At 40.2% G+C, this 71,190-nt stretch overlaps 4 protein-coding genes, 1 long non-coding RNA gene and 1 pseudogene across 9 annotated transcripts in view; 4 read left to right on the top strand and 2 right to left on the bottom strand.

The window, feature by feature from the left end:
- LOC111844689 (acid-sensing ion channel 1-like) overlaps window positions 1-22,311 on the top strand; it is a 26,679-nt gene extending 4,368 nt beyond the window's left edge. For both annotated transcript variants that reach the window (XM_023813384.2, XM_072713022.1), the window contains exons 2-10: window positions 5,871-6,066; window positions 17,345-17,492; window positions 18,144-18,271; window positions 18,458-18,608; window positions 19,176-19,232; window positions 19,499-19,652; window positions 20,264-20,355; window positions 20,529-20,608; window positions 20,695-22,311. In XM_023813384.2, the coding sequence (XP_023669152.1) occupies window positions 5,871-6,066; window positions 17,345-17,492; window positions 18,144-18,271; window positions 18,458-18,608; window positions 19,176-19,232; window positions 19,499-19,652; window positions 20,264-20,355; window positions 20,529-20,608; window positions 20,695-20,814 (1,126 nt within the window). In that variant the 3' untranslated portion in view covers window positions 20,815-22,311. The remainder of the gene's footprint in view (window positions 1-5,870; window positions 6,067-17,344; window positions 17,493-18,143; window positions 18,272-18,457; window positions 18,609-19,175; window positions 19,233-19,498; window positions 19,653-20,263; window positions 20,356-20,528; window positions 20,609-20,694) is intronic.
- Window positions 22,312-23,534: 1,223 nt separating this feature from the next.
- On the top strand, window positions 23,535-31,049 carry LOC111844679 (SWI/SNF-related matrix-associated actin-dependent regulator of chromatin subfamily D member 1). Its single transcript, XM_023813356.2, has 13 exons — window positions 23,535-23,805; window positions 24,277-24,458; window positions 24,581-24,623; window positions 25,076-25,198; window positions 25,304-25,426; window positions 25,928-26,044; window positions 26,514-26,615; window positions 27,273-27,434; window positions 27,577-27,674; window positions 27,801-27,936; window positions 28,421-28,543; window positions 29,439-29,540; window positions 29,806-31,049. The coding sequence occupies exons 1-13, from the start codon at window positions 23,617-23,619 to the stop codon at window positions 29,857-29,859; spliced, it is 1,554 nt and encodes a 517-aa protein (XP_023669124.1). The 5' UTR covers window positions 23,535-23,616; the 3' UTR covers window positions 29,860-31,049.
- Window positions 31,050-31,996: 947 nt separating this feature from the next.
- Window positions 31,997-39,773, top strand: LOC111844696 (glycerol-3-phosphate dehydrogenase [NAD(+)], cytoplasmic-like). 3 transcript variants are annotated; one of them, XM_023813395.2, is made up of 8 exons: window positions 31,997-32,232; window positions 34,308-34,485; window positions 34,767-34,847; window positions 35,000-35,138; window positions 35,302-35,414; window positions 37,457-37,693; window positions 37,911-38,017; window positions 38,343-39,773. In XM_023813395.2, the coding sequence occupies exons 1-8, from the start codon at window positions 32,189-32,191 to the stop codon at window positions 38,437-38,439; spliced, it is 996 nt and encodes a 331-aa protein (XP_023669163.1). In that variant the 5' UTR covers window positions 31,997-32,188; the 3' UTR covers window positions 38,440-39,773. The 3 variants fall into 3 exon arrangements, with proteins under 3 accessions (XP_023669163.1, XP_023669164.1, XP_023669162.1); XM_023813394.2 differs by having other exon boundaries at window positions 31,999-32,232; window positions 34,767-34,907; XM_023813396.2 differs by lacking the exon at window positions 34,767-34,847 and having other exon boundaries at window positions 31,998-32,232.
- LOC140591688 (uncharacterized) lies at window positions 36,925-42,976 on the bottom strand. Its single transcript, XR_011991966.1, has 2 exons — window positions 40,166-42,976; window positions 36,925-36,995 (listed from the first exon to the last, which is right to left on the bottom strand). It is a non-coding gene; the product is annotated as an uncharacterized lncRNA (long non-coding RNA).
- A 2,366-nt stretch (window positions 42,977-45,342) lies between these two features.
- On the top strand, window positions 45,343-46,015 carry LOC111844697 (malate dehydrogenase, mitochondrial pseudogene; annotated as a pseudogene).
- A 10,149-nt stretch (window positions 46,016-56,164) lies between these two features.
- LOC111844695 (NACHT, LRR and PYD domains-containing protein 12) lies at window positions 56,165-70,980 on the bottom strand. Of its 2 annotated transcripts, none has more exons than XM_023813393.2 (9): window positions 70,203-70,980; window positions 61,231-62,866; window positions 60,759-60,923; window positions 60,492-60,665; window positions 60,049-60,222; window positions 59,455-59,628; window positions 58,404-58,577; window positions 57,366-57,533; window positions 56,165-56,721 (listed from the first exon to the last, which is right to left on the bottom strand). In XM_023813393.2, the coding sequence occupies exons 1-9, from the start codon at window positions 70,249-70,251 to the stop codon at window positions 56,652-56,654; spliced, it is 2,784 nt and encodes a 927-aa protein (XP_023669161.1). In that variant the 5' UTR covers window positions 70,252-70,980; the 3' UTR covers window positions 56,165-56,651. The 2 variants fall into 2 exon arrangements, with proteins under 2 accessions (XP_023669161.1, XP_072569121.1); XM_072713020.1 differs by lacking the exon at window positions 70,203-70,980 and adding an exon at window positions 63,350-63,667.
- Between the last annotated feature and the right edge of the window lie 210 nt (window positions 70,981-71,190).

Here is a 71,190-nt window from a genome sequence, read left to right as displayed (position 1 = left end):
TTATGCACAGTCAGGTTGTGTGATCTGTCTTAAAAGATACATAAAGATATGCCGAAACAATGCAGACATTTTCTGAATAGTGAACCAGGAGAGCTACTGGGATTTTAACTGGAGTTTAAACTCTTTAGCTGAGACTTATGCTACGCAGTGTAAGAGCTCAAGTTGCGTACATTGTATCTCATTACAGCCTCACCTGACTGTATAGTCTACCTAATTTGTCAGTGAAAGTTCTGATTGACCTTTGTGGGTCTCTCACCTGCCATGAAGCACTGAAGTCGTTACCCATTTATACCCCAGTCACGCCCCTAGGAAGGCAGCGATAGGTGGGAAATCATATTTATACTGGTATTAAGTTGGATTTTACCTTTTTAAAAAGTCACCACTCCTGTGTTTTTTGTTAATTGAAAACTTGTAACAAATGTCCTTTCACTGTGTGTATGTTTGTGAGGAAAGGTGGTTCAAAAATGCTAATCAAAAACTTGGCAGACTGTTTGCCTTATTGATGAAATGGTTGGATGTAACCAGCGATGGAAGGTGCATTAGCATTTATCCAGAAATCAGAAGGAAGGAATTGACGATTCTTCATTCTCAATAGTTTGCTTCTCATTCAGCTAGTTTGAGCTACAAGGTAAAACAGAACATTTGGTGTAAGGGCTCAGTGCCCGATATCTGGTAATCAGTGAGAGTGCCTGCAGCTGATCTGTGAGAAGCTGGGCCTCCCCTTGGCTCTTCTTTGTGCTACAGAGCGGCTCTCTTCCTCCCCCAAAGACCGATGGCTGGTTCCTGTTACGCAAACGAGGGTAGCATCCTGTGACTGATATCGGTGTATATTCCCAAATGCTCTGATCTAATTACTCTATCTTTGTTTAGCACATGCAGAAGATTTTATGTATTAAGTACAAAGCAACATCAGGTTAAAGTTCAAAGAACAGTAAATATATTTACCGAACTTAATGTTACTCACAAAGATAGAATGCTAAAATAAAAAGCAATAGGGATCCAGTAGCTTTGCTGATTGAAGCCCTAATAATAACTGAAGACCTCTAATACTTCTGGACATTATATTTGGTTGAGGTCACCTGGGTTCAAGTCTCTGCGGTGCATGTATGGAACTTGCATGTTCTCCCCATGTCATCGTGAGGTTTACTCTGGTTTTACTCCCTGCAGTTCAAAAACATGGTAATGTGAGCTGGAGTTGCCAAATTGTCTTTCGGTGTGAAAGGTGAGTGTGCCCTGCGATGGGCTGGTGCCCCATCCTGGGTTATTCCCTTTCCTGAGCCTGTAGCTTCTGGGACAGGCTCCGGGGCCCCTGTGACCCCGCACAGGAAAAGTGGGTATAAAAATGGGTGGATTATTACTCATATGTGGTCTATATAGTTCACTGTGATACTTTAATTTTATTTAAAAAAAACATTAGGGATTGTTTTCTTGGTCTGCAGTTATTTTTCCTTTATGGAAACTTAATATTCAAATGACACTATTGGCCAGGAAAACATGGAATTTGACCAATAATTGTTCTTTCTATGAAATATACAGTCGTGTGAAAAATAGGACACCCCTAATTAAATTTATTAAAATATTTAATTCTTTATTAAGAAATATCAAAATATCAATATTAAATCTTCTTTCAGATTATGTCTGTAGATAAAGGGGATGTAATTGTCACCTATGCAAAAGCAAGAAACAAATTCAAAGAAAATAACTTAGATTCCAATTCCTACTGAGGAAAAAGTTAGGACACCTTGTGCCCTAATAGCTAGTATTTCCCCCTTTGGCTGAAATAACCTCAATGAGACATTTCCTATAACCATCCATCAGAGGTGTAAAGAGTACCTGAAAACCATACTTGAGTAAGAGTACAGATACCTTACTGTATAAATTACTCCATTACAAGTTACAAGTCACCAATTCCAATAAGACTTGAGTAAAAGTCGTAAAGTATCCAATTTTAAAAGAACTTAAGTATTTTACTCGTACTGAATGTAGGCTCAAAGAACACCAAGAAATGTGGAAAACAAGGAACTATTTATTTATGAGGCTTTATTTCCTAATATAGACATTAAATTGAACACCTCAATGTTTCAAAATGGCAGAAGAAGAAAATAGAACAAAAAGTCAGTCTCAGTCAAACTCAAATGTTCAAAAAAAAGGTAAAACAATAAAAAAACTAATAAAAAAACAAATTCAGAGCTGACTTTAATGGTGTCTTAAGGGCAATTCTTAAGGGCAATTCTTAAGGGTATTTCAAGCAAAAATGGAGCACTCCTAGTAATAAAATAATGACTTGAATTACACCATGATAATTATCAATATCGTTTGATATGATCATGATAAAAATATTTTTGCTATATCGCACAGCCTTAATGGATGCTACCACAGTGGCTTTGCTAACTAGCTAATAACTAGTAACCCATAGGAAGCAAGCTGAACAGTCGTTTGAGCAGACAGTAATATCTGATGACGCACAAAGTCTTTAAGTGTCAAGTCTTGTTAACTACATGGAAGCTATATTATCAGCAAGAAGGTCTTTACCTAGTTACCATAGTTTTGGTAGTGAGTCGGCTAGATAGTCAGCTAACTGATGGAAACGTTTAACCAGCAGCAAAACAACCACAAACAACCATGCGGGTCCCACAGTAAAATCTTTGTGCAGTAATTGACAGTCAATAGTGTGTCTAGCAGAAACATTAACAAACAAAATAATAAATAATAGATAGCACTGTTATTACACTTGGATACTAAAGATTTTTAACTTAATGACATAATAGGTACTACAACGATTCCGTTCTGCGAGTTCGCTTTGGCTTCCGCTTTAAGACGTGTTGGACAAGGGCGTGGCTTTCGCGGTACGAATGGGCCGGGTTGGATGTGGGCGGGGTTGGATGTCCAACCCCGCCCTCCTGCAGGCTGCAGCCAGACATACTTGAAGAAATTAGCCGTGGTAGATAAAGATCCTGACTTGTCGCACGCAATCACAATGTAGCGAGTAACGGTAAGCGTCCGTTCAAATGTAGTGGAGTAAAGAGTACATATATTCAGTCACAAATGTAGTGGAGTAGAGAGTAAAAGTTGCTTATATTTTTGATACTCAGTACAAGTACAAAGTAGCCAAAAAAAATACTTAAGTACAGTAACGAAGTCCATTTACTCAAGTACTTTACACCACTGCCATCCATCAACCTCTGACATCAACTGGCAGAAAGTTTTCCCCACTCTCCAATACAGAATTCCTTAAGCTGTGTGATGTTTGAAGGGTGTCTTGAGACAAGAGCTTCTTGTATGACCCGTGATGACATTTTAGGATTTTTGGAGACTTCTTTCAGCATCTTGCAGTCTGCTCTTGGGCTGAACTTGCTAGGGCAGCGATTGTTTTAAATGTTCTCCAATTATTTTCCGGACAGTGGAATGGCTGATTCCAGACTCTCTTGAGATCTTTTTATATCCTTCCTAGATTCAAGTGCATCTGCAAGCTTTTTTTCTGAAGGCCTCAGAGAGCTCTTTGGATCTCACCATGGTGATCCCACTCATTTCAACAATCAAGAGCAAACCAAGCTAAATGTCTGTGGTTTAACTAAGACAGGCTCCACCAAAAAGCTCTGTAACGATGTTCTGATCATTTCCCCCTGATGTGGTGCACCTGTATCTAATTCTAGGAATTTTAAATAGTGATGAATGTGAGGGTGTCCTAACTTTTTCCTCAGTGGAAATTAGGATCTTTGTTAATTTCTTTTCGTAAATAAGTGAATTTGTTTCTTGTTGATATGTTGATATTTCTTAATAAAGAACCAGATATTTAATGGGGTGTCCTAATTTTCTCATATGACTGTACTGGTTAGATTCAGCCCACCCAGTAAAAACTATCTGAAAAGATATTGAAACGACGGCTTTGCCAGACGTCTCACAAACATTGAGATTTGGCTGAAAGGTGAAAATGTCTTTTTCAGGTCATTGAAAAGAAGTCAGTGTGGATGCAACAGAGCTTACGGGACGCATGATTTTAATATTGCTATCATTACCATATTATCATTACTGTAAAATCATGCTGTAAAATCATTAGTTATAGGCATTGGTCACTGTTGTTTGTGGGAGATGTCAAAAGAGGCAAAAAGGACCTGCGACAGCAGGGCAGTTGGGGGCTGGAAAATCAGACTTTCTGATTTTGTGTGCTCAACCATCTATACAACACAATGCACATTTTCATTGAAATATTCCCCACCATGTGACCTTATTTTCATGACTGTATTTAGGCTATATGTGTTCCAAAACAGATGTGCATCTTGGGCTAAATTTGGACCAAATTAGACGGACTAAAGACTTTAAGAACTCTTTTTGTTCAAAATAATGGCCTTGACGGGTTGACCAGATTTAGCCAAAAACAAACATCCTCTGGACATCTGGTGCTTAAGGGGAGGTATTTAAGGGTGTTGAAATTATTTTGAAATTGACTTCAGTTTGACATCAAATGATGTTTCACTCATGTATTGCGGCCAGTTCCTCTTTAGATCGTCATATTCATTGCATTGGGTCTGATTCTGAGCCATTAAATTATTGCATTGTTACTATATGTTATGTTCTCGCCCACAAACTGGACTCTGATGTGTGCTTAACTCCTCTTCTCCCACTGCTGGTCCATACTGTATGTGACCTGTGCTCCTTCCCCATGTGCCTGTTTTCTGTCAACGTAGCATATTGCTTCAGCAGAGTAGGGCCTTGAATGTTAGCTCAGGTTCAAGGTCTTTGCCTCCCATCTGCGGCTCACTCCAGTCTGCAGGTCTGTGATCTTTCAGATCCCGATTATTCAATCATTAAATTATTATTAAAAGGATTATTAAAATTATTCAATTTTATTTATTTATTTAAAACCACCAGCCAAAATGGAGGTTCTGTAACTTGCTATAATCTCCCCCACATAAAGGGTCCTTTCATGAAAAAATATATCTTTTAATCAAAATCCAGCTGAATACAGACCTGCTTAAGGAATAGATCTACACCATTTATGTAGGGTAGTGAATGGTAAACCAAAAATTCTGCAACCTGTGAATATCTCTCACATGTAAAAACTCTGTTCACACAGATATGAATTTTGAGGGTCAAGAGATTCACTGGACTGAAAGAATCACAGAAGGGTTTCATAATGAATCGTCTGCATAGAATGCCTGCATAATTTATATTTGCTTTTAATTCATGCAGCGCTTGTCAGTGAAATTAAGGTTTGGGCCAGATTTGACATGTGGGCTGCCTTTTCAGAACTTGTGGTCCTCAGTGAGCAGTTGGACATAAGTCAGGTTGCGACTTGCCGTTCTCTAGATTTATTATACATGTATCCGAACACATTTGGTTTCATTACAGCTGTTAGCAAGTTGTTATAGTGGCTTGTGATAAGGGTCTTAAAACCAGGCAGACAGCGAAACCTCAAAAGGCGATAGACAAAAAATCAATAGCCTTGCAGGTGTGGTTGCCAAGCCCTAGACATAAAAGAACAGCTATCATTTTCTAGTCCTTGAACTGTGTGACTGGTCATGTTGATGCCTGCATATTTTTTAAATACTGTAAGAATTATTAAACCACAAATATATCCATTTTGACAAAACACACTGGTGACACCAACAATGATATAATAAACTTGACTGAATTATAGTTTGAGGTCTGTGGGGAAAATTCTGAAGTCACATCACTGATATCCTTATAAGTAGAGAAACACACATTATTCCTAGGGTTTGTCTCAAAGATAAAAGATTTTTTTTCTGGTTTGTATCCAGCTTAATTCTCCCATTACACCAAAATAGACATATAACACCTAGTAATTAAATGTGATCGTTTAAATGTGTCATTTTGTAATTGAATATAAAATGGTGTTACTCTCCATACAGGTATGAGATTCGGGATACACACCTGGTGGAGGACAACATACTGGAGACGCTGAAGGTCAAGGCTGATTTCTTCAACTTCAAGCCCCGTCCATTCAACATGCGCGAGTTCTATGATCGCACAGGGCACGACATCAAGGACATGCTCTTGTCCTGCCGCTATCGTGGAGCTAAGTGCAGCACCGAAGACTTCAAAGTGGTGAGGAAATGGCACATGGCATTTCCTGTCTGTCATTCAACAGCGCATTTTAACTGGATATGAAATAATGTTTTGCATGATGCAGCAGCAAATAGTGCTGATTTCCCTATGGATTGTCCTGTCCATTGTGTTAGGCCTGGTCATGATCCAGGTTACTTTGATTTCAACACCGTATTGTTCCTTCCTGTTTATTTTATTATTCATAAGCTATCTTCTGTCATGATTAACCTACGACTGAGAAGGTTCCGGAATTCATAGTACTATTCACAGTACTTCACTGTTGGGCCGTGCGTGATTTGTGACAATCCCCTGGCTACCGTCTCATTCACAAATTTGTTTGCTGTCAGCTTAGCTTAAGGTTGCAGAATATGGCCTTGTTTTGCTGCTCAGGTTCAAGGTGTCTTTTCCTCCATCTGTGGCTCGCCCCCGGCTGGGTTTCCGGAACATTTCAGGCTCCCAGCTGCATACAAATACACGTACTCAGTACCTTGGAAGCCTTTGTTTTCCTGACACTACCAGTCGTGGCAGGCATGCACAATATTCTCACCAACATAAAGGAGTCTTTGATGAGAATTTTAAGTCTTTTAATTAAAAATGAGCACTCTAATTATAGACTTGTTTAAGGAATATAACTGAATAACATTATATTGGACAGAGTAAGATACATAAGATTTACTTTGCGTGTTAGATTATTGGTGGGCCTGAATTGGACAAGTGGGTGCAGAAAATGGATGGATGGATGGATGGATGGATGGATGGGTTATTGGCAATAGGCGATATGCGGGGGGATTAGGGGGGGATGCTGTCCCCAATGTCAGCAAAATTGAAAAAAAATGCAGCCCCTTTGTTAACCTGCCTCCCATCCCCCAGCCTGTGTGTGAGCATCTCTCTGGGTAGTGCTAGATAGATCCATGACCCTGGAGTTATTGTTCGTCTCCAACTGCTCCACCTGCAGCAGTGTCAAAACTACATGCTCCCACAACATTGGCGCTGGTAAGACCACATTTGTCAAGTGCCCGAAACAAGTAAATCTTATTTTAGAATGAATTATCATTCTTTGTAAGATTTTCGTGTTTGTTTTGGTACCAAAGGCGAGGATAGTGCCAGTACAGACCTCCGTTTAGACATAATTGTGCTTTCATCATTGCTTAGCGCAGCTCTTGGGAATCCCCTGGGGATGACATGGAATAAATCAGGCTCCTCCACAGCCCAGCCGCCAAGCCAACGTTGGAAGGAGAGCGAGTGGACGAGCATGATGTCGGCCAGCAGTTGTGGTCATGCACATTTGCAGGTTTCATGGAGTGGTGAGGATGATCCAACAAGGCTGCTAGTTCCAGAGACAAGATGTTAGTCTATTTGCTAAAACGTTTGCAAGTAAATGGTGAGACAGGGATTCGATGGTCACCCAGCACCCTGGGGTTCAACTCCCACCTCCTCTCTGCTTATGCAAAGTCTATATTCTCCCTGTATTGCTTGGTCCTACTTTTGCAGTTTCAATGACAGACAGTTAGGCTAATTGGTGTCTGTAAATTGCCTGTAGTGTATGATTGTGTGTATTTGCGCTGTGATGGACTGGAACCCCATCCAGCGAGTAGCCCCGATAAGGGTAAGTGTGCAGAAAATGGATAGCCTAACTTTGGTTGTATGTTAGATTTAGTTTATTTACTAAAGACATAAATATAATATATGCCTAAGAAAGATCATCAAAATATACATGGACAGGCAACTCTGAGATTTGCCTTCTGGACCCAGAACCACATGACATAAGGCTCAGACGCCAGAGATGGTTTCATCAGAAATTTTTGGATGCCTAAATTAAATGATGCAAGGAACAGAAAAAGGCTGGCGGGTGCAAATGTAAAGAAAAGAAGAATTGATTTTATAAGGCACTTGGCACATAGCACTTCTTTGGACACACTTGGACAGGATGTTATGTACCTATATATGCAGGCAGGTGACAGATGCAGATTTTAGTCGAGCTGATTTCAATGTGGTGAGGAATTCAAACTGGTCTTGAATCCCTCAGGGCTTTCTGAGGATAATCCGGGTTTGGTGACAGAACAGCCATCAGGGTTGATTTGTGGGGCTCAGAAAGAAAAAAGGTAATTATAACAGTAATCTAAAGAAGAATCAGGTGAACCAACAAAACACATCTGGCCACCCAATACCCACCTCTTACAGCACCATTTAGTAAGGTGTACATACCTTTGTAAAATCTTACAAAAGTATACATGTAGGTCTAATCTTTATTGTGACATTAATCAAAACTTTGGAACAGTTACATTTAAGTAAATTTGTACTTATAACTCTATAAAAACAGCTTTTTTCCTCAGCACTGTCATTTCCTTCCTGTTTATTTTATTTCATTCCGCGTGCACACTTTGTGTACTTAAAAACTGTCAATTTAAAAGTTTTTGAGCTGTGCATTTTTCATGTCATGTCACCATACTCATGTCGGTAACACGACGTCCAAGAACAGGTGCTCAGTGCATCCCCAGTGAGAAACAGATGCAGTTGCCATGGTACCTTGATTCGGGGGGAGGGGGGAGCCTAGTGGCATTGAAAAATACTCAGATAGAAAAATCATGAAATATGCTCATTACGCAGAAATATGTATGATATAAACAAATCAAGATGGTACAAATATATTCATACCTATACAACAGCACACCTTTAATTTATTCACTGCATGCATGGAAATGACTACGGATGTGAGGGTAGTTCAGAATAAAAGTGAAAAGCCTTCTGTAGGAATAAAAACAACAAATCCAAAGAGAAACCTGTGACTCATTCACAGGAGGGACTGTTTACCAGTTCAGATGGCTTCCTCTGATGTTTCAAAAGACTGTTCAGATGTCTGCTTTTCAAATACGGAATCCCCCACAGATACAGGCTTATTTGGCAGGGTATTCCGTACATCTTGGTTGAAGTGACTCAGTAATGAGTTGCTGGTCTGGTTAGAGTGAAACCAGAAAACGTGGCACCAGCAAGGTCAATCTCCACTCAAGTGGACATTTGCTTTAATATGAATCAAAGACAATATCAGCTGGACTTCATGACGGCCAGTCATCATACCTGCTCACCAAACACTCATGCTCATATCTGTAATGCCATACAGCAGTCTTGTGCAGTGTCACGTATGCAAGTGAGCAGACACAGTGCCTAGCAGTACATGTACCAAAGCTGGCTCCTTGACAGCTAGATGCTATACCTCAAGTGAGGCAAAAACCTCTGCAAAAAGAATCAACCAAGGGGGACCCCCGAGTTGACAGCTTAAGGTGTGTCTTCAAATCATTGCTTGATGGTTTAGCTAGTCATGCCAGTTTATGATGATCATTCTAGCTGGTTTATACCAGAATCACCAGCTTTATAGGCTGGTATATATACCAGCACAACCAACTGGTGACCCTTCCCAGCTAAACCATCAAAGAGCAACAAGAGCTGGGACATGGCCGGCTAAGACCATCTTAGACCATCTTAAACCAGGTAAAACCAGTCACCAGCATCAGCTGGTTCTTAAGCTGCTTTTTTTAGCAGAGTAGAAGCAGCCTGCTACCCCAAGACTGCTGAGCCTGTTGGTTGGAGGGGAGCTGATTGGGCCACAGGGGATGATTCCCACTCTATATGATTGCATAAAAATGAATGTTTATTTAATCTGCAAATCTGCTGACCTGCAGCTTGTCGGCCGCAGCTTAAATTTGACACTGCCTGCTGAGTCAGATGAAGAAATGAAATGTAGGGTTACTTAATGCATGTCAGATGGATGGTCCTCCCTCAAACATACCAAGTGTGTGTGCGTGTGTGAGGGAGAGAAAGTCTTTGTGGATAATATGGACCTGGCAGCAGCACTGGGTGTCATTAATTTACGCCGCAGAATCCTTAAACACATCCAGTAAATCAGTGACCAAGCCAGAGTTACGGATGAGTAAATGAGAAGCGTTGAATGGTACCCGGTAAATCCAGCTAATACAATGTTTCTGTTACATTTCAGGCAGGGGTAGACAAGCACCCTGGCAAAAAAATATCAGAATAAAAATAGGCCATAGAAGCTCAACCAAATAAAAGCAGCTACATATCACGAGTGCCAACACTGACTCCGCATGTACCCTTAGCGCGGCCCCTCCTCGCCGCTGCATTTCAGCTTGTCACTTGCAACCTCAAAAGCTCCATCCTGCATAAGCCTGCAAAATAAGGGCCTGAAGGCCCCCATCCTCCCACGGACACTGCATGTGTCCTTCAGCGCCTCACACGTCTCCTGCTGGCTTCAAGACAGATCGGCCGTGTTACTCAGCTACGCTCTATTTGCATGCAGGCTGAAGAAGCGGCCTTTCGCTAATACCTTTTTCGAGAGATGTCGCCGACTAAAGGCTGACTGGCTGTTTGGTGCACGGTTTATGTAGCCTGGGATTGTTCAGTTGCTGTATTTAACGTTAGAGTGATGCAGCGTTCTGGAAACAGCTGCGACATGGTCTGTCTGGAAAGAATTTGAGGAGACTAAGATGTGGTAAATGGAAACGCTACTGTCTGGCACAGGAAAACTGCAAACATGGAGTAGGGCTGGGGTAATTGTTAGGTGGGTATAAAAATGCTGATCTGTCTAGAGTTTGGAAATGTTTATTTTTTTGACAGGTTTGTTTTTATACTTCCAAATGGTCAGATTGGGTTAATTGTCTGTGCTAATTAATTAACATTTAAGCCAGGGGTCGGGGACCTGATCCACAGAGAGTCGGTGTGGGTGCGGCTTTTTGGAATGACCTTTAAATCAGCCCATAATAAGCAGCGGTTCCGGGGGGGGGGAGGTCATCCCTGATTGACAGGTCATCCCAAAAACCGGCACCAACAGTGACCCTATGTTGATCAGGTTCCCCACCCCTGTTTAAGCAGAAATCCCGTCCTTTTCTATGAAAAGCAGACGGATGAAGCGCAAGGATCTGTCATTCAGAGGAGGATTGCAGTGCAGCTCACGGATGCCGTGACTTTTCAGGCTGTCAGTGGAAGCTGCTCTTTACCTTCTGCAAATGCAGCTGGCTCCTATGCCTCAGCACATGCTCACCATCACCTAATGTGCAAAAACTACATATGAAAAAAATGCTAAATATTAAACTAGACCAAACATTTCTACCAATTTTCCAGTTACACATGAAGGTTTATGAAAAGTTCTGTGACATTTTCCAGCTTGGATGGCAAATTTTGTTTGTTGTTTTGAGCGTCTTTGTTGTTTTACCTTAAAAAGCTAAAAAACTGAAATACATATTACTATAGTGAACCAGTGAATATGTGAGGTCTTAGAATAGGTTAACCATACTCTGAGAGACACACAGATTTTTCATTAGAACCCTGAGGAACCTGGAACATGACATGGGTTTAGCAAGATTATTACTAATTTCACTTTAAGCTCTGTTTCTTTTATATGGGTTGGTTTTCATTAATATCTTTAAAAGACATGCATTACACTTTGGATAAAAGTATTGCCTAAATAAATGTAATTCTGCTTTCTTAAATGAGCCAAAAACATGGTGCAAATCTGACGTGTCCGAAGACAAAGGAAGCAGCATAAATATGTGGCCGTCCTGCAGACTGATACGGCTTTAATTGCAGCCCCCTGCCAGCAGCCCCCCCACATATTCCCCTTCTTCCTGAGCCTCCCTGTGACTTTCATCATAACTCTTGACTAATCTGAGTGGCATTTTGATTGAATGTTGCTTAGGAGACCCTCCACAATTCCGTACCACCCAAGGTATTGCCACCAGCTCCCATTAGATGGAAAAAGCTGGAAAGATAGAGGGTGAAAAACAGAGAAATTGCACAGGCAGTTTCAGGAAAATTGGGTGTCCTCCAGTTATTTGTCAAAGCATGTCTGGTGATTCTCGGCTGATAAATTAATGGATGATACTTAAGATAAATGGAATTATGAAGATGACAGCGGCTCAGGATTTAGTTTTTTACACTGAAATGAAAACTGAATATTGACTAAAATAAATCTGGCTGAATGGTTTGTATATAAACAATACACAGTCTGACAAGTGCATTAAACTCTGCATGCTGAGAGCTTAGATTTCAGTTATCTAAATTTGACTAATGACTCTTTCCCCAAGTGTTATTGTTTGTCCTTTACAGTCATTTCCATGATGCGTTTGTTTTTATTACTGTCACTGGAAAACTTTTAATTATCTGTGTGAAACTTGCATGCCAGCACAGTGATGTATTTTCTGTCAGCAGTGGTCAGGGCGAGGCTGAGGTCACCGAATGCCCAGATGCTTACGTCTTCGTTCCACCCTCTGTGGCCGCTCTCCACATCAGATGCTGTGGGTGCATTCTCATTACGCCGGCATTCTGGGCACTGGCCACGGACGACCGTTTAGAGGGATGGCCGTCTGACTCATGGTGGATGGCACTGTGCTGCCAATCAAACAGTTGCTTTGGAGCATTTGCTCTTAGCTGTGCTCTTGACTGACACTTACTAAAGTGGGTTTGATGCCTGCAGGCTCCTCTGACATATTCTTCCTGCCCTTTGGGTTTATCTTTGTTACGAGAGATTAGTCTGTTTCTGTTAACAGCCTCTAACATGTGGCATTTGCCTACACTCACCACACCACAGTCAAAGCAGATGATTTAGGGAATACAGTTTCCCTCATATTTCTTCTCTTTTCTCTCCCCCAGGGGGCAGACAACATCAGTGCATGTATATATGTCCGGGGGTGTTTACTGTGTTTCCTCCTTAACAGGGTAATTACTGGACAGTGAAGATAAGAATTTTAGAATTTAGTTATTAGTGGTCTTTGTAGACCACAGCACACAGTGCACAACAATGAAATGTGTCCTCTGCATTTAACTCATATGTGATGTTGTGACATACAGTAGCAGGGGGCAGCTAATTCAGCACCCGGGGAGCAGTGCTTGGGGGCGGTACCTTACTCTGGGTACCTCAGCAGTGCCTTGCTGGTCGGGGATTCGAACCTGCAATCTTTCAATTACAAGTGCGCTTCCTAATAGCATATATGCAGCAAACACACTGTAGCACACCTACCGCAATCCATTTAAAATAAACCGAATGTAAAAATTTAGGCTGCTTGTCAAGTTCATGAGCAATGTGACTGAGGCAATAGAACCTGTCATTGATTGGATAATGTAGCCTCTTAACAAACAAGCTCCCCTGGTATCAGTGAAGTATATCTAAACAGATCAGACCATCATATATCTACTGATGAAACCCATTAGGTGGTGCAGCAGATGGAGAAGGATTCTTGCAAGTACTGGGAGGACTGGGGCCAGACCAGAGCATGAGCCTTTTCCTGTAAAAGGGACATTGCTGATAAATGACCGGCAGAGTTCAATCTGTTATAATATTTATTATTAGAAAACGTGTCTAACAGTTTCATATTTTTATCCAAGTTCTTTTAAGTCAGGATGTTTAAAATGATTTACTAAAAGGATTTATTTATTCAATATTGTTTTAAATGTTTAGTTTCGACGTTTTATTTCACTTTTTCGTTCAGACAGGTTTGAGTTACGTTGGCTGGAGGCCAAAGGGCACAAGCTGAACGAAGGCTGTAATCTGCTGTTCAGCTGGACTGTCTCCTGCCTGGCAAATGCTGCACTCGTCTTTAATGCTATTCATTAATAAGCAGGAGGCACTTGCATCTGTGACATGCTCTGCCCAATCATTTTGGTCCCCTTCCTTGATGCTGAAAGGCCCCATTTTATTGACCACTCTCCTTGGTGCTGAAGGTCTCTGTCTTGGCCTCCAATGACAAATGGGAGCAGGCTGACTCATGCTTGCCGTCTGCACAGGACCCAAACACTCACCAAAGGCCCCAGCAGAAAAATCCTGCTGAAAGATACTACCGTGTCCTTGTGTACAGAAACGGAGATGCAGTGTTTTATGAATTTATAATTTGGAAAGAAGACCTACCAGGTCTATCTTGCTCTATAGGGTTTCAGTGCTACAGAGGGACAATGGACTTGGTTGAGTTCCGGGGCACTCTCCTACAAGTCCAGAGGGTTTAAGTAGGGATGGCTGGGATGAAAATATAGCCCTCAGTAAGCAAACAGTCAAGAACCCAATCCACCATGCAGGACAGAACTTAACCACAAGGAACTTAGAACATAGCCACATTGGCACAGCCAATAGAGCTGTCATATCTGGGCCCCCGAGGGTGAGCAATCCTTGATGTTCTGGTTTTTCACCTCATTGTTCATTATGGCCGTGCACTATCACGGACACAGGGCATGGTGTAGGCAGGGAAAGGAGGTGACAATCCACTAGCGGCTCTGAGACACAAGGGGGCTTATTACAGAAACTAAATACACTGGGTAAAACTACAAACAAAAGGACAACAAGGAGTCAGAACTAAACAGGGGTAAAACGCTACTAACAGAACCATAAATGACATACAAAGGGAAACCGGTAACACAGAGAACAGGACACAAGACCCTGAACATTCTAATACAAGGACCAACCGGGGAAAAGAACTAAGGCAGGAACTTAAATATACACAGGAAACCAGGGAAAACAAGAAACAGGTTATGACTCATAATCAAGTAATCAATCAAGGGAGGTGCAGGAACAACAAGAAACAGGTGGAACTAAAAACCATTTGGCACAGAAGCTAGGGAGCTTTACAAATATTAACTGGGAATATAAAGCAAAGCTAATCAATTACAAAATCAAATGTTACAAAAAAAGTAGAACAGAACAGAAGAAGGGTGAACCAAGTGCAGGAATTAAAGACACAAAATAAACAGAGAAACTGAAAATGAACAAATGCAAATAACAGGTGAGGCTGGTCAGTATCAGAGTCACTCATCCCAGTGAGCTAAGCAACAGTCAGGGAGCAAGGAAAACACACAAGAATTATCAGACAAGAAATGACAAGACCTGATGGCCAGCGACACCTGCTGGCCAAACGGGGAAGAGACACAAAGGGCCGGATCAGACAGGTGCTGACACTGCATGGTTTTAGTAAAATACAGTGGTACCTCAGTTCTCGAACTCATTAGAACTTGAATTTTTTAAAAGTCGAACCAACCAGTTCGAAAAAAAATTACCTAGAGCTCGATCTGAATCTCAGAAGTCAAACAGTGAACGCCGACCTAAAATAACTTGTATGTGCGGGAAAATGAGTCGTGGCATGTCTCTCAGCAGAAACAACGGGTAATGCCTCAGTCTTAGCCTCGCATTCGCTGTGATAGCACCGTGTATGTTTACACTGAATACATGTTTAACTGAATACATACAGTATATATAGACAGTAAAAATACATTTAGACAATGATAGACAGTAACAGTAATTATTATTATATAATAAAATACATTGACCATACAATGACCGGACTGGGGAAACGCGGACGAAATACAGAGGACTAATGAAAACAACCAGAAACAGCTGATCACGATTCTATATGAGGTTAACGAGGGGGCATGGCACACGGAAGGAGCGGACAATCGGGGCAGGACACATTGTTTGGATACACTTGTTTTCTTACTTTACAAATTACTGTTTTGATAAATGTGCTTAGATGTGTTTAGTACAGTATATGCCATGGGTCTCCAACTCCGGTCCTGGAGAGCTACCGTCCAGTAGGTTTTCTATCCTACCTGGCTTCTGATGAGCCACACCTGTCCTCAGGTAAATACCAGGGCCAGGTGTGGCTCATTAGAAGCCAAGTAGGATAGAAAACTTACTGGATAGTAGCTCTCCAGGACCGGAGTTGGAGACCCCTGGTATATGCCATTCTTGTTTTATCCGGTTCATTTTGTGTTTAAATGCTAAAAAAAACATATCTAGGTGTAATTTTTTGGGGACGGGAACCAATTAATTGGTTTTCCATTATTTCTTATGGGGAAAATTCGATCACAACTCGAACTTTTTACGATTCGATCCGGAGTTCTGAACGGATTAAATTTGAGTTCTGAGGTACCACTGTATCTAGTAAACAACAAACATCTTCAAAATAAAAATTGACTTCTGACTCAGTCTCTATACTGTAGTTTTGGGTTAGACACTTCTTAATGCTTATTATAGGAAGCTTCACTATTAGCGAAAAACAAGATAATCAGATTCTATATCCAGAGTAAGAATTGTAGTGTAGCAATTAGAGGATATTTTTCTTCTGTGTTTAGAGCACCGAAGAATTTTAGTATTTACTGCCGTTTGTGATGATGAAATACGCAACTATACACATTACACTTAGTAAAATCCAGCCCCAGCTCCTGATTCTGGATTGATGCTGCAGATACCAGCAGTCATTGATTTAGAAATTTCAATTTGATTGCTTCATATAACTGCAGATACGAACAGCATTCTATGTCAATCCTTGCACTTGTTTAAAATTTTACATGAGTTGTCACTGCAAGTGAGACATGCCTGGAATGTGCAGAGACTAAACAGCAGTTTGTTCTATCTTTAACATTATTTGCATGACATTATATTGGATTTGTGGAATTAATTCTTAGATGCTTCATTTCTCCAGAATATTTGTTAATATTTGTTAATGATTTTCGGAGGGTGAAAACTCGTCTGAAATAGGACGATCTGACTAAAGGTCAGCCTGTTCCACTGAGGAGCAGCAGAGATGATAAATGCTGGGAACATTGTGAGAGATGATGAAGTTAGATTTTCATTTTTGATGGTTTCTTTTTAATAAAGTGTAAGCCAAAAACACTGACGCATTTCAGAGCTTAATTTTGAAGTGATTAACAGCAGAGAAGTTAATAAAACTAAGATACCGTCTTTTGAGCCTTCGAAGGGCTGCCATCACTGGAATCCTAATTACAGTTCTAGAAGTTCAATAGGGTCTCTGCCATGTAATGAGTTTCTAATTAAGACTTTGTCAAAAATGATAATGAAGAATTAGCTTTTTAATACTACAGACAGTGCAAGGTCTGTCTATTATCAGACCCTACAGTTCCTTGCTAAATGTGTTAAAGATCTATATTGTTTATTGTTTAAAAAAAAATTATGTCGAAAATTTGTACTGGTGTATTTTTTTCTGTGACTTAATAATGCAAATTTGAATCCCCCGTATTTAATATCACACAGTAAGGTCAGCTATTTTCTTTCAGTCTTATTAGTGTAGCTTTCCAGCAGCAGCTGCCTAATAGTAAACATGTCTGTCCAGTTTGAAGGATGCTTTTATCTTTTAGCTAAACGCTGGGATCTAGTTTTGATAGCAATATTAAAGGGAAATGAGGGTAAATGTTTACTGCTAGTACCATGTACCTGTGATGCTGAGCCTCCTTTTCTTTCCTCCCTCACCCTTCTTACTCTTTTAATTAGGTCTTCACGCGTTATGGGAAGTGCTACACTTTCAATTCAGGACAAGGACTTCCTCGGCTGCTGTCTGTTAAGGGTGGCATTGGCAATGGACTGGAGGTGATGCTGGATATACAACAAGACGAGTACCTCCCAGTATGGGGAGAGACTGGTGAGATTGTCAGGGGAGAGTGAGGAGAGACATTCGGCTCTATATGTGTGCCATAGGTTATATAATGTACTTCCATTCTTATTTTATATATGTGTGCTTAAATCATCCTGTAAATTTAATTCCAACCTGGTTATTTCTCATCGTTTGCGAGCACGTTTCAAGCCAGTAAGCCTGACGCAAGCAATCTCTGAGCCTGACCAGAGCAATGGTGAATTAAATGGGAACAATTTTTTGGTAAATGGTGCTGCTGACTATGTACTTTGCATGCAGGCCAGCACAGAAGCACAGGTACAAACATTCACACACAGAGATGATAGCTATTTAAAAAGAAATATTTTGTTTACTAGTGCTCGTAAATCACATAATAACATCCAGACCCAAACATTAGGGGGTGCTGCAGCACCCTCCCATGCCCTTGATTAAATGTTCTTCCTGCTGGAATTTTAGTTTAACTTTTAGCTTTAAATTCACCTTTTCGTTTATTGCTCCATAAGTACGATCTTCCCCAAGTCACCTAGGTCTGTTTTTGTGTTTTCCTTTTGCATATGTGATGAGATCTGACAAACCTTACACACTAATTGTATCCAACACCATCTAAAATTTTATGAACAATTTTATGAAGAAACACATGTTTCTTTTATTTTGGCACAGTTGAGACTTCATTTGAAGCTGGAATCAAAGTACAGATCCACAGTCAGGATGAGCCGCCCTTTATCGACCAGCTGGGCTTTGGGGTGGCACCTGGATTTCAGACTTTTGTTTCCTGCCAGGAACAGCGGGTATGGATGTAGTTTTAGCTCAAGGCCTTTCTGAAGTACAAGACATACATGTTTTTTTCATGCATGAAACAACTTTGGAGTGTAATGCTACATGATATTTAAATGTGTCCGTAACTGAATAGAATGACCAATATGGTTGCAGTGGTGTATGTCCTTTGTCCAGATTTACATGTATGTATGATACAGCTGGTGTATCTTCCTCCACCCTGGGGTGACTGCAAGACAACGCCCATGAATTCAGACTTTTTTGACACATACAGTATCTCAGCCTGTCGCATTGACTGCGAGACCCGGTACTTGGTAGAGAATTGCAACTGTCGCATGGTGCACATGCCAGGTGGGCCACTGCTTCATCATGATGTCACACTTTTATGTATTCTTATGTATGTTTCTTTGGTAACCCTTCCTATGAATGCCATGGCTTTAAGAATGTATGTCCATAACACATTATGGTTCATTTATTAAGCATAAACATGACTATAAATATTTATAAAAAGTCACACTATAGCCACGTTTATTGTGCATTAGGAATGCTTTATTAAGCTCTCATCTATAATGCACAATAGATACCTTTATAATGCAATACAAACTATCCTTCATTTTTATACCAACCATTAAGATGCATTATGAAGGTATCTATAGTGCATTATAGATGAGAGCTTCATTGGAGCTTATGAAGTATTATAATCAACATTATAATGCCTTATGACTGTTAATAGAAGATGCTGTAATGCTTTATTAATCCTTATACTGACCATTACAATGCATTACAGGTGATAACTTCAAGTAAAGTGTTACATATTTTTTAATATTTCGGCTTACTTTATTAACGTGATCCTACTTTGAACTGTTTTATTGTTGGCTAAATTTTAAGTAGAAACATGTGGTCCCTGTTCTGCTGCAGGCGACGCCCCCTACTGCAGCCCAGAGCTGTACAGGGAGTGTGCTGACCCAGCTCTAGGTGAGGACCAGCGCATTTTTGCTCATTTGTGTAACCCAGTAGGCATGGAGAAACACAAGGTCCTATTTTCAAGTTCAGCTGAACAGTAATATGAGCATTTTTAAAAGTTAGTATCAGAACATTATTGGGTAGAGGAACATGGAAGTCAACCGCTGACAAACCATGAGCTCTCAATACGAGGCAGTGGACCTGTGTTCCCTCAGGTCCTCCAGTGCTCCAGCTCCTGTCATATAATAACTTTGGCCTGTTCCTGTTCCTGTGTACAGACTTCCTGTTAGAAAGGGACAATGACTACTGTGTATGTGAGACACCGTGCAACACAACACGCTACAGTAAGGAGCTGTCATTTGTGAAGATCCCCAGCAAGGCCTCTGCCAAGTACCTGGCTAAGAAGTTTAACAGGTCACAGCAATATATTGCGTGAGTCTCCTCATACATACCCTGCTTTACACGGCATATATATCCATACAGTGATTAGCAGTTTTGTCGTGCCGTCTTCTATTTTGAAAATTTATCATATGAATGAGGGCAGTTTTGTTCAATTTCGAAGCAATTTTTACACAAGCAAGTGGAAATTATAAATACTTTTAAAATTCTTTAACTGCTTACTGAGTGAATTATTGGGAATTAAATAAGGAGTTGTTATAATATGCTTTGTCAGTTATGATTATAAATAAATAATCTTTAGTTTTCAGTGCTGTCTTGCAGTAAAAGCTAAAGGTCACATGGAAACCAGCTGCCAACCTCCAAGCTTTTGGTAACGATTCAAAGGGCAAATCATCTATTATAGCATCATTATATTATATCCATTAGGTGGTTAATGAAGGAAACATCTACAGGACAAATGTAAAAAATTGCATTACCAGAAATTATGCAGTGAAGATTCCCACATTTGGGGAATTCGCAGCGGTCAGTGCAGTGCAATAGTGAAGCCTTACCCTGAGTGAAGCGCCATCGTGATCCTGCTGTCCCCCCTCCAGTTAGGCTGAGATACACTTCAGTGTTGAACATGCTTTCTCTCCCACCCACAGTGATAATATGCTGGTGCTGGATATCTTCTTTGAAGCCTTGAACTATGAGACCATAGAACAGAAGAAAGCCTATGAAGTAGCAGGACTGCTAGGTACTTTTGCTACTTCATTACCTAATAGTAACCAAATGTCACCAGATTCTTTTTCATTATCAGTTTGTTAAAGTTTTCATCTTACACTTGTTTCTTGCAACTGTGTTCTGCATAGCAGGTATTTTGTATGCCTATAGCGGCGGTCTATTTCTGAACATCTATTTCTGTCACAGGTGACATTGGCGGACAGATGGGCCTGTTTATAGGTGCCAGCATTCTTACTATTTTGGAGCTGTTCGACTATCTGTATGAGGTAGATCAATTTGATTTGTCTCTAGTGGAGAATCACGAAGGAGGTCTTTGTTAAGTTTGTAATGAGGTTGGCTCGTTCTCCTGCAGGTGGTAAAGCACAAGCTGTGCTTCCACTCCCAGAAGAAGCAAGAGCAGAGCAGCGACAGTGAACGGGGGGCGGTGCTGAGCCTGGATGATGTAAAGCGTCATGTTAGTAACTATCACTGAGTATATGATAATTACTGCTGCTGACTACTGAAGTCTTGGGGGGTGGTATGTTGCAAACTATTTAATTCCATACTTTGCTGCTTCCATGAATGTGTTTTAAGAATTTGCAGCATTAGCACTTGAGTATGCAGAGTAAAGTACATACTGGAATACACAGATGCTTACTTGGATGCCATTCCACTGATGCATGTTTCTCTCAGAACACTTTGGTGGAGTATGCTTACTAATGTAAATATCTATCAAATCTCTGTGTAGGTACAAAGTGTATACTAAGCAATTATGTACTCTGGAAGAGATCCAGAAAGACAAGAGTATGGAATGGAGAGAGAGACAGATTTATGTAGTGAATCTGTGTGAGAACAGATAAAAAATAATTAGTTGGGCCCAAAACAATCTGCATAAATATTTGCATACATATACTATGATTATGTTGTTCTTGTCCCTTGACTATGTTTATTTACAAATATTACATAAAATGTGTGCATTCGAAAAGAGCATCAGTGTTTAATATGTAAATCAATATACATGTCATTTGGTTATGTTTTATCTGAAAGATTTTGTGTCCAGCTCTTCCCATTTTACATTAGTGTAACTACACAAAATGAAATATATATATATATATATAAACTTGAATGTTAAAATTTTACAAATAATTATTTTATAATAGTTTCTACTTATTTTGACTGAATTCAGCCGGATAGTTTTTGTTAAAATTTTTAAGGAAAAATCAGCATGTCAGTGAAAAGAGACAATGTATACCATCTCAAAGTTTTCCGTGTAATGATACAAAAACATGCGGGCACCACCTGTGTATTTCTGTGCAGAAATAGCATGCTGTACACAACTAATGGATTATTACTTTTATGACGATTAAATTACTTTAGAGAACCAATATAAATCATATAGAAAACATTAATAGCGCTTAGTGGAAAACTGAATAACAGTCAAGAAACAGTGGATGCCAACTTAGTATTATCAGAAAACACATTGGTGTTACTTTGTTGAACCAAATATCTTGAAGCATATGATGAATGATACATAATAAAAAGGAAATGCTGTCACACTTTGCATTGGGTTGCAGTTACTAGCTGCAGTTACTTAAGTTTAAATTGCCTTTGAGTTTAAATTGGACTTTTTTGCATAATATGTATGTATTAATGTTGGTTGTATTAATAACTATATCAGCCTATCTAAATGGCAATGTTTACCTGGATTAGCAGAATAAAAAGTGCCATTCAGCCGCGAGACCTCCACATGGGAGTCACATATGTATTATATATTTAGCTCATTTTTATTTCTTGGAGGGTTCTCCACACAAATGATTAAGTTATAGTTGCCTTTTTGACACACACTGTATGATTTTTCACATTTTTGTCAAATGTCATTTTCAGTACAGATTTTGATGTATTATGTAATATGGATTGTGCATTATCCTCCATAAAGATGCTTGCTTATATAATATTGTTATTAATAATAAACTACAAAGTCCTTGTCTCAGTTTGGAGAGTGCTGAATGATTTCTTCATCTGTCTTTAGAAAAGGCATGTAATAATACTAAAGTCACAAGGTAGGCAATGAGACCAGTACAGAACACTGGAAATGGCTGGAACAGCTGGCTGATAAAGTACCCAGTTCCACAACCCCTAGGCAGTTTGATCTCTCTTTGGGGATAAAGAAGACTGAATTAAAATATAATGCACTGCACTGCACTGTTCCCACTCCCTTGATGTCTCCTTGCCATGGGCATAATAATCAAAACCAGCCAATACTACCCCCCCTAAATGGGTGGAGACCTCAACCTCCCCCCCAACCCAAAGTTATGCCCTTGCTCCTAGTTGTGTGTCAGTGGTGGCTGCTGTCCAACATTTTTCTGAAAGCAAACTCTAGACTGTCCCACTCCCAATTAATTTCAGAGCTGATTATACATTAGTCATTACTATAAATGTTATAGCAAATATTAAAATATTCATAACAATGTAGTCCTAAACATTTTCTATTGATTGCTAATTTCAGTCCAATGTAACCCTATTTAGCTTGTTTCCCGAGACTTAAATTGTGTGAGTATTAACCTGGTGAGCTGATGCTTATAATGTAATGCTGACAAACATTTCATGTTATGTTTTGAGCACCCTTTTCTGAAATGCAGTCATGGCAACACCAACATTCTGTGCTTACAGTTGTGTACTTATCCACAATAAAATACCCTCTGTAATGCAAGAATACCAGCAATTTCCAGCAATATGAATCTTTCTGGTAGTACAATTTTTTTGTTTGTTTTAAAATTCAATATAATCATAGACCTTCTATTTATCGTAATAAATCTAGAACATCTGCATTACAATCACAGGTGTTGTGTATGCTCATTATACACTATATAGCTGTACATTTCCAGCACTATTGCATGATACACTTCGGCCATTGACGATAAAGTTGAATCTAAATCTTAATCTATTTTCCAATTTATTTAATGGTGATTTTTTTTTAAATATGCAATAACTTTTCCTGATTACTAATCATAGTTTTTAAACAATTACTATTATTATCATATTTTTTAAATCTTATTGTCAGAGAAAATACAGCTCATTAGAATCGTTATCCCTAGCAGTAGCACCTAAAATGCTTGCAATGGTGCGCTGGGATCGAACTGGATACGCCTAGCAGCGATCATCCCTAGTGTCCACTACTCCTGAGATCTCTCGCTGAGATCGGCCCTCCTCCGGAAATCTCGGATCCCTGTCCCGGATATCGCGAGATCCGTGTACGCCGGTTACAGTCGCCGGCGATTGACTTGAATGGCAGAAGATGGCGGCTCGGGGTGGATTTCAGGCAGGCTCCGCAGCGGGAGTAGTTGGAGGAGGGATGAATCCTGGGCCTCAAAATAGTGGCGGGCCGCCAGGAATAGCTCCAGGAACACCCTCTGGCAGGATGGGACCATCATCCGGGCCGCAGAACCACCTATACCGTTCTCCTATGCCTGGGCCTGGCTATCCGGTAGGACGTACAATGGTATAATGCAGCTTTGGGAACAAAGGATATCCAGTTAGAAAATAGGGATTCAGCCAGATTGCATGGCGATATGACTTTAGTTATACATATTATAATCATATGCCTTTTACATCAGCCGTTTTCTTTTTTTTTTGTAATTATCAGTAACTAAGAACAACTTGAATCTTTGCAGTTCGTTGTGCAAAGTTGGTTGCAAAGTGCTATGAATAAAACATGGAAGTAGCGAACCAACTATTTTTCTGTCTTAGTAATTAGTTAGTGAAGTTGGACACCAACTATTGAAAATGTTAAGACAGTTTGCTACTCTGTGTTGAATGATGATGTTGTACATGTAGTCTACATTTGACTCGTTTATTTAAAGTAGCCAGCTTTTCACGTGTCGCTATCGGATGAAAAATAAATATTTTGGTTTGCGTAGCGTTTCATTTTGCAGTAACTTCTCCCCCCTCCTAACAGAGACCTGGTATGCCTCCTGGGAGCAGAATGACACCACAGGGCCCGCCTATGGGCCCGCCGGCTTATGGTGCCAACCCTATGACCCGGCCAGGTATGCCCTTAATGGACCCGACCCGGAAAAGACCAGCTCCTCAGCAGATACAGCAAGTGCAACAGCAGGCTGTGCAGAACCGCAATCAACAGTAAGGGCCTATTAACTATTAAAGGGACTTATGTAGATGTATGTATAATGACAAGTCACAGTAGCTCTTCTAATCTGCATTACTCAGTTAAGAAACATTCTGAATAACTATTGTATCCACAGCACTAAGAAGAAGAAGATTGCTGACAAAATTCTACCTCAGAGGGTGAGTCTGCTGCCTGGCTATTGGCCTTAATGTAAAAACACTGCATATTCAGATCCCTCATTGTGGCTGATGTCCTGCACTAGCAGTCATCCATAAGCAATGTACTTAACCTCAATTTATGACTGGGTATTGAAATAGTAGGAAGGTGAAAGGAAACAACCCATAAGTGTTGCTGTAGTGTAAAAGCCTGATAATGGACACTCCTCTGCCATCTGTCTGTTTGTCTGTGAGGCTCAGTGTCCTGCCTCTACAGGTAATAACACAAGTTTGGCTTGGAGTTTGTCTTTCTGCTGCACACTGTGGTAAAGTGTGCAGCTCCACATTCTGCTGCAAAGGCACTTGAAGCCCCCCCTACTGCAGCCTGAAGTTACTTCCCAAATGCACTTTAAGACACTTAAGTGAATGGCTGACGTTTGTTGCATCTAACTGAAGCCACTCTTCACCCTCTGCAGATCAGAGAACTTGTCCCAGAGTCACAGGCTTATATGGACCTGCTGGCGTTTGAGAGAAAACTTGACCAAACAATAATGCGCAAGAGACTAGACATTCAGGAGGCCCTCAAGAGGCCGATTAAGGTAAAAACCACAAGGCTATGAAGTCCCAGCTGTTACATCCATCCATATCTGTCAGCGGTTCATAATCCTGTTAATTGTTCTTTTATTATTATTTTTTTCCTCTAGCAAAAACGGAAGCTTCGTATTTTTATATCGAACACTTTTAACCCAGCGAAGCCTGATGCAGAGGACGGGGAAGGCGCAGTGGCTTCGTGGGAGCTCCGCGTAGAGGGGCGGCTGTTGGAGGATGTAAGTGGGCAATGAAAGGCTGTGGTCTTTCACTCCACCTGTAGTCCCATTTAATCGCGTTTTGTTTGGGGAAATGTGCGAGACTTTTGTTATTTATGTGTTTCCCCCCTCGTATGATTCAGTTCTTGAAGGTATCAAGCTGTAATTGTCTACAAAGGAAATACTTTTTCATTGAGTTCTGGGGCCTGTGCTACGAAGCGGGGTTACTGGCTTATCGGGGTAACTTGTCGGATTTAAGGTAGTCTGGGCAAAATGTAAGTGAACGAATATGAATTTAAACTGTGGTACCTTAAATCCGACAAGTTACTTCGATAAGCCAGTAACCCCACTTCGTAGTACAGGCCACTGGTTAGGTGAGCATGTGTATAGTGACGTTTCCTATCACACATAAAATGAGTCGTATACAAGTGCATGTGCTATATTCCTGGTATTTTTATTTTTGTAAAACCTGCATTGTATTTAAATTGCTTGTTCAGTAATGGTGTGATCTGTTTCATTTAGACTGCTGTGTCAAAATATGAAGCCACTAAACAGAAGAGAAAATTCTCCTCGTTCTTTAAGTCACTTGTTATAGAGCTTGACAAAGACTTGTATGGCCCTGACAACCATCTTGTGGAGGTATGTGACATCGGGTCTGGTGGCTCTAGCACTCTATGGAGTTTGGTTGGAGTTCTCCACCATGTTCATTGTGAATCTTCTCCTGGTTCTTTGATTTTCTCTCATGCTCCTGGTGGATGTGGTTGGTGAATTAGTGTCCGTAGTGTGATATTGCGGGTGAGTGGATGGGTGCCCCTGTCTTATGTCCTGTGCTTCCTGTGATAGGCTCCAGCCTCACCATGACCCTACGCATAGATAAGTAATTATGGAAGAAGGTTGTGTGTTATAGCACTGTACGAAAAGTTGTCATGAATTTGAGTTTGTGGGGGTTGCTGGTGCCTCAAAGAAAGAAAAGCTAAACTTCACAGTTACAGGGTATCTTGTGTTACTAGCAGAACTGTCGTATGTGAACGGTGGCCCTTGGCTTTACACAAGATTTACTCCAGAAGGTACAGGAGATTTCTCAGCCGTTCCAATCCCTCTTCCCCAGTGGCACAGGACAGCCACCACCCAGGAGACTGATGGCTTTCAGGTGAAGAGGCCGGGTGACGTTGGTGTTCGCTGCACTGTGCTGCTCATGCTTGACTACCAGGTGAGAAAATTTAAATATTTGTGTCACATCCCAGTAAGTATGAAGCAGGGCTGTAATGGTACATAAAACTCACGGCTCGTTACAAAACTTCAATACAGTAGAGAAAATTTAAACAAAACTAAAAACTTTAATATAATTAGGAACAATTGTACACCAAAGTCCGACGTTGATTTGTTTCAATAACAATACTTATGATATGCTTGTTTGAATTTTTTTTTTTTCTTTCTTTTTGTAATTTCCTAATAAACCAAAGCAAAGAAGAAACAGCTTCTGCAATTAATCTCCCTGTAGCCTTTAGGGAAGCCGAAATATTCCCAGACTGCCAGTTATGATTTACTGTAACCAGCATTAGCCGTAACCAACTTACCGCCATAATTAGCATAATGCTTTCCATGTGAATTTAGGTTCTACCCTTGTCAAGAACTGTTTGTTTCATTGTGCCTTCCAAACCAAAAATTATGTATCCGAACAGTATGTGATGTACTATTAAAGCACTTTTATGAGCTGTGGTAAAACTAAGGTAGATGTAGTGTATGGTTTGTGTTTTTGTTCTTACCTGATTGTCTGTGAAAAATACCTGGCAGTGAGCTTCACATGTCCTTCACTGCCACGTGGGATCTTTCGAGTCCATCTTCCTCTGTTTCTCATGATGTTTAGCCGCCTCAGTTTAAGCTGGACCCTCGCTTGGCTCGCATGCTGGGGATCCACACCCAGACTCGGCCAGTGATCATCCAGGCCCTCTGGCAGTATGTGAAGACCCACAAGCTGCAGGATCCCCATGAGCGCGAGTTCATCAACTGTGACAAGTACCTTCAGCAGGTGTGTGCGTGTATGTGTGTATATGTGTTTGTGTGTGTGTGTATATGTATATGTGTGTGTGTGTGTGACCCACTTTACCCAGAAAACTTCTGATACCCAGGCCAAGCCTCTGAGGGGGGGACTAATATATTTATAATTTAAGATATTTGAAACTCAGCGGATGAAGTTCTCAGAGATTCCACAGCGTCTGCATGCCTTGCTGATGCCTCCTGAGCCAATCATCATCAACCATGTCATCAGGTGACAGTCCAAGACCTCGATAGCAGATTTCCTCCACTTCCACATACTTGCGTTACTGTTTTAGCACTGCTTTAAGGCTTAGTGTCACATTTGTTGCCCTTGGATGAATGTGTTTTTCTATTGTAGTGTGGACCCTAATGACCAGAAGAAAACTGCTTGCTATGACATTGATGTGGAGGTTGACGACACTTTGAAAACGCAAATGAACTCCTTCCTGCTGTCTACAGCCAGCCAGCAGGAGATAGCTGGCTTGGACCACAAGGTGTGCGGTGTTGAACTTAACATCCACTGATGAATCTATAATATTGTGTGGCTGAGATGTTCTGTCAATCTACTCGCTAATGCTTTTATTGGCGTTTTGACTAGAACGCTCAAGGCTGACGCCCTGTGGTTAGCAGCGGCTACTGCAATTATTCGTCACTGATTTTTGAACAGAATTAGGATTTATAAGAATTTAGTGATTGATTGTCATTGTTGACACACCACAGTGCACAACAACGAAATGTGTTCTCTGCATTTAACCCATATGTAACGTCGTGACATAGCAGGGGGCGGCTAATTCAGCGCCCGGGGAGCAGTGCTTGGGGGCGGTACCTTGCTCTGGGTACCTCAGTGGTGTCTTGCTGGTCAGGGATTCGAACCTGCAATCTTTCAATTACAAGTGCGCTTCCCTAACCAATAAGCCACCACTGCCCAATTCTTGCCAGTCATGTGAAACTAGTGATTTCTGTAACGTTGGCCCTCAGATCCATGAGACAATTGAAACCATCAGTCATCTGAAGACACAGAGGGAATTTATGCTGAGCTTTGCCCGGGATCCCCAGGGCTTCATCAACGATTGGCTGCAGTCACAGTGCAGGGACTTGAAGGTAGGCTATCTTTACTGCAGTGACTGCATGCAGTATGAACCTGAAGGCCATACTATTTGATAGATTTTGCAGATTACGCTAAGGATTCTTGCTAGGTGGTGTGTTTTTCTAAGACTAATGAAGAAAGATGAAGGTACTTAAGTCAAGCGCACACACCTAGATGGGCCATGTGGTGTAGTTAACGTGACCCTGCCTCATGTGGAAACTCCTGACCATCCCTGTCTCAGTAAGGAGAGGAAGTTAGGGAGCCTCTGAAGAATAAAGGCAGCATCCTTATGATTCTCTTTAGAACAATGAAATAGTCATTGTTTGGCCCAAAAAAAGTCTACAAAGCATGTATTCAAAAATGTGATAAATCAGACAATGAGTAGCTGAACAGTGTCCGTTTTTGAGCAGTATTTAGCATTGGCATTAGCATTGCTGTTAGCCCATTTATCTTGTATATAAAAGAATATGAAATAAATATGAAGTTCAAAAGCATCATCCAGAGTCATAAAATGCTTCTGTATGCCAATGGTTACACGGGTTAGCTGAGGGGACAGTCTCATCTCAGAAGGGGCCGAGGCTTGGCTTGCATGCCGGGCTTCCTCCAGAGGCCAGGCCTTCATCCTCTCCCTAAATAGCAGCAGTACACAAAAACAGCACAGAATAGATTATGTAACAAGCTTTTGTCCCCTGGCAACTCACCTGTAGTAAATAATGTGCAGTCCATGTCTGTTTGACAAATATGATATTGGACAGTTTTGAAAATGTTTTTTTTTTTTTCTTTTTCATAACTTTCTCCTTTGGGGAATTCGCCTTATGCTGGTCTTTCAGGATAAATGATAGAATGGGGGATACTTGCATTCTGAAAAGCTGGGCGAGGGCACCTAAATATGGACTCTCTCCTCTGCAGACTATGACCGACGTTGTTGGAAATCCTGAGGAGGAGAGGATGGCAGAGTTTTACTTCCAGCCGTGGGCCCAGGAAGCAGTGTGCCGCTATTTCTACTCCAAGGTGAGTCCCGCTTCCTTTCTGCCCGTTTACTGCATGTCAGCAGCTGCTCTTTCTGTTGAGCATGTCTGCATAATGCTGCTTCGTTTTTGAAGTTCGTTTCTTGGCCCAGTCTTTCCGCTTTAATTGTACCAAATTCTGTTATGCACCTGTTACGCACGTTTTAAGCTTGTTGCTTAATGAAGGATTCACCATTATTGTGACTTACAGAAGTCTGAAGATGATTGAGAATGATGCTTTTGGTTAAATACCGTTCTGTTTTTTCTAGGTGCAACAGAGGAGGCAGGAGTTAGAACAGGCACTTGGAATCAGAAACACTTGAAGTTTGCAGAGTTATACTGGGAAGGAGCTGTAGACCTGGAGACACAGGGGCCAGAGGGGTCTGTTACAACCTCAAAACTGGCCTTTTCTCAAAAATAAATACACAAGCATATTTTGTCACTATTTCCTCTAGTCAGCCGTGAAAAGTGACCATTCTGGATAATGTAACTCTCATCTCTTTATCCTGTCTGTCACAGCTGCCAAAGAAAAGGCCTTTGAGCGCATAGGAAGGCCTAGTACAAGACTTGCCATTTCAGCAAAGTAAAACACTTTCACATTCCTTGTTTTACCCTCTTATGAATCTATTTATGGATCTACATGCTAACACAATGATGCTACATTCCGTTAGCATTTTAGCACTCCTTATTTAGTGTTCCTGAAATGTTATTTTACTCTGTATAATTAGTTTGCATAGACTTACCGTCTGTCTCATAGCTTTGGTGTTGTCTCTCCAGTGCACCCTAATAGTTTAGAGCCATTTCGAGTCCATTTAGTTTTTGGAGATCCAGTGTTAGTTTGTAGTGTAAAATAACACTCCTGTGTATTAAAGGTGAGTGGTCATAATGAACAAAAGGGCATGATGTCATGGCCTTCATTTTTATATCTGCTGTGGTGTTTAGGCAGGTTAGTGAGCCACATTATTAGGGTTGTGTGCATTACGGGTCTGTGCAAAGGTCTGTCGTAGCGGCGTGGGGGGGGGGGGGGGGGGGCTCGCGGCTCGATGTTTTTGTCTCTATTTCCTCACACACAGAGACTTGAACTTTGTTTTGTCTGCCCATTCATTGAATTTTGGAGTGTTCTCTTGACAATGTCTTTCTGATCAACACTCCATTGTTATTTCAAGCATTAGAGTGTTAAATTATAATTTTTAAATATGGAAAGCCACAAAATAACAGTTGAATTAGAACTAACAGATTAGTGAAAAGCTTGTATAGTCTTATGGTAAATTTTAATAATTGTAGTCACATTCTATACATCTTTTCCTTTTTTGTCTGAGTAGTGCTCCTATGTTTTATTTTTTTATTTTATTAAAGTAGAAATTAAGGACTGTATCCCATATTACTAAACAATTACATGAAAATGTTTGCTTTTGTTGTGTTTGACCACATTGTTTTTGTTTAAATAAAGACTTCATTATTAATTAACCTTTTATTTTATTAGAAATAAAAGGTTCTGAGCCATTTACATTTATCAGTTGCATTTTCTGTAATTTTGGATTTTGGAGTGGATGGAGGTTCTTTAAGTAAAGAATGTAGCCATATGAGAAAAAGGTATGTAACAAGTAAGAAATTGAATTTGCTTTAGGAAAGAATCTAGGCTATGAAACACTAACATACAAACATTTAGCTGCAATGGCTATAACTGCAAGATTTTAGTCACTTTCAATTATAACCTCTGACTGAATGTGTGTCCCTGCTACATGGTCTGGCTGATTTTATGCACTCAGTGGGTTTATGGAGCTTATATGGGTATGACTGAAGAATAACATGAATACAGTTGCTGCAATAGACTTTTAAAAAGATGTTTGCATTAGATTGAAGATCGTTTATTTGTCATGCATGTTTATGCAGTGAAATGCATTACTTCGGTCCCTCCTGGACTAAAACGAAGTCGAAAAGGAAGAGCCTGCAATAAGATGTTAAAATAACTTAAAGCTAACGCCATCAGGAAGAAAAAAATTAAAAACAATTTTTAAATAATAAATTTAAAGTATATGCAAGAGATTAGGGGCTGGACTATGGTACACGGGGTTAGTGTGCCTGGGCAATGAAGCAACAATGTATGCTGTGCAATATAACTTAACAATTCATACCTAGCCTATTTTCAGTATACAGCACTGAGTTCGTGGCGACTAATACTAAAAAATATTTTTTATAGTAAGATTTGTCGGAACTTGAGATAGTGGCATACAAATGCATGCATACAAATAAAGGGGATATCTGCGTATATAAACTATAAAATTCGTTCCTCGGGGTCGCGTCTTCAAGGGCGTATCTTGGCTGGAACATTAGGGGGGTTGAGGTCTCCACCCATTACGGGGGAAACATGATTATTGGGGGGGGGGTTGTATTAGCTGGTTTTGATTTATTGGGGGGGCTACAACCCCCCATAATTTACGCCCATGCGCGTCTTACTCCCTGAAACCCGCGAGTTGTAACAGAGACACAGGCGTGTCTGGCAGGCTGCTCCCCCCTCTGACAAACCAGTAAGAGTCGCTGGAGATCTGCGACGCCAGAAGCTATTTTAGCGGGCTGGTCGGCTGTGTGATAGATTTGGTGCGAACTTTATGTCTAAGGTCCGGTTGCTCTAGTGTAGGATAATCTTACACCATGGACCCCCCAAAGAAGATTTGCATTGTTGGCTCTGGGAACTGGTAAGCGTCAGATGTAGATCTGCCTTAAACGCTAAGGTTTTACCGGGCATTACTGCGATTTTTAACGTGGATGGCTAGTTTGCCTGCCGTAACAGCTGTTTTATGCAAAGAAATAGGACACCCACGTGAATTGTTGCTCATTTGTGCTGTTTTATTGAAGTTTGAGACGCACTTGTTGGAGATGCAACAAAATAAAACGCAACGAAGAACTGCTCAGTGGAACAGCTGGTTAGTTTGGAAGGGTGCAGCCTTAAGTGGCCCTATGATATTTAGGACGACAGGTGTCTAGCTTTTATTACAGGATCCTGGCATCTCTATGTTTGCAATTTGTATGTGAGTTACTCCGTGAGATTCAGTACCAATAATAGTAACATTTCAGTATTCTAGTTTAGTTATGTATGTGTATAGAGGTTTTCTCAACTTCCAAGTTATATCACAATTACTTTACATTATGTAAAATCTGGTATTTCAAGGATTAAAAAAAAGACCGGAGATGTGCTGCATAGTTCAAATAAAGTGTGAGGTGCATAAACAGGGAGCAAATGTTAGATCATAACCATCTCATTAAATTATCCGCTATAATTTCCAATAAACAGAGATTAGTATTTTGTTCGTAGTGGTGTGAATGCAATTTTGTAAAAGTTCGTGGAACTGACAGTTAGGATACATCTTTTGTAAATCATTTCATTATGTAAACTAAGAATTTTTTTACTTATAAATGATTTGCAGACTTTGCAGTACATTAATTGTGTGGAAGTTTTGCAGAAAAATAGCACGAATTCTTCAAAGACATTTCTGTTGAATCATATGTCCTTTAATCTACCCTAATGAGACCGTTTTCAGATTTCAGATAACAGACTCATTTGTATTTATATATTGCAAGAGTAAGGATTCGGTTATTCTACTTTAAATTTGCTGATGTGTTACAGTTCTTCTCCCACAAATGTGGTTACAAAGAATTCTGAAAATGTGTTACCTGTTAAAGACTGACCACACAAGAAATGGCACAATGACTTTACTACCAGGACAAACCAAAGAACCCGACAAAGACGATTCAACTGTGAGAAACTCAAGACTGTATGGTTACATTTAAAATATCAGCAAATGTATCAATAATGACAAATAATGCTACATGTCTTTGGTTTAATAGCATTTTCGCTGCAATTTTCTTTAAGCATCTACCCCTTTTTTTCCCTCAAAAGGTCTTTTCACAGCCCCGTTCCTATACATATATCGATTCATATAAATAGGTCTTACTGTGTATGTATCAATTCTGAAACTGTGACCTATGTATTTGTCTGAGTTTGTATGACAAGAACATGACAGCTCATTCTTTAAAAACACCGTAACTCCAGAAAGAATTTCAGCAACTACTCCAGGTTTTTGTCAGATCATCTTCAGATATTTAAGAGCACATGGTGAAAATATGAAAATGATGATTATCTGCCCACTTGGGCAAATGAAGATCATCAAAATATGCAATTTGAAAATCCAGCACATATCATAAAATGACTGATACTCCTTTTACAGGAATATATATGGTTATTGCACACACATACACTTTATCTAGCGTTCTGAGTGAGAAGCTCACAAAAGGGTGTTGTTTTGAATTTTTGCCCATATTCAGAGCCTTGAAGGAGGGAAAGTACATAAGATACCCCTGATCTGATTCCATTTTTGAATTCTACAGACAAAGATAGCTCCAGTTTCAAAGTACATGCTCTATCAAAGGGGCTATGGAGGCTGGAAGTTGGTCCAAAATACTGAGTCAGCAAGATGCATGACCTTAAAATTTCAGAAGGCCATAGTTTCAAAACTATTACAGATGCAGGCCTAATATTTGGGATTTCATCATGAATTTGATACAGGAGCATCTCTGATTGTTTCAGGGGAATCTGAGAGGATTATATTTTCTCAGACAGGGTAATTTGATAGGTATGGATACATTTATAGCAATTAAGGTTCTATCTATAAAAACAAAATTTTTTGACATGTATGTCTTTATGATGATAAAACTAGAACAAAATGAAAGTTGATTTTCAGTTAGACAACAAAACTCTTTTTCTGCCTTCCAGGGGTTCTGCTATTGCCAAGATTATAGGGGTCAATGCAGCAGTGAATCCCAAGTTTAACACCACCGTCAATATGTGGGTGTTTGAGGAAATGGTCAATGGGCGAAAGTTAAGCGATATCATAAACACGCATCATGAGAATGTCAAGTACCTTCCTGGATGCAAGCTTCCCGCTAATGTGGTAAGAAAGATAACCATTTAGGGGGATGCTATATTTAATCACAGTACTTGGTATATAGTATAGGACCTGTAGAAAAATTTTGATTTGACTGCTGAAGGCCATTAGGATTACTCAGTCGTTTTTGAATACATAGCTGGTAATTGCTTTACTTTATTCTTTAACTTAAGTTCCGTCATTGGGGTTAGCATGAGTGCAACTAAATACAGCAAATTACAATTGTGGGTGCTGAAAACGTCCCACTTAGCTCTGAGGACATTGATTTGGACTGTTTTTATTACCAGCTGGCAGTACCAGACCTTCTGGAGGCTGCATCTGACAGTGATGTTTTGGTGTTTGTGGTTCCACATCAGTTCATTATAAAAGTATGTGATACCATCAAAGGCAAAGTCAAAAAGGAGGCCCTCGGGGTGTCTCTTATTAAGGTGACCTGCCAAGACGAGACATCAGCATTTCTGACAGTTCTAGCTGCTTTAGCCACTGAACATTGTGCTTGTCACCGACGGCTCTCTGCCAGGGAGTGGATACGAGTACAGACGGACTGAAGCTGATCTCTGGGATCATCCGTGAGAAACTTGGAATTGCCGTGGCAGTGTTAATGGGCGCCAACATTGCCAATGAAGTGGCAGAAGAGAACTTCTGTGAGACCACCATCGGTAAGTGTGGAGGACGTAAGCAGTCCTTCAATGAAATAACTATTTGGATTAAAAAAATCATGTAAACAATTATGTTCATGAAGCACTTGATTATCTTTTAATGAATTGAATGAGTTGTAGAGAATCATTTAAATGCTGGCTGACCTTTCTGCACTGTGTCTAGGCTGCAGGAACCAGGAACACGGTGCTCTTCTGAAGGAGCTAATGCAAAACCAAAACTTCCGCATTACGGTGGTCAGTGAGTGTGACGTGGTAGAAATCTGTGGAGCTCTGAAGGTCAGTGCTGCACCATGCACCATTGCTATGAGACAGCCACTACACAATAGGCTTCATGTATTCTTGTAATCATTAGTGCTGTCGTTCTCGAGACCAGTCTTGGTTTTGTCTTGGTCTCGACTCTATTTGGTCTCGGTCTTGTCTTGGTCTCAGACATAGCGGTCTCGATGGGATGGGGAAAAAAAGAGAAAACAGCACATCCTCACAGAACAGTATCATTATTTATTACGCGCCTCAATTCAAATGCAACCAGTCAGATGCATCTACTTTAAAAACGTTACATTGTATACATTTTCTCAATGGACACAGTGCTTCACAGTCCACACACTTCATACACATCACATGATAGAGAAGTCAGCAAAGAAATGTTCCAAAACGTCACCACGCGTCACCATGTCACATGGTACAAAATCCTCGCGAGAGCAAGATGACTTGAGACAGACTGTGCAGCACAAACTGGAACTGCCTCCGTGACGACACAACTTTGCCCTTATTGGCTGAAGATTTTAGTCACACGCATGACGTTTGTATCCCAGGAAGTTCCAATGCGTTATCTGCTATTTCTCCCGAAAAGCACATAAAGCAGTGAGAACTGGTTTCAGTTCATTTACTGGTAAAATAAAGTTTAAATAAATTACATAAATGCTCTAACAGTACATGTAAGTTAGTGGTTTATTTATTGTTAGTTACTGTAATGTTGTGCTGCTTTATTTGTTTAATCGTCAGACATACCCATCAGAAAGATATACCTATCGGACATACCCATCAGAAAGACATACCAATGAGACATGCCGATCAGAAAGACATGCCCACTAGACATAACTATCAGAAAGACATACCAATCAGAAAGACATACCCATGAGACATGCACATCAGAAAGACATGCCTATCAGAAAGACATACCCATTAGACATGCCCATCAGAAAGACATACCCATTAGACATGCCCATCAGAAAGACATACTTATCAGAAAGACATACCCATGAAGACATACCAATCAGACATACCCATCAGACATGCCCATCAGAAAGACATACTGATCAGACATACCGATCAGAAAGACATGCCCATCAGAAAGACATACCTATCAGAAAGACATACCTATCAGAAAGACATACCCATGAGACATACCAATCAGAAAGACATACCGATCAGACATACCAATCAGACAGACATATGTATCAGAAAGACATACCCATCAGAAAGACATACCCATCAGAAAGACATACCCATGAGACATACCCATCAGAAAGACATACCCATCAGAAAGACATACCCATGAGACATGCCCATCAAAAAGACATACCCATCAGAAAGACATACCAATCAGACATACCCATCAGAAAGACATACCAATCAGACATGCCGATCAGAAAGACATACCCATGAGACATGCCCATCAGAAAGACATACCCATCAGAAAGACATACCCATTGTCCTGGAAATACGGCCTTACTCTTTCTGGTGTTACATCCCCAGTGTTACTGTCCCAGAGTTACTAACACTCTTCGGTGTTATTCTCTGGTGTTATTCTTCAGTGTTATTTTCTGGTGTTATTCTCTGGTGTCTTCAGTGTTATACCTATCAGAAAGACATACCGATCAGACATGCCGATCAGAAAGACATACCCATCAGAAAGACATACCTATCAGAAAGACATACCGATCAGACATGCCGATCAGAAAGACATACCCATCAGAAAGACATACCTATCAGAAAGACATACCGATCAGACATATCCATCAGACATACCCATCAGAAAGACATACCTATCAGAAAGACATACCCATGAGACATGCCCATCAGAAAGAAATTTGCACATTTCCATTCTATTTATTATTTATTTTTCTTAAAACATCTTTACTGCCTTACGAATTCTATTTACTGTTTTTACTCATATATCACTTACTGTAAGGAGCTTATGGGGAAATTCATTTCACTGGCTACATTTACTGCTATTTGCTGTACCGTTGTGTATTTGATAACTTGGATTTGATTTGACCCTCAGTTTCAAATGAATTAACCTTACTGGCCCTCCTGAGAACGTGGTGGCTGTAGGTGCAGGCTTCAGTGACGGCCTGGGCTTTGGAGACAACACCAAAGCAGCAGTGATCCGGCTGGGCCTCATGGAGATGATAGCCTTCGCCCGCATTTTTTGCACAGCCGGACCAGTTTCCCCGGCCACCTTTCTTGAGAGCTGTGGGGTGGCTGACCTTATCACGACCTGCTATGGTGGCAGGAACCACCGGGTGGCCAAAGCCTTTGTCACAGCTGGGAAGGTTAGGATGTCTTTGAAAATGCTAAATATACAGCCTGGGACTTGGGATGTGAAAATCCCTGCTTACGTTCTCAGGCGTTCTCTTTACCTAAGCCTGGAATTTGTTTCATTTAACACATTTAGAGTATAGCTTTCTCTGTGACACCTCTCATCTAATGTGGATTTTTAATGTGGCCCCTCTCCCATGATTTTTGATGTGGTTCCCTCTCTCACGATAGTCTATTGAGGAGCTGGAAAAGGAGATGTTGAATGGACAGAAACTCCAGGGACCAGTAACAGCAGCTGAGATCCACCACATTCTTCAGCACAAAAACTTGCTGGATAAGTAAGCACAACTTGACCTTATCTATAGTTTGAATATAATCAGAAATGGTGTGGTGATCTGGTCAGTCCAACACAGAGCAAGAATTGGAAAAAAGGGCAATAAATGTTAGACTTAAGGGAAGGTCACTGGATATAACCATATGATTGAGATTTTCTATTTGGTCTTGTCTAGCAAAGTAAATGTAATGACTTGCATAATAATTTCCACATGAGTACACTTTTGTAATTTTTAAAAATGTCCTTATTACTGATAACTAAAATGTTACCTTTATTTTTTTTAATCTGTCAGAGCTGATAAATATTTTCTCCTGTCTCTGTCTCTTCAGATTTCCCTTGTTCACTGCTGTCTACCGGATCTGCTACCAGGGACAGTCAATAAAACACTTCATCAGCTGCCTACAGAACCACCCAGAGCACATGTGATGCTGAAATATAAAGATTTAATAAATTAATTTTTATATTTTTCCACATTAGAATTGAGTAGAGATGATCAGTATCCACTTACAGTGCCTATAAAAAGTATTCACCCCCTTGGATGATTTACCATTTCATTGCTTTTATAAATCAATCATGATCATCATAAATTTGGCTTTGACAAAAAAAAAAAAAAACTTGTAGATGGAATCAAATTGTCCTCCAGGATTTCCCTGTTTTTTCCTGCATTCATTTTACCTTCTACCTTTCCAAGCCTTCCAGGGCCTGCTGCTGAGCAGCATCCCCACAGCACGATGCTGCCACCACCGTGATTCACGGTGGGGATGGTGTGTTTGTGGTGATGTGCAGTGTTTGATGTCCACCAAACATAGCATCTTGTCTGATGGCCAAAAAGCTCCATTTTGGTATCATCAGAACACAGAACTTTCTTCCACTTGACCAATGGAGTCTCTAACCTGCCTTCTGGCAAACACTTGTTGATATTTAATATGAGTTTTCTCCAAAAGTGGCTTTCTCATTGCCACTCTCCCATAAAGCTTTGACTGGTGAAGAACCCGGGCAACAGTTGCTGTATGCAGAGTCTCTCCCATCTCAGCTGCTGAAGCTTGTAACTCCTTCTGAATAGCCATAGGTGTCCTGGTGGCCTCTCTCACTAATTTCCTTCTTGCACGGTCACTCAGTTTGTGAGGATGGCCTGATCTAGGCAGATTTACACATGTGCCATATTCCTTCCATTTTTTGATGATGGATTCAACTGAACTCCAGGGGATGTTCAGTACCTTAGAAATTTTTTTGTATCCATCCCCTGACTTATACTTTTCAATAACCTTTTCTCTGATTTGCTTGGAGTGTTCTTTTGTCTACATGCTGTAATGGTAGCCAGGAATACTGCTTAACCAGTGAATTGACCTTCCAGACACAGGTGTCTTTATACTACAATCGTTTGAGACACAGTCACTGCATTCAGGTGATCTCCATTCCACTAATTGTGAGACTACTAGCCCCAATTGGATGGACCGCTGTTGAATTAGGTCAGTCACTTTAAACGGGGTGAATATTTATGCAATCACTTATTTTATGTTACATATATTTATTTAATTGTCACTATTTTGTAGAAATCAGTTTTCACTTTGACATTAACAGGGTTTTTTGTATTTTTTTTTGTCAAAAAATCCAAATTATGTTGTTATAAAAGCAATAAAAGGGTAAAACATCCAAGGGGGTGAATACTTTTTATAGGCACTGTACAGTATATCTCTGAATTGTGATGGAAGTGTCTTTCTGACTCCGGTTCAAAACTTTATAAAACATATATTGCTAAATCTGGTAATTTCTATGCATTTTATATCTATGTATTATTTTTGAGAATCCCCCCTCCTAAACTAACCTTGTCACAATTTTTTTAATTGATTATTGACATTTTCAAGGCACCCAATATTATCAATGTAACGCAAGTTGAATTCCATTCTGGAATCAGTTCTTTTTTCTTCTCAAACAAAGTGTTTGTGTGCATCGACAGCTGAAAGGTTTTTTTTTCCATTATTTGACGGTAAACATCATTTTCATGTTTTTCATTATTCATCTGCAAGATCTTAAAAATGAAAACATAGTTTGCCGAGGCAACCAAATAGCATATTGTGAAAAGGCCGTGTTTGTAAAGCCTGCTCCCCTGCATACAGTATGAGGGGAGGGGGAGGGGCAAGTTGTCTCTTACCTGGAGATACGGCAGGGCCAATCAAGGATCATCTGGTTGATGCCACGTGGGGTGTTCCATCGCTGGCTGAAGCCCCGGCTTTCTCTGGAAGCTCAGTGGAGATGCAGACAGTTAGGGCAAACGGGGAGGACATACATGAAGGCAACCTCGTCCTCCCGCCTGCAGGTGAGGCTAAGCTGACAGCTGCTGTTACTCCCAGGGTGATTTTTTTGAGCTTTGCGTAAAGGTGAGACTTCCTATGTGCTGTACTTCTATGTGGTAGTAATTCAGCCCCAGTCTCACGTTCCAGGTGATGCCCACAAAAACCCAGCGGCACTCTGCAGCTCAACCTTGCGTGAGCCCTTGAAAAAAGGTGCTGAAGATCCTTCTTTACACAACAAAAACACAGAATTTTGCACAGAATACTGCTGCACTTCTCAATACTAACTGCTCTGTTATGCTCCAGGTGTGAAGAGATTCTCATACTGGTAGAAATTTGGAGGATGAATGGAGGTAGACTAATTTGTACACAATAGATACTGCTTTAGCCCGATGTGTTAATGCCACATAGTGACTTGAGAGGATGTCTTGTAGACTACAATGAAAGGCCAGCAATGTGAGGGTGTTAGAGTTGTGCGTTAGTGGAACCCCAGCAGAGATCGCAAGGCCCAAATGAGACCTGCTGACATAGGCACCAGATTGCACTGGCACACAGGATCAAGACAAGATACCAAAGGCTCAGGACGTCTGGGTCTCTCGCTTCATCCCAGTGAAACACAGAGGGGATGGATTTCACATTTCTGTCGAATGAAACCGTAAACCATTCGGGACCAACAAAATCACTCCCTCCCTCTATGTTATCCAGTACAAGGTTGCAGTGAACCTAAAGTTCATCCCAGGAAACACATTGGATGGGATGTCAGTCCTACACAGGACACGGGCAGGTCTCTGGAGAACAAACATGGGCCAGTGGGCATCTCCAAACCAGAACGGGCAGTTTTCATTTCATCTCATTTGCTAAAAAGTAAAGTGGGTGAATTTCAATCATTGTACAAGTGACCGTTCCCCTGAAACAATAGTAGAACAGCTCCTTTAATTATCCTTCCTTTCCCTTCTGAGGTTTCTGGCGGAATAATCTGATCTGGAGTGAAGCGCACACTGCCGTTACAGCGAGGTGGTCACGATGAATACTCACTAGTTACTATCTTCCTGCACCAGCATCGTTTGGAAAGCTGTGGAAATTTTTAAAACTCCATTATATTTTGAAGATTTGTTTTTCTTACTCTTGAAACACAAGTTTATCTTTTCCTGCACTCGGCGTTCGGCAAACAGGAAGCAAGTGAGTAATATTTCACACTTGTGGAGATACTGCACTCAAAAAGTATGCACTTGAGATTCTATAAACAGTAAAGTGTATCCAGAAAGCTTAGTATAGAACCGTCTGTCTAAGTAAATGTTCATAATCCCTCTAACAGTCCATGGAAATGAACAGTTTACATTTAACTTAACAGCAAAACTCTCGAGGTTCCTGCCCCTCCTAATACCATCAGACAATGCAGGACGCCATCTAGTGGGGAGAAAGGCAGAAAGTTTCAAACAATATTTCTAAATCTAGACTGTTCTCAGCAAATGCAAAAAGGTTTTTCAGCTTTGCTTGTGTGGTGAATTACTGCTTCATTTGTATGTTGGGAAAAACAAAAAAACATATTTCTAGTCAAATATAGTGTATTTCATGACATCCATCTTCCCGTGCAAACAGTACTGTATACACAAAATGCAAAATAAAATACACAAATTGATTAATTGCTGCACTTACTGGACAGAGGGAGAGCCCTGAATCACAGCCTGACCTCCACAAGCCTACAGTTAGTCATGTGTTGCTCATGACAAATTAAACATTTATAAGCTTCGAAAGTTGGACTTAATTATTAATGGCACAGATGAGTAGCAATGTGTTTTCTAAAGATTTCCTTGCCTTGTTTTAGCATTACTTGTTTTAGGCTATTTTAGCATTATTGTTCCTTAGTCTGTATTGCTGGTTTTACTGGTACAGGCTGCAGGTTGCTGAAGCTGTGGAAATGGCTTGGTGGGGTGTCCCCATGGTATATTTTTGTGAACTCCCCCCCCCCATCCCCATTATATAACAGGTAAGGTATATTTAGCCAATCACAGTCATCTGGTTGGCCACCAATGAAATACAGCATTATCTGCATTATCCATTAAACACACTGAGACTGAGTGACAGGATGCACACCCCAGCTATGTAAACTGTATAATGCCAGGATTGGGGAAGAAAGACAGGCCCTCCCCGCACTGGCCCCCCAGTGCCAGTCTGTGCCCCGTCACAGCCAGCGTATAGCACCCCTAGAGCTGGGGGTTTAAGGGCCTGACTGCATTGTGCCAACTGTAAGGATTGGAGGAGGAGGGATGATGGTATGGGGTTGTGTATCAGGGGTTGGGCTAGACCCCTTAGTTCCAGTGAAGGGAACTCTTTGTGCTGCAGCATACCAAGACATCAGTGCACAAAGCAAGATCCTTATAAAGATAGGGTTGGGTGAGTTTAGTGTGGATGAACTAGAACAGAGATTGTGAGCCAGGCCTTCACATCCAACATCAGTGCCAGACCTCGCAAATGCTCTTCTGCACGAATGGGCAGAACCTCCCACAGACACAATCCAAAATCCTGTGGAAAGCCTCCCCAGAAGAGTGGCAGCTGTTATAGCTGCAAAGGGGGACCAACTCCATACTGATGCCTATGGATTTAGAATGGGATGTTATAAAGGTTGCTGTGGGTGTAACGGTCAGGGGTGCCAATGCTTTTGTCCATGTAGTGTGTACTGTACATGGATGATTAATTTAAGGTTTCACAAAAAATGAAACTTATTAGCAGATGACATCTTTTGTTCAAAGGTTAAAACAGAAATTTTAAAATTAAAAAGAAGATGGTTTGACAGGAATAAATTATTATTAAATATGGAAAAAAAATACATTTATTGTATGATTCTTGGGAATCATAAAAGAAACGTACAGGTTTTAATACTGACTGATAATATTAGCATTGAAAGGGTGTATGAAAAATTCTTTGGTGTCTTTACTGTCACTTTTGCCATTACCCATATTAATGGGCTATACGATACGGTCATCTGTGTGAAGTAGCAGGAAACATCCATACAACGAGGGGCCACATTTGCTCTATTCTCTGAGGAGGAGTTGGTAAGATCATCAGAATTTATCAAATTTATTTCACTTTTCCAGCCAGAACCAAGCAGGGCCTGTTCAAAAGCAGGAATTAAATCTTTGTTGCTGTTTTTCCTCTGCCACTGTGGTTTGACATCTACTTCAGCCATGTGCGTCTACATCTGCTGAGCTGCAAGGGGGATCAAAGAACCACTGATGACCTGGGTGGGATGAGGTTTTTTGTCTCCACCACAGGAAGACATACATAGAACGTCTCAAACGACCTCAACCGGCTACACTAAAAGTTAGCTAATCGTCATGATTAATTTCCCATACAGTATCTTCTAAATACGTTATCAGGTGTTATGTTAGTTTCTCATATTGTGGAAATTAGCAGGAGAACATTTTAAAACAAATTTGAGGAAGCACTTCTGTCACGATTAGAGGCGAAGGAAGACGCAGGGCTGCGAGGTTCTTCAAGGGAACGGGGTTTATTCATGAGATCCGGGGATACATGGACTGACATCACGACAATACAATGACTGATCTGCTCAGACGTACTCAGACACGGACTAAATACACAGGAAAGGGTGAACAGAACAAGAAACAGGTGTTGACAAGCCCGTATAAAGGATAGACATCATTAATGAGGAACCTAACTGCGCAAAGCCGTGCACTTTTCATCTAGACGTCTGACACATTGTTCGAATCTCCGCTCTCAAATGCAAACAAGTTGCACAGAAGGACCATTATCAGCATCAGCTCAAGTGAATGGTAACCATGCAAATCAGTTTTGCAGCATATTAATGGATTAAACTAAAATGTAATAAGCATTCAGTTATAAAAAAAAAAAACAATGTCAACAGCTTGTACAAGTTTGTATACAGCTCCTAAGAATTACAGCAATTAAAGGCAGATTCAGCGAGGAGGCTGAGACTTGGCACAAGAGGGGGTTGTCGGGTGTGCGTTTGTCAGCTCCGAGGAAACTGAGTGCAAATATTTCTCCATCCTTATGTCCACAATTCTACTTTAAGAGAAGTACAGCGCGATGCGAACACAGCGCAGATCCACTACCAAGTAACGGGTGTACAAGAAGCGGGAAGCCGGAGCGCGCCAACACCCAAGAGCACTCGCATGCACAACAACTTCGGCCAGCCCGTCACTGCTCCTGAACAAGAGTCCCCTTGTGAGCAAGCTCTCACCTCTGTTGTTTTGGCTTGTCTGTACTGCACAATAATAGGACACAAGTAAATGATAAGATTACAAGTGAAATCGCTCAGGGCAAGGTATTTTTTGTTATGCAATTGCTGAGCGATTTAACTCTGTCTTTGTTTCAGCTCCGTACCGCCCGACTTTTCCTGCCTCCTCTTCCCACGCCTCCAGAACCTTCCCACTCCCGTCCAACCTATCCCCGTTCCTCCCCTGTGGATCCGCCATCGTTGCCACCCTGGGTGATGCCTGTGCCCATAACTGCCCTGATGGTATGTTATGTGTCAAGGTATATCTTTTTAAGATTAAAAGAACAAATTCATTCAGTATTTATTAAAATGGTATCCAGAACTCCAGGCCTGCAAATCACTTTTGCAGCATATTAATGGATTAAAATAAAATGGAAAAAGCATTCAGTCATAAAAAAAACAATGTGAACAGCTTGTACAAGTTTGTATACAGCTCCTAAGAATTACAGTACAATAAGGCAGACTCAGCGAGGAGGCTGAGACTTGGCACAAGAGGGGGTTGTCGGGTGTGCGTTTGTCAGCTCCAAGGAAACTGAGTGCAAATATTTCTCCATCCCTATATCCTCAAATCTACTTTAAGTGAAGTTACAGACTGTTGTTTTGGCTTGTCTGTACTGCACAATAATAGGACACAAGTAAATGATAAGATTATAAGTGAAATCGCTCAGGGCAAGGTATTTTTTGTTATGCAATTGCTGAGCGATCTAACTCTGTCTTTGTATCAGCTCCGTACCGCCCGACTTTTCCTGCCTCCTCTTCCCACGCCTCCAGAACCTTCCCACTCCCGTCCAACCTAACCCCGTTCCTCCCCCGTGGATCTGCCTGCGCCCGCAACTGCCCTGATGCAATGTTATGCGTCATTACCAACCCGGTAAACTCCACTCTTCCCATCGCTTTGGAAATTCATAAGCAGCATGGAGTTTACGACCCCAAGCGGGTGTTTGGTGTGACGACTCTGGACGTCATCAGGGCTAACACCTTCGTGGCCGAACTCTCAGGACTGGATCCGGCTCGCGTCAACGTTCCCGTTGTTGGTGGCCATGCGGGCAAGACTATCATTCCGCTTTTGTCCCGGTGTTCTCCCAAAGTGGAGTTCACTGCAGATACGCTGGCTACCCTGACGGGCCGTATCCAGGAGGCAGGCACGGAGGTGGTTAGGGCAAAGGCTGGGGCAGGCTCTGCCACCCTCTCCATGGCATACGCAGGGGCAAGGTTCACCTTGTCTCTGCTGGATGCAATGAATGGCAAAGAGGGGGTCGTGGAGTGTGCATTCGTCAGGTCCGAGGATCACGAATGCACATACTTCTCCACCCCTCTCCTCCTCGGCGGACAAGGAGTGAAGAGGAACCTGGGACTGGGAAAGCTCTCCGCTTTTGAGAGCAGACTGGTGGCAGAAGCCCTGGAGGAGCTGAAGGCCTCCATCAGGAAGGGGGAGGACTTTGCAAAACACCTGTAAGGCCAGTGTAAATTAAGAAGCTGAGGCTCTAAAATCCAGAGTAAATCTTACTGCAGACAACTATACAGAGTTTTAGGTTTCAAAAGCCTTGTTTTTCTTCATGGCCCATCCAGTTTAGCTGTGTAGCTAGCTCATTGGTCATGAGAGTTGACATCACACGCCTGGTTGTAGATGCTACACCTCCAACAGTTCCCAGGTAGACAGTCTGCAAAGGTTGATACATTAATAAAGAGGGATTTTAGTAGTCTTACTTCACTTAACTTTTTATGTCACTTTTTAACTCAAACTGTACTAACAACTTTGCCTTTATTCATTAAAAAAAGTATTTTATGAGTGGAAGGTTAATCATTGTGTATATGTGAGTCAGGTCTGCAACATTATAGGCATAGAGACTAACAGAAAAAATGATGATACAAATTATTTCCTTACCAGTTCCTGCAACCTCTCCTGGTGCAACCTCTCCTGGAGCCGACACCTTATCGTGGTAGAGGGGTTTGCGTGTTCCAATGATCCCAGGAGCTAAGTTGCCCAGGGCTTTATGCTACTAATAGGGTCACCCAAGGCAAACAGGTCCTGGGTGAGGAACCAGACGAAGTGCGGCTCATCAAACCCCTTATGATGAGTAAAAACATAGATTCACATTTTCCCTCGCCCGGACGCGGGTCACCGGGGCTCGATGGCGAGCGTCTGGTGACCAGGCCTGCATAAGAACTCTTGTGCATTATGGTATGGAATTACTTTGTAACAAACCATTTGCAACCATACCTGGAATGAGTACTGAGGTTGAATAACGTTGACTGTTATGTGACACTGCTGTCGCAGAACTCATTGGTAGCTCATTTACTGCTGGCTGAGGAGACTCTGAACATGCAGCAGTAGGAGAAGAAGGAGGTTGTTCAGAAGAGGATGAAGTGTGTTCGGTAATAGAGGTCAATACTGGACGAGGAGGTTTGGGTAGGGATGGACATCTTTTTTTACAGCTACACTACCGCAGCCATGGCCCAGCTCCTCCAATCTCTTGTTTGGTCTATTGAAAAAATGTGTATACTATAATTATAAATAGGGCTGTGCAAAATGAAGATGTAACGACAGAAAAATACTAATTGTTTTATAAAATATTCTGTCATTTATTACATTGTGTTGCAAATCACAGTTAGTGGTAATGCATTTAAGCTATTTGATACATTTGAATGATACACTAGACAAATGAAAGTTAACAAACTGAACTGAATCTGTTTAGCCTTGAGCAAAGGAGACTAAGGATATGATTCAGGTCTATAAGATTCTAACGGATCTGGATGCTGTTCAACCAAATGACTATTTCAATATTAGTCTAAATACTAGAACTCGTGGCCATAAGTGGAAATTAGTGGGATAACATTTTAAAACAAATTTGAGGAAGCACTTCCTGCTAGTGTAGTGGAATAGTCTTCCTGCTAGTGTAGTGGAAGCTAAAACCATGGGTTCCTTTAAGTCAGAGCTAGATAAGATTTTAACAACTCTGAGCTATTAGTTAAGTTCTCCCCAAACGAGCTTGATGGGCTGAATGGCCTCCTCTCATTTGTAAATTTCTTATGTTCTTAAGACATAAGTCTATCCATGTGATCATTTTACATAAACTATGCTCTGAACCTACAGAAAATGTACTATATCATGATATGTATCAACGAGATATGAAATGACCTAAAATGTTACATGAGAGTTTGGACATATCGCACAGCCATAATAGAAAATTACAATCTTTAGACAACATACACAAAAAACACAGATGCTAATGGATTAGATAAACCGCAGAGAGTACAAATTTTTATTCTATAATGAAGAAATTCTAAGCTTGAAATCTGTGCTTAATTCATAGCAATGAAATGAGGTAGGAAAATTATTGTACCTTCTACAACAATTTCCCCTTTCAAGCTGTCTTTCTGGATCACTGAAAAATGAAGTGTCCTCTTCAATTGCCTTGGCTTTTTTTCCTGGCTTTCTCATAACTTTCTACACAAAAAAATTGCAGAGAAAAACAAATACAATCAGTGAATGAAATACAAAAACTTTTTAATCAGACGATATCTTTGGAGCTGAGTGGGCAATGTGCCTCAACAGTATGCAGCAGTCCTGTGGGCGAAAATGCCTTGTTGATGCTAGAGGTCAGAGGAGAATGGGCCGACTGCTTCAAGCTGATAGAAGAGCAACTTTGACTGAAATAACCACTCGTTACAACCGAGGTATGCAGCAAAGCATTTGTTAAGCCACAACACGCACAACCTTGAGGTGGATGGGCTACAACAGCAGAAGACCCCACCGGGTACCACTCATCTCCACTACAAATAGGAAAAAGAGGCTACAATTTGCACGAGCTCACCAAAATTGGACAGTTAAAGACTGGAAAAATGTTGCCTGGTCTGATGAGTCTCGATTTCTGTTGAGACATTCAAATGGTAGAGTCAGAATTTGGCGTAAACAGAATGAGAACATGGATCCATCATGCCTTGTTACCACTGTGCAGGTTGGTGGTGGTGGTGTAATGGTGTGGGGGATGTTTTCTTGGCACACTTTAGGCCCCTTAGTGCCAATTGGGCATCGTATAAATGCCACGGCCTACCTGAGCATTGTTTCTGACCATGTCCATCCCTTTATGACCACCATGTACCCATCCTCTGATGGCTACTTCCAGCAGGATAATGCACCATGTCACAAAGCTCGAATCATTTCAAATTGGTTTCTTGAACATGACAATGAGTTTACTGTACTAAAATGGCCCCCACAGTCACCAGATCTCAACCCAATAGAGCATCTTTGGGATGTGGTGGAACGGGAGCTTCGTGCCCTGGATGTGCATCCCACAAATCTCCATCAACTGCAAGATGCTATCCTATCAATATGGGCCAACATTTCTAAAGAATGCTTTCAGCACCTTGTTGAATCAATGCCACGTAGAATTAAGGCAGTTCTGAAGGCGAAAGGGGGTCAAACACCGTATTAGTATGGTGTTCCTAATAATCCTTTAGGTGAGTGTATATCATGTTGTTTCTTCTGTCTGAAATTTACAAACTGATCCTTTTAAAAGGATGATTGAGGAGCTGGAGTGTCCTCAATCACCTGGAGTGGTGACTAATGCCACCCCCCATTATGCTTTTTTTCTTTACAGGTGAAAAATGTCAGCAGGTTCATTTATTACATGAACTTGGAGAAGCCTTCCTTGGGATTTGTCGAGGAAAGAGATAAAACTAAGTTGTTCCTCTATGAGATGACTGAGGTAAAGCTGTCCAAGCAGACGCACATGAATTACCTAAAGAGTCTGAAGAGGTTGGTGGCATGTTTTGTAAATTAGTAGCATACACACACACACACACATATATATGCATATACATGTGTGTGTTCGTTTGTGTGTGTATATATAAACTTTAAATATGTGTACTTCCTCTTTCAGACTCCTGAAATATCATACTACAATCACTGACCTCAGGTACTTGAATGAAGGACTGTGGAGCGACTGCATGTTCTTCACTGAGTACATTGGCTCACCCCAACAGAGCTGTGCCAAGCTGGTGAGCAAGGAGATTGCCCAAAGGAGGTAAGTTCAATTGTTCGCACCCATGTAACTTGTTGATTTGGTGATACGTTTTGTCTTCTCTGCCTCTAGTCTTTTCTACCACCCCTGCTGTTCTCAATGTGCGCTACCAGGACACCCAAAATCACCAAGAAATCCTGCTTACCCTACTGCCTGTGACGTCCCTTGACCGTAAGTATTGTACAGTACTCTTTTTGTCTTTATTGTCACTTTTGCCATTACCCATATTAATGGGCTATACGATATGGTCATCTGTGTGAAGTAGCAGGAAACATCCGTACAACGAGGGATCCATATCTCATAATCCATATTCTCTGAGGAGGAGTTGGTAAGATCATCAGAGTTTATCAAATTTATTTCACATTTCCAGCCAGAATCAAGCAGGGCCTGTTCAAAACCTCAATTTTCCCCTCCAAGCCGGCTGCCAGCCAAAAGCCAGTCAAAGGGAGGTGTGCCTAAATTTCGTCGAAACACGCCCATTTATTCAGTTGCAGGGTGTTACAATGAGATGGGACTTTCTTTACAAAAATACATTTTAGCTGTGGTCACAAGTTTACATACACAAGTACAACAGGTATCAACCAGAATCTTTTAGTAGCCATTAGCACGCTTCTGGCATAATTTTGGTTGAATATTTTTGATCACTCTTCTTTGCAGAATTTCTAGTTCATTTAAACTATTTGGGTTCCTGGCACGGACCCGGCTTTTAAGCATAACCCACAAATTTTCAATAGGTTTGAGATCGGGGGTACTTCACAAAGCAGGATTTCTTGCTTAGCCGAATAACTTGTTGGAGTTAAGGTAAACTGAAGGCACAGCCAAAGTTTTTACAGCACCAGAGACAAACTGGGCTAGGTACTTGGCTAGCAAGCATGCCAGTACATACTAATCCAGCACTATGATATTATACAGTACATACTAATCCAGCACTATGATATTATACAGTACATACTAATCCAGCTCTATAATATTATACAGTACATACTAATCCAGCGCTATGATATTATACAGTACATACTAATCCAGCACTATGATATTATACAGTACATACTAATCCAGCTCTATAATATTATACAGTACATACTAATCCAGCTCTATGATATTATACAGTACATACTAATCCAGCGCTATGATATTATACAGTACATACAAAAACCCCTCGGAAGTGCAAAGCATGTTCTGTTCTCTGCCTTCAACCAGACAGGGACTGTTTTGAAGCTTGACATCCTGATCAGGAGTGACAATTTGTTGTTCTAATTTTCATTTATTGTTTTGTATTATTCCCGTAATATAATGTGATTGCACATTTTATTCATCAACGTTTAATCCGTTGCATGCTATAAACTGTAAAAAGGCTAATATTGTCTCTTATCTTACAGTTTTTTTCAATTGCTAAGACAGGGTAGTATCTCTTCACATGCATGAACCATCCTTGGCATTGCTCTTAAGAAATATCTTGGCATCCAGCATTCATTGTTTGATCTTGTGTCAATTGACATAATTTGTTTATATTATGTGGTTTTTACAATCTATTATAGGTCTTGATAGTAATTTAGCAAATTGACGTATTTCAGTTTTGACTGTCTTAGTAGTAGTTTTAGGGTCAGTATATACTGTAGGTATGTGCAAAATGGCCTCTGAAAATTTAATGTTGTGAGTGAGACAGGAATCCATGACTTTTGAAGCGTTTGGTCATTGATTGCATTTTGTATGAAAGCAAAGCAAAATGCTTAACAGTTTAGCCCACATAAGCTAATGTTGTGGTGACTGTATGAAGAGTTTTGAGAAAGCAACTTCAGTGTCTGTCTTAGCAATTGAAAAAAAATGCAAAATTCACACTGCCTTTCCAAACTGATTGGTGTGAGGGGCAGTGACAGACATTCCAGACTGATGGGCCATTGACAGTATGCAAAGGTGTGGTGACTCCAAACTCCAAAGTCACTTCAGAGTTGTAGCACTTTAGTAATCAAACCTCATGCAATTTTGTGAAAGCCTCGTTCACCTTTGTGTAGCCAGCCCCTATGTCTATAAGCCTCAGAGCTCAAAAGTCTTGGCGAGAAATGTTTATAATGTGATTTGCCAGCACCACTGACAATAGGTTTTTGAAAAGTGTATGTTTAAAGTAGATTTTAAGACAGAAAATAGAATAATCACATTCTAAATGATCTCAGATTATTGGTGCTGAATAAAAGCATTTGTAGCAATTTGGGATAAATGTTTTTTAGATAGGTGAAATATTTTACAGTTTTTCCAAATTGTTGAAGTATTAAAAATCATTTTGGGAACAAAACTGCCAATTGCCAAAAGTCATTTATTGAATCAGTCACTTGTTTGGCGAAACTTTAAACCGTGCTCACCTAGTTATACACAACTTGCAGATCTCAGTCATCCTTTTTGCAAAGCTCGAAAAACATTCTCATTCATCAAAACACATTTTGTACTATAGTGAACTTTGATGCAAAATAGAAAACACAGGCCGCAGAAGTTAAGCGCAGCTAGCACACAGTAGTCATTTAAACACAATGACTCAAAACTGTTCTCACACATTTCTAAACATTTGAAGAAGCCAAAGAGTAACTAATGACACGTTCACACGTCATTGTGAGTACCACAGAAGCCTTTCAGACTGTTAGCCAGACAGAAAGAAAGAACACACTAAGTCTGTGTCTGTTTTATTCAAGCACAGTACAGAACCATATGTTTTTTTTTCATTTTCCACTCTGTCCACCTTTATTCTCCACAATCAACCTTATTACTTTGTTTAGGCCTGTAATTAGTCTGTTACACACATCTTGGGGGTAACTCTCCTCTCCCAAAATAACTCTTGGACACACTGCTGCTTTGTACCTGGCTTGGCCTCCTTGCGGATGAAGTTTTTCATCATGTGCCAAACAAGCTCAATGGGTTTAAAATCTGTTTAATTTTCATATACCACACTGTCCCTCATTGCTTGACAATATCAGTCTTATTACTTTGTTTAGGCCTGTAATTATTGTATTGCACACATCTTGGGTCCGCCTCATCTCCAAAGGGGGAAGTAAAATAAAATTCTAATTTCATCAATAAACTGACTAAAAACACATTTTGCTAGTTTTAGGTCATCTTTGCCTCACAACAGAAACAATTTCTTAAATTTCACAGGCCATTTATTGCAGTGTAGTCAGTTTCTTAATGAAATTGGAATTCTGTCTAAATATAAGAAAATTATACTTGCTTAGATTTTCATTTTTTGCAGTGGAGTTACAATACCTGATTTCAGGTATCTCACCTGATTTCAGGTAAGTCACTTCAGCTTTCATAATCACTGCTCTCCCTGGTGGATGGATAAATCATTGCAAGTACTTTACACACAGAGAGTTAAGGGGCGGATCATGCCAGCTCCCTCGTTCATTACTTCATCGTGGGGGGATCTCATTACAGTCAAGGTCCCACCCAGGACCCAGCAGGGACCTGTCATGGACCAGCCAAGGCCCCATCATGGAAACTGGGGAAAATTCAATTGGCTACATCTGTATTAGACTACAAACCATGTCAACTGAGTGTGAACAAAATTGGCAAAGCTGCAAATTTACAAGGGATGAGACATTTTGAATTTCACCACCTCATTGTTCTGACTTATTGTGCAGAAGTGTGAGGCAGGGGCGCCGTAAGGGGGAGGAAAGCTAGGACGATTCCAAGGGCCCCTGAGTGACAGGGGCCCTAAAAAATTAGGAAAATAACTGGATTGGTTTGGACTGGGGGGCCTAATATGATATGTTTTCATGGGGCCCAAAATCTCTAGCAACGCCCCTGGTGTGAGGTAAAAAATCAATATATCCAGCAGCAGTTAAATTTACTGTGAATTTCTGTATGGAAACTGATACCAGTTGTTTTTGAAGTTAATTTCACTCCACATCATTTTTACATTTTTGTATGTAATCATCTTTATAATGTCAACAAAATCCTACTTGCGTGACCAGATCAGCACAGGTGCCGCCAGGCCTGGAGTGGCCAATAGGGAGAATCCCCAGGGGGGCGCTTAGCTGTTATGCCAGTCAGGAACAAATTAATGTCACAAGTTTTAAAATAGACCATGATTACTCTGCATAAAGAGATGTGTAAATATGAGGCACGCGTGTCAGTGTGATCGCGTGTCATTTACAGCTGAGTGAGCGCAGTTGCCGAGGTGCCACAGCTGATCACTTGCTATTGCATAGCACTAGAAGTTTCTCAAAGGATGGACGTTTGAAAGAGACCAGGCGGGGCTGAAAAAGCCAGACTGCTTTAACAGTCCAATACGCTATTTATTTTTATTTATTATTTCTTCTTGAAATGTCAGTAATATATTTATTGGGATAATAAGACTTGAAATGTGGCATCATTTATCAAAGTTCCCTCAGAACATGGACAAAATGGGTTGGTCTTGGGTATGAAACTTCTGGAGTAAAAATGAGTCTCAACACGTGCCTGGGTGCCACCGTCTTATGTGACGACCCTATGGTCCATCTTGTTTTACTTGGTGTCTTTAAAGTGATTGGATGTGGGGTACTGAATGCGTCCACCTCAGCCTACCTGAGTCTTAAAACAGCATTTTGGCCAACTTGACAGTCCCTTGTTCTATAACCCCTCTGTTTGGGGGTGGCATGTAGCACAGCAGGTTAAGCCTGTGATTAGAAGGTTTCCAGTTCAAGCCTGGCCCCAGCAGAATGGTCACATGACTGTGGGCCCTTGACCAAGGCCCTTAACCCCCACAGCTCCATGGATGGCTGCCCTTCACTGCCAAGTTTGCTTTTACCTGCATGTGTGTCATGGAGAGCAAGATAGGGTGGGTAAAAAGAGAACTGCCCCACTGGGATCAATATTAATCCCCATTTCTTGTTCCAATGTCCAATATGGCAGTCAGAAAAAATGAGGAAAGAGCAGTGCTAAGAAGAAGATACTTGATCCTTTCTCCAAGAACTGGTACGATGTCAAGGAACCAGCCATCTCTGGTTCCAGTGATTTTTCCATCATGATCTTGGCTTTACTTTAAAAAAAAAAAAAAAAAAAAAAAATGGAATTTTCTTGGTATTGTGTGCATTTTTCTTTGTTGCTTCCCTACCGTCAGGATCCTAATGCTGCAGAGAGGGTGTTCCTTGTACAAAATAAGAAGCATTAAAATGGCCTGTTTGGGTATCGTTCTATATTACAAAAAATGTCACAAAGTACAGAACATAGCTGTCAAGTCTCCCGTTTTGGCCGGGAAACTACCGTATTTTACCCCTCTTTCCCGCCGTCCTCCCGTATTAGTATTTTCCCGTAAATCTCCCATATTATAATATCATTAAAAAAAATTCCTCTGCCTCTCCAAACTGAACTGTCAGTAGCCTCGCGAGAACTGCCACCTGCAGTAGCCTGCAGGTCATTTACAACATTAACCAGGTCATAAATGCAGAGGTTAAAATGGCAATGCTGTGTGCCAAAAACAACGTTACTTTCACCTTCTGTGACGACTTCAACAAGGATACAAAGTCTGCAACAAATCTGTATAAATCATTAGTGAATGCCAGAGAGCCACACGAGTGAACATGAGAAATTAAAAGAAAATATGTAATGAAAATAAAATGTAAATGACAAGTGGTTATTTTAGATTTCTTGTACACCTGTCTTAAAATGTAAGGGATACTGGAGCTTGGTTGGGGTGGTGGGATGGCTCGCGATGGGTGCCGGAAAATTTCCCTTATTTTCAAATCCAAAACTTGACAGGTATGGTACAGACTCACATGACTAGATCACCATAAGTGCCGCCAGGCCTGATATTCTAAGAAACGTGTTTTTTTGAAATAGTAGTATTAGTAGCAAATCGTGACATGACAGCAAACTCTCTAAAAGTCCACATGTAGCATGCATCAAGTAGCTCGTGTTCTCTAAGGAATTCGGAGTAAAGAACACAATATAAAGCAACCAAAAAAGCATCAGCAGACATTAAAAATGTCCAATAAACCTCAGCATGTTTTGCATTATGGAATTGCCTCTATGTGTGGTAATATCCATTGCCAATATCCATAATTGATCTTGTTTTGATCATCTTTTTTGGTCCATCCACAGTTATACCAGAGGGCTACTCCCAATTAGTTGCTCTTTAGCCATGTTACTTAGTTATGTCTAATGATTCTTGTTGTTTCTAAACCTTTTTTAAGTTGAAAGTAACCTGTTTTCCAGCATGTTTATGTGAGTTCATTAGGAGACAGAAGGGCTTTTTATAAAATTAAGAGCAATTTACATGATATTAATCTATTATTACACCGGATATGTGTATTACTCATTACATATGTTCTCCCACTTTAGTTGTGAGTTCAACCAATTCCCCAGACACAGGTGTGGGGAATAACAAATAATTAGATCAATATCTAATGGTCAGGTGGATTGGAATGTTTAAGTCCAATGTTGTCCCCAGAGTCCTTCTACTGGCCAAATCGAGACAGACTAGTCACACCAGAGCATTTTCATAGTGTTGCTATACACAATGTGTATTATTTACAATTAGCTGTTTCTACAAGATGTGAGTACAGGAGCTCATTACCTTTGTATTTTAAAGCGAAATTCAAATCACAGGTCATATAGCTGGCTAGAATCATACTTTATATATGCAATTACAACTTGCTATTTCCACACAAAATCACTATAATATGAATACAGAAGATCAGTCTTGTTTTTTTTACCTTTGTATTTTGAAGACATCTCAAAAATTGAACTTTATAGATAGCTATAGACAGCTAGGCAGATATGCTTTGAGTGTCTTATGATAATCTTTTGAATTTATTCACATTATTAGAATAGTTTATGAACATTTTATTTTTTTCTGTATAAGTTTTCCCATACAGAATACAAAATAGCCCTGTGATTAAAGCAGCTTCGACAAAGGTCAAAATTTCACTTCTTATTGTACAATGTGAGATGTTTATTATTTGGAGTGTCTAATCAATGTGAAATGGAAGCAATAAAACTGCAAGCAAAAGAAATGCAGAGACATTCTTTTAAGCAAACCTAAAATCTTATGACAGCTTTTCCCAGACTCGTTTTGTTAACCTTTAAGTATTTATCTTCCTCTCAATATTTGACTCTTCCGCAGGTCTCAAAGATTTCAAAGACATCTTCAGTGAAGTCATTGTACTGGAGACTAAGAAAGGGAAACAGGGGACAGAACAGTCACACTTCAGAACTAACCACAGTCCTTCTTGCCCTGCCATTGAGAATTACTCATGATCAAAAAAGCAGTAAAATATAGTTATGAATAATACTATGAAATACAGTGCAACAAAACAAATTAATGCAACCATACTGTATGTTTCTAGAGCCATGATAAGGATAAGAGTATGTGGACCATTGAAACTTGCATGCAACACCTGCACGCAACTTTATAGCGCCAATTTTTCTCTCAAGCTCTGTGGGAACTTGAAAGTAACAGTTATCAGATTATATTAGTGGTATTTCATTACATAAATCTTTTGTAATTGTAGTGGTTCTAGCATTTGTTCATTCAAATTAAAGCTGCAATATCCATCTCATATAAGAATTCTGTAATCAGGATTTGCTCACTAACTGCCAGTCTGACAGTGGGGCTCATCCAAGAGTTTGTAGTAAGCTCTGCTAAGGCTGAAATCGTTACACTAAATTTCCTTCAGGGTTAATTAAGTATCTACCTACTGTACCTATCTAACTATATATGGTGCAAATACAGGACATTTTAACATATAAACTTTAGCATCAGACCCACATATTCATCTTTCATTTACTAGCCAAAACTACTTCATTAGTGCTCACTTTATCTTCTGGATGGTCCTACTGTCGTTAATCAGCTGGACAAGAGATGGAACTGAAGCATCAGTCAAGATGTTGTTCTTTAGAACTAGCGTCTTCAGTGAGGTGTTTGCTTTGAGGGCAGCAGAAATGTCCTCCAGAGAGCCATCTGTCAGGTTAATCATCTCCATGCTGATAGGAAAAAAAAAAGAGTACCATGAAATTTGGAATAAGGACTAAAATACAGTGGAAACCGCTCATAGTGATCATGGTTATAGTGATCATTCCTGTACAAATACTGTTTAAATATTTCGCTTGTAGTAACCGCTTACAGTGTTCATTTAGGGTCTTTTTAAACATGACAACATATGGAAAAAATTAAAACTGCGGTAATAGTTTTTTTTTCCTATTTTACTTTACTTTGTTTGCCCTACTTTGCCTTGCAGTAACCTGTATGCTTCTGGCTAGCTACCTGAGGCTAATGCTGCATGCACAGAAAACATGACAGGAAAAAGAAAGTAATTTTCTCTGAATGACAAATATAGACTCATCAAAGCTTATGATAAACCATTGAAAATGAAGCACTGAGATGCAGCAGCGAAATTACATTAAGCACTTTGAGACAATGTAACGTTGTGAAAACGTGCTGTGTAAATAAAATTGAATTGAACTGAATATTTATGTATAGTACTGTATTATAGCGTATTTGAATTAAACAAAGTTCAGTAATTTAACTTGTACAGTACTATAATTTGAAAAGCATTTGAAACAGCTGTACTGTATTTTGAAATCGTCAATATAATCAAGTAAATAGCAACGCTGTCCGTTTTAATTCCCCATATTCATGTGATAATCAAACAAATCTCAATTAGATGGTAATCTGCCTGAGACATGAAGAAAAAAAATCGGTTATAAAGATCATCAGCTTATAGTGATCAGTTTCACCCAGACAGATGTGATCACTATAAGCAGTTTCCACTGTATTTTATATTAAAATGTACACACACATTCATGTATGTGCGACACATCAGTTCTTACTTGTCCAAGTGCAGAAGTACTTACTCAAGGTGCTCTAGCTGGCAGTGGTTGTCTGCCAGGGCCTGCCACAGGTATTTAGCTCCAGTATTTCCCACCTTGTTCAGACCCACATCCAATGCTGTTAGCCTGGAGTTCCCACTACGCAAAACCGCGCCAAGCTCCCTGAAGGTCGCCTCACTCAACTGACAATTTACCAACCTGAAAGAGAGCAGCGTGCCACTGTTTCCATCACACAAAACATGTTTACTGCAAGTTTAGTTTCCATTCAAATAGGACTGGACGATATGGCAAAAAATTATATCACAATATATTTCTTAATTTTGGTCGATACGATATAATTCCGATATCGATATGGACAATATTAAAAAGCCTCAGGAAAAAACTGCCGAGGACACACACAATGGAAGTCTATAATACCTCCAGGCTCCTCCTATTAAAATTATATAATTTTTTTTTAAATAAAAACAGTACAAAAAAAATAAGGTTCACTTTTTATTTGTATTTAGCCTTTACAAACAAGAAATGTGAAATAAACTATCAAATAAATAAAACTCTCAGACTCAGCTTATTAACAATAATATATTTCCATTTAAACTAAAATTTACTAAATTATTCATATACTGTATATTATATGATACAGTATATATGTATATCGAAATATCAGAAATGTGTTTAAAAATCATATCACTGTTATTGAAAAAAATTATATCGCGATATATATTGATATCGAATTATTGTCCAGCCCTACATTCAAAGTTAACATACACTAAACACATCATGAGAATTAAAAATGAATATGATTAAAGCATTCTTATTACCACATCCATGTTTCCTGTACCAATGTTTCTCAAACAAGTCATTGGAGACCCTCAGATGGTCCACGTCTTTGCTCCCTCCAAACTCCCAGGCAACTCGTAGAGGGCAAAAATTTGGACTGTCTGGGGGTCCAAGAGGACTGGTTTGAGAAACACTGTCCTATTCAGTAGAGAAATGTATTAAAATGGTATTCCTTAGCACACCACTAGAGGGCAACATCTCTCTTAGCTGAGCATTCTACTCTAAGTCACCAACCTACCGGAGTTTTTCTAGGGAGCAGCCTTGGAATTTTAGGGGTTCACACAGCTGAAGTACTCCAGAGTCCCCAAGGTCATTCAGCGATAGGTCCAACTCAGTGAGTGAGCAACCTTCAGATAGCAGTGCAACAGCCAATCCCTCACAGCATGCGTCGGTCAGATTACAGTCAAAGGCCCTAGCCAAAGATGTCATTCTTGTGAGATATACAGATACATTATGTGTGTTTACAACATTCATGCATCACCACAATTGCTAAATTTGGTTCATAACTATATAGAATAAATCAGAAACATCACTGGAGAAGTACAATGGTCCATGTGCACCATTCAGTTATGTTAGCTAGTTTACTTAATTTGTCTGCTCTTATACTATAGATATTTTACAAACAAATCCTAGAAACACTATAATTTTCAATAGCTGTTGTTTTAGAGAATCCTTTTTTTGACAATAGAGGCTGGACAGTAGTGACCCAAATGGGACTCTAGGCATAAAGGATACAGACAACCAATCACAACAGCATTCCTTTGCTTACACTTATCACGTCTTTTCTCTCACTAAAATATGTAATGAGAAAAAAAGCATTTTCAATGCATACGACAAATGCTGCAGGCTGGTCTTGGAACTCCTCAACGCACGTGTCAGCCAGTCCATGCCCAAGTCGGATACTTCATTACCATCCAAGACAAGAGTTGCCAAAGTGGAGCTATCATCACTGATAGCTTGGGAAAGGACTTCCATGGACAAATGAGTGAGACCACTGTCTTGCAACCTACAAAACAACAGACAAAATGCACACAGTGTTGTCCAGGGAATAGGTTTAATATGCTTAGTACTGTTTTGATGCTTTATTATATACGGTTTCCAATGCTTTTGCATTTTAACAAACTGCTCCCATGAAAAATTACAATTATAAATTTTGAAAGAGCACGAAAAATAGTAACAACACAAATGTTTATAACATTCATTTATTTAAACATTGGCTGAAAGTTTGTTTATATAAAGAACAATAGAGGTACAGAATGCAGCAGATGGTGCTACCTGAGCTCCTGCAGTTTACAGTGTGGACTCCTCAGTCCTCTGCACAGCTGGATGAGTCCTTCATCCTGTAGCTCATTAGACCTCAAGTCCAGCACATGCAACTGCGTTGAGGGCAGAGCCAGGACTGAGGCTAGGTCCTCACAACAAGCCGCACGCAGCCCACAAACTGGCAATCTGCAGTTACGAGGGAGAGCGAGGAGTGACTCGGTGTCAGAAGGAGACCGATATTTATAAACAAAGAGTCACATTTGCAATACTTCCACCCACCTGAGTATCTGGAGGCTGCAGTCTCTGAGGCCCTCAAACAGTGCTTTGGCTCCTGAGTCCCCCATTGCTCTGTTATATGAGAGGTCCAGCTCTACAGTTCTTCCTTTATGAATGACTGAAGCCAGGTGGACATAGGAGGCAGTACTCAGGGTACATTGTAATAGTCTGCAAAAGTGGGGTGAGGTTATAACAACTTGGCATTTATATATCTGAAAGAGCAATAAAACAATTACTTAATTTTGTGATTAATAAAAAATATATCAGTTTTCACAAAAATTTCAGGCCTCACTAAACTATGGAACTAACTGCATAAGACATTTTTACTATGCAAATAAAATGTTTTGCGGTTGTAAAACTGAACTAATCATCCAATTTTATGCATGCTACTTTGTTTGAACAAGTTGTTTTTTCCCAAAAACATAATACAATATAAAAATTATTTTTTTCTTAGCATTTGGTATGAATTACTTACGCCAGCTTGCGTGATAATCGAAATGCAGGTATCAAGTGCAGAGTCATTTCCCCCGTTATATTGAGGCTGCTGTGTAGATGCAATTCGTCTCGTCCCCCACAGCACATGACAACATAATTCAAGGCAGCAGAGTCCCAGGCAGACAACTCAGAGTAATATCTGCCGAGTCCGGCTGCCTGAGAATCACTGATTTCCTTTACCAGTGCTGGGTTTTGACTTTGATGAAGCAGTCGGTAATAACTCAGTGGTCTCTTGTAGGAGAGAAACTGTAATGATTGCACAGTGGTGTTTTTAAGCCATTCTCTCAGACCTTCTGTGCGATCTTTGCTGAATTCCCCAACAATGCCTTCCAAAGGTTTCCTTTGCGCAGCATCAGAAAGGCCAGACAGAAAAACGTCTAGGAACTTCACGCTCCCCTCGAGTTTACCCAGCAACACCTCTACACTCTCCCCTCCCGACCAAGTAATGTCCAAATAATACAACAGAGCAATAAGAAATTCCTGCACTATAGGCGATATGAATGAGAACATGCAGTTGTCTGATGCAGGATCCCCATACAAAAACAAGAAAGCAGACAGGAGGGGGGACATTAAGAACTGCTGAAGTCCAGAGTCAGCTAAGTCCTTCTGGGAAAGGAGCTGGCTATTACCTAGGCTGTAGGTGGCCATTTTGCCGAGGCCTAATACCAGGTCTCTGGCTCTGCCTTCCTCCAAGTTGTGAGCACGGAATATGCTGGCAGAAGTCTGGACATAAACCTGGGTCAGTGTTTCGGGAAGATCATCTCCAGTTTCCAATGTTTCCTTAAGCAAGAAGCACATGATCCAACAAAAAACGGGGTTACCACAAAGACCATAAAAGCCCATCTTCTGCTCCGTATACTGAAATGCCTGTTCTGCATTTTTAGGGTCAGTGAACACCTGGTCAAAATAGGCTTTTCTCTGAGGAGGAGAGAATCCCAAGATCTGCACATGATTACACTCAATGTCAGATAAAAAACTGAGACTTGCTGTTGATCTAGCTGTTATTAGTATGGAAGCTCCCTTTAGTAATTCCCCTTGTACCAGGCTGGTAATCAGCACAGAGACAGGAGCAGACTGGTTTGGTTTCGTGCACAGAGCAGAATGAGAAGTGGATTCCAGTCTGTACTGGTATTGTTCCAGGCCATCAAACATAAACAGCAGAGACTGGGGACTCTGCAAAATCACAGCCAGTGACTCAGAGGTAAAATGCCCATGTTGCACTAGTATGAAATCTTCCAGAGACATCTCCTGCTCTAACAGAGTTAGATCCCTGAAAGCAAATGGGAAAATAAAATCAAACTCTTCAAGCTCTTCCCTCCCTGCCCAGTCAAGTAACATCTTCTGCATAGTGGTCGTCTTTCCTACTCCAGCTGGACCAAGCATCATGACCACCCTAGCCTGATCACGGTTTCGTAATAACACTGTCCTCAATGTATCTTCAAGAGTGTTGGGACTTCTGGTTCCATCACCTTCCATCTCCATATTTTCAGCAATACTTAAAGGTATATACTGATTAGTAAGGACCACCTCTTCTGGGGACTGACCGCACAGGGCAGACTGGTGTCTCGATTCAAAGCAGTAAGTCATCATGACTTCTTTATGCAATGCGTTTAAGTCTGTAAAAGATGAAAAGCAGTGAGTACAGTATTAACATTGCCACTATGAGTGTAATGGCAGTTCATCCCGATGGGACAATATGCATGTGAAGTAAGAACATAAGAACATAAGAAATTTACAAACGAGAGGAGGCCATTCGGCCCATCAAGCTCGTTTGGGGAGAACTTAGCTAATAGCTCAGAGTTGTTAAAATCTTATCTAGCTCTGATTTAAAGGAACCCATGGTTTTAGCTTCCACTACAATAGCAGGAAGACTATTCCATACTCTGACTACACGCTGTGTAAAGAAGTGCTTCCTCAAATTTGTTTTAAAATGTTCTCCCGCTAATTTCCACTTATGGCCACGAGTTCTAGTATTTAGACTAATATTGAAATAGTCATTTGGCTGAACGGCATCCAGACCCGTTAGAATCTTATAGACCTGAATCATATCCCCCCTTAGTCTCCTTTGCTCAAGGCTGAACAGATTCAGTTCCGCTAACCTCTCCTCGTAAGACATTCCTCTAAGACCAGGAATCATTCTCGTAGCTCTTCGTTGCACCTTTTCTAAGGCAGCAATGTCCTTCTTGAGGTATGGTGACCAAACCTGCACACAGTATTCTAGGTGGGGTCTTACCAAGGAATTATATAAGTGTAACATCACCTCCCTTGACTTAAACTCCACACATCTAGAGATATAACCCAACATTCTGTTCGCCTTTTTTATTGCTTCCCCACATTGGCGAGAGTGGGACATGGAAGCATCAACATACATACCGAGATCTTTCTCGTAATCAGCTACCTTTATTTCAGTGGAACCCATAAAATATCTGTACTGTATATTTCTGCTCCCTGCATGGATTACCTTACATTTATCTGTGTTAAATTTCATCTGCCAAGTATCAGCCCATTCGCTAATTAAATCCAGATCCCGTTGGAGCCTCTCTGCTGCTAGATTAGTATCTGCTACCCCGCCCACCTTAGTGTCGTCTGCAAATTTAACCAGTTTACTGTATGTATTCGTGTCAATATCATTAATGTAAATTAGGAACAATAGTGGTCCTAAAATTGAACCCTGCGGTACCCCACTATAAACGGAGGCCCACTGTGACATAGTGCCTCTAATAACTACTCGCTGCTTCCTATCAGTTAGCCAGTTTTTGATCCAAGCTGCCACAGTTCCTAAAATTCCTGCAGCTTTAAGCTTTAACAAGAGCCGTTTGTGGGGGACAACATCAAAGGCTTTCTGGAAATCTAAGTAAATCACATCATAGGCCTTTTTGTGATCAATTTCACTTGTAGCTTCCTCAAAGAACTCAAGCAGATTCGTTAAGCAGGATCTACCTCTCCTAAATCCATGTTGGCTATCCTTTATAATGTTATTTGCATCTAGGTAATCTACCATTTTCACTTGAATTATAGCTTCCATTATTTTTCCAGTAATGCTAGTTAAACTGATTGGCCTATAGTTTGCCGGATTACTTCTATCCCCTTTTTTGAATATGGGTGTTATATTAGCATGCTTCCAATCTGATGGTACCACACCCGCAGATAACGATTTCTGGAATATTAAAGTCAAAGGTTGGCTAATAATATCCCTCATCTCTTTCAAGACTAAAGGTAAGATGCCATCAGGCCCCTGTGATTTATTTATTTTGAGTTTAGCTAGGCTTAGTATCACATCAACCTGTTATACATATATTGGTCATAGACGATGCTGTATTCGTATTAATTGGTGGTAAGTTACTTGTGTTCTCTATTGTGAACACCCTTGAAAAATAATCATTAAACTCATTTACCATATCAATTTCGTTATCAATTATAAGGCCCTTACTATCCTGTAAATTAGTGATTTCAGCTTTTAGTGCTCTCTTGGAGTTAAAATATTGGAAGAAACCTTTACTGTCATGCTTAGCCTCCAATGCAATTTTTCTTTCTACATCCCTCTTTGATAGCCTAATATCATTTTTTAACTCTGCCTGTAGACTTAGATACTCCTGCTTGATTTTGAAATCATTAGTTCTTTTCCAGTTGTGGAACAGAGCCCTTTTCCTCCTGACTTTATTCTTAATTTCCTTAGTAAACCACCTTGGTTGTCGTTTCCTAGATTTAGTTTTGCTGGAAACAGGTATGAAGTCCTCTTGAACTTGCAACAATGTGCTTTTGAAAAATTCCCATGCCTCTTCTACTGTTTTGCTATTTAACTCTGTCCAGTTTACAGTTTCTAATTTCCGTCTCATACCATTAAAGTTAGCCTTCCTAACATTGTATACTTTTAATTTAGACTTTGCTCTTTGGACACTAAAATTAACCTCGAATTTAACCATGTTATGATCACTACCGTACAATGGGTCTAAAACCTCTAATTTTCCAATCCTATCCTGGTTATTACAAAAAACAAGATCAAGAAGGGCTTCTCCCCTGGTAGGAGTATTAACAAACTGAGTAAAAAAACAATCCTGTACTAATTCCACCATCTCAAGTTCATTTACAGAAGAGCCAGAGACTGTGTCCCACTGTATCCCAGGTAAATTAAAATCACCCATAACCACCACATCATTTTTATTACTCATAATCCTGATATCATCATATAATATTCTGCTTTCCTCTACAGCTACATTAGGTGCCCTATAACAAACCCCGACAATTAGGCCATTTGAATCTTTAGCATCTAACATCAGTTTGATCCATACAGCTTCTGAATTTTTATTTTTATCAGTGAATAAACTGCGTTAAGTGCGTTATTACAATACGCTGGTCATTTTCCTATATGTATTGGCCCAAATATACAACTTTGTTTTTTCACAAAAAATAACATCAAAAAACTGGTGTCATCTTATTTTCTAGGGCTAGAATTTAAATGTCATTACAACAGCAGATAGCATAAATCATTCATCTCCTGGCCAACGGAGATAGATGATTATAATCGATTATCTAACATAAGACCTAGACCTAGATCTAAAATCTAACATAAATCGACGACGTTTCAGCAATACGACATTATGTGAGCGATGATTACACCCACTGACAACCGGCACACTGTGTACCATGCTGTGCTTGTCTGTAAATGGTATAAATTAATACGTATTTGTATATTGATGACATTTACAGTTAACATAACTGTGTACCGTTTGTCATGGAATGCGTGCAAATAAAGTGTCTGTCATGTAAACTGTTTTCTTGTCTGTGCTTAAGCTAGTATTAAACCGATAATGGCTTTTAATAAAGACAGTATTTCATTTTAAGAGCGGTCATCTCCTTTATTAAAATGACTGGACCACTCAACACAATATGTACCTTATGTGGGTCTACTGCATCAAAAACACTCTGTGCTCTCTTGGGTTGTGGAGTTTGTAATATTGATTATTTACTGATTGTTTGTAATATTGATTGTTGCAATTGCCTGTGGTTACTTTTTAACAGTGATATTACTAACTAACTAACTTTGTATATGTTCTTGTCAAATAAAATTATTTTTCTATATATTGAGATTTTGTATTTCAAAAGTTTTCTTCAAAAAACGTTTTACTATTTTTAAATTTAATATTGCCTGTACGGGTTCTTGATTTCATACAGTGGAGATAAACTAGGCCTAGTTAGTCATGCTGCCATTTTTCTGAATGAACAGTTGTTATATAGAAAAATAAAGAGCTTCTTGTTTAATTAAAGGGTGATATGTTTTTATTTTCTTCTTAAATACGGTTGTCCAACAACTGAGACACGTACTGTACTATGGGGGAGCTACTGTTACACCCCTGATTTCCAGTAACGTGCACTAACTTAATGTACTGTTGGTGTAATACTTAAGGCCTAGGCATAGAAACCAGGGGGAACATATACCCTCCCATTATGTGGCAGAAGCTTTGGCACATTTTCCTTGCTGCCAGTTATTTAGGCCACTCAGCTGGCTCATTGTCCAGGTCTGTTGAAATTTCCAGATCATGCCCCGGCATTAGTCAAAATACAGGTGGGCTCGACATATTGTTTATTAGTCACTCATGCCCACAATAAACAGACCTTTGTTTTTAAATTAAGTTCCCCACAATATGAAACTACACTGTTGTTTAGGGCTTTGCACATATACTGTATTACATACTTCAAAATTTAGAAAAAGATAACAGATGTTTTCTCTGTATCATTTTAACATACGTAAACTAAATGTCGGTCTAGTCTGGAAAAGATCACATGAGGAGTATTAATACGCAAACTAATATTAGGCTTTTTTTTATCTTAGATATTTCACCATTACTTTTATTACATTTTTCTTTTTGCTGTTTTTGTTAAATTATATGTAGGAGCACAAGTTACAAAACTATAACGGCCTTTTACCTTTTACCTCTGACCTTACTTTAGCCGAATTGTAATTGAATATGGTGCATCTATTTTCTGCACTCAGTGGAAAGAAGTCAGTGAAAGCCTTTAATTTTTTGTCTTCCGATTCCCCCTGCCCATTATTCCGTTGCAGCCCCACCCACCCAGCTGTGCCGCGCCCTTGAATATATTCCAAGGAAGGCCGTGTTTATCTTGCAGCAATGTTTCTTGGTGACATTGGGGTACTTGAACTTTTAGTACCATTGCTACTACTGACAGCTGAAATTACAATAAGGTTTATTTTTAAAAGCTAGTTTGGTGAAATACAATGTAAAATAGTTATAGCAAAGAGTTAATGCATATGCTTTTGGCACATTTGCCTCGCTGACTGGCTCATTGTCCAGGTCTGTTGCAATTTCCTGATCTTGCTTCAGCTTTAGCACACCCATGCCATGCGGGAGGGTGTGGATGACTCAGCATATTGTCTATTACTCTCCGCACCCTAAATTCAATTTTACTTTTTAAAAATGTCACACAGTAATTTACAATATGCATTGAGATTGTTAAAGGTCACTTCATATACGTACATGCGTTATAAAGACTATAACAGTTTTGTGGGGAATACCTGCCTATGCATGCCTGTACTGGACTAACTAACAGATTAAATAAAATGTCTGTATGTTAATAAGAATACTTGATCCATGTGATACTGTTGATGACACACCAGGCAAGAGAGCTTATACAAAAAAATTCTATTCATTTACAGAACATTTCATTTTAATTCAACAAATGGTCTTGGGAACATAATTTTTCATTTTGATGAAATTTTGATTTTGATGATTTGAGTTACATATACCTTCTAGAGATCAGATGTTTCTTAGAAATAGAAATCCCTTTTACAAATAGCAGGGTCAATCCATTTAAATTCAACAAATTTTCAATACATTTTTTGTATTACCATTTCTGATTTTGATGAAATTCGGCTTGTGAATATTGTTTATATTTAAAAAATCCATCCAAGTTATTTCTACACTGCACATAGCAAAAAATGGCTACTCAGAATATTTTCTTATGAGTTGTAACTTTTATTATCGACCATAGCTCACTGGAAATCTTTTACGGTATGGTCAATAATGCAAGTGTCTTTTTCGAGGTCACAGACAGATGATCTGGTCCCCACAATTCCCCGACCTGAATGCTAAAGAGCTGGTTTGGGCCGAGTTTGATTGAAAAGTAAGAGCAAGGTAGCCAAGTCTTGCCCGGAACTTGTGGAAGCTCCTTAGTTTATCATTTCTCTTGGTCGTTGCAATATTTGTTAATTTCACTTCATTGCCTTGTAGCATTTTACTATAAGGTGAATAACATTACTAAAATAAACACAAATGCATTAAAAGCCGAAGTGTCCAAACTTTTGACTGGTACTATATAAACTGGTTTACGCACAAGTAGTACACATACATGTGTATTTCACTGTAAAAAAAAAAGCAGACTTCTTACAATCGGAGCTCAACGTCAACTGGATTTCAAATTGGAGCTCAACTTCTGAGCGAGACGCAGAATTGACTATCAGTAATTTCGGTTAATAGGCTTAATAGTGTTGACATTCATTAATTGCCCTGGGTTTGCTTCTGTCCCTTACAAAAACATAATCATGGTATTATCATGTCCAGTATGGTTGTACTGGATTGTACTTTTGGCATTTTTCTGTTTTGCACCTGTTACATTTATGGCATGGTCATATTCATACGCTATATGTTCCTAGTATTTGAGCAGTATTTAATTTTCTACTATGGTACTTTGTTCTGATACCATGGTATTCGGTTATGCCCCATAGTATTTATGTACAACCTGTAATGGTACTATGGTATTTAGTACTCATGCTACTGCCAAGAAGCACATATAATAAAGATCCCGGACAAAAACATAACTGTATTGTAAACACTGGACTGCGATAATTTCAATTTTCCTGGATTTGGTGATGAAATCTGAGAATTTCACCTAAGCCGCTTATAGAAATCAGTAATTATGATGTTGTATTTTATTTTCGCCATTTCAAATAATGACACAGCATGTGTTTTGATAAAAATGTTTCCTTCAGTTTTTGCCATTGAAACACTCAACTGGTTGGTTGAAACAAAATCTTGGTCTGGACTTTTACTCACTGGACCTGAATTACCCAACTCTGGTTATCAGGGGCGCCGTAAGGGGGAGGAAAGCTAGGACGATTCCAAGGGCCCCTGAGTGACAGGGGCCCTAAAAAATTAGGAAAATAACTGGATTGGTTTGGACTGGGGGGCCTAATATGATATGCTTTCATGGGGCCCAAAATCTCTAGCAACGCCCCTGCTGGTTATTACCATGGTACAATGCAAAAAATATAATGGATTACGACTGAATTTTAACTTAAGTCAAATTGTATATTAAGTCACTATGTAGTATACTATGGTATACAGGTGGCCAAATTACAATGGTTTTCCCATAGTGGTACTACTATGCTATTACTTTGATGACAATACCATAGTACTACTTTTTTGTAAGGGGTTAATAAAATGGATGAAAACAAGTACCAGTTACTCGTAGGATTATTACGATTTCTTCAAATATCAAGATATTATTTTTCGCTATAACCAATTTTTGTCATGTGTCTGCCGTCAGGCGCAAGCCAATCACAATGTGAGCCTATCATTCCGGCCAGTGAGATCACAAGGGACGTGGTTTACTGGAACCGCGTTGGAAATCGCGTATACGCCAGCAACACTCCCCACTCTTTTGTGCCAGGGGGAGACTTCCGGAAGAGGTGGGACGTGCAACGCACAAGCCAAATTTTAAATACAATAAAAAATGCTGATGCAAAAACATTTCTGGAAATTTGTTGAATGCAAATGTAATGACCTATACTTAATCTCATAGACATCCAGATGGTCTTAATTTCGTATTAACAACTGGTTAACAAGCCATTGTCACTGACAAACACAAATATGAAGGCTACTCTGTTACAACTTCATATTAAAAGCTTTAAAGAAAAAGTATGAGGACATTTCTTACTGCTGTCGGGTCGGGGAGGGCTCGGTGCTTCTTCGCGCGTAGTGCTCATTGCTGCTCAAAAGATAATTGCTATCCCAATGGAAATACGGAGGTTTTATAAACATGAGCCGTTAGTTACTGAAGTTGCATATTTCCCTTTAGTCCACTTTTAAACTCATTTGCTAGGGCTCTGGTGCCAGTAAAGGATGTTTTATAACTCGAATGAAACATACATTATTCCTTACTGATACCTAAATATACGAAGCCGGACTGGTCTTTCAGACGCTTGAGTTCGACTTTTTATAAGCAAAGAGTGCGACGAATTTTTCTTCAGACACGCCTACCACGTATATATTTGCCAAAGACTTGCGTCTCTGGCAATAAAGTCTGCTGAGTTTCGCAAGGCGCTCCCCACTCCCCCGAGAGCGAGCAGCGCACTCGATCGTTACAGCTACCTAAGAAGGGGACTGTCACCACAGCCTGAAAAATATCAAAATTTTGAGGAAGAAAATACAAAGGGAGCAAGAATGTTTCCCAAACGTTTCCAGACCGTGTTTCCGTTAAATCTCTCGACTTATGTTGTTTTCGGTACTGTAGGTGGGAGTCGGTGACTGCCAGTCGTGCCAGTGTGTGAAGCATGGTCGGACACAGATTCTCCATCGTCGGCGCTGCTCTGGCCAATTTATGCTGAATTTCGCGTCGAACCAGTCGGCGAAACCGATCTCTGACTGAGCTGTATATAACCGTCGCCTCCAGTCTTAGCGGTGTGGTCCAGAGCAGATTTTCGCATTCTAATGGAACCTACGGCAGCCGGAGTTAGCCGAAGTTAGCCGAGGAGAGCCATCATTCGTCGGTCTTGGTCACTGAGTTTTTGCCATCGGCTTGGTGTGTATGCCAACCCAGTAGGGTTATCACCTACTTCATGACAGGAAGGACACTTTGAGCTAGGACAGGATTTTAAACTACAATTTGAATCAAAAGGACCTGGATCCCACTTAGGCACCGAGTT

The sequence above is a fragment of the Paramormyrops kingsleyae genome, chromosome 6 (genome assembly GCF_048594095.1).
Source record: "Paramormyrops kingsleyae isolate MSU_618 chromosome 6, PKINGS_0.4, whole genome shotgun sequence".
NCBI classification, from domain to species: domain Eukaryota; kingdom Metazoa; phylum Chordata; class Actinopteri; order Osteoglossiformes; family Mormyridae; genus Paramormyrops; species Paramormyrops kingsleyae.
The sequence above is the reverse complement of the archived record's forward strand: the minus strand, read 5'-3'. Positions and strand labels throughout refer to the sequence as shown.

Bases quoted from the DNA above. Each gene is read 5' to 3' on its own strand.
- LOC111844679 (XM_023813356.2), top strand. From the start codon at position 23,617: ATGGCGGCTCGGGGTGGATTTCAGGCAGGCTCCGCAGCGGGAGTAGTT. The intron at 25,427-25,927 runs GTAAGTGGGCAA...TGTTTCATTTAG, and splicing joins AGGGGCGGCTGTTGGAGGAT to ACTGCTGTGTCAAAATATGA. The intron at 29,541-29,805 runs GTGAGTCCCGCT...TGTTTTTTCTAG, and splicing joins GCCGCTATTTCTACTCCAAG to GTGCAACAGAGGAGGCAGGA.
- LOC111844696 (XM_023813394.2), top strand. From the start codon at position 32,189: ATGGACCCCCCAAAGAAGATTTGCATTGTTGGCTCTGGGAACTG. The intron at 32,233-34,307 runs GTAAGCGTCAGA...TCTGCCTTCCAG, and splicing joins ATTGTTGGCTCTGGGAACTG to GGGTTCTGCTATTGCCAAGA. The intron at 35,139-35,301 runs GTAAGTGTGGAG...CACTGTGTCTAG, and splicing joins CTTCTGTGAGACCACCATCG to GCTGCAGGAACCAGGAACAC.
- LOC111844695 (XM_023813393.2), bottom strand. From the start codon at position 70,251: ATGAGCACTACGCGCGAAGAAGCACCGAGCCCTCCCCGACCCGACAGC. The intron at 62,867-70,202 runs GTAAGAAATGTC...CATCTTTTACAG, and splicing joins CCCTCCCCGACCCGACAGCA to ACTTAAACGCATTGCATAAA. The intron at 59,629-60,048 runs GTATGCATTGAA...ATCTTTGGCTAG, and splicing joins ACCAGCCTGCAGCATTTGTC to GGCCTTTGACTGTAATCTGA.